The sequence below is a fragment of the Dasypus novemcinctus genome, chromosome 11 (assembly GCF_030445035.2).
Source record: "Dasypus novemcinctus isolate mDasNov1 chromosome 11, mDasNov1.1.hap2, whole genome shotgun sequence".
Taxonomy (NCBI): Eukaryota; Metazoa; Chordata; class Mammalia; order Cingulata; family Dasypodidae; genus Dasypus; species Dasypus novemcinctus.
The window spans coordinates 25777645-25844754 of record NC_080683.1 but is presented as its reverse complement, the minus strand read 5'-3'; the positions used below and the strand labels follow the sequence as shown (position 1 = coordinate 25844754).

The 67110-nt window shown below is 40.9% G+C and overlaps 1 protein-coding gene across 1 annotated transcript; it reads left to right on the top strand.

Annotated features, from left to right (window-relative positions):
* The first annotated feature begins 34927 nt into the window (after positions 1 to 34927).
* On the top strand, positions 34928 to 59813 carry LOC101443282 (glutathione S-transferase A1-like). Its single transcript, XM_058306885.1, has 7 exons — positions 34928 to 35083; positions 41827 to 41942; positions 43924 to 43975; positions 45194 to 45326; positions 47461 to 47602; positions 58325 to 58456; positions 59437 to 59813. Exons 2-7 carry the CDS (start codon positions 41856 to 41858, stop codon positions 59560 to 59562), a joined length of 672 nt encoding a protein of 223 aa, XP_058162868.1. The 5' UTR covers positions 34928 to 35083; positions 41827 to 41855; the 3' UTR covers positions 59563 to 59813.
* Positions 59814 to 67110: the final 7297 nt, after the last annotated feature.

The window sequence follows — 67110 nt, the reverse complement described above, 5'->3', positions numbered from 1 at the left end:
TAAAATTTTCCTCTAAAAATAAAACATTAATAGATAAAGCTAAAATTCAGTTGGACCAATACCCCTGACTAAACCCCTCCCTGACTCCCCTTAAGCAACCTCTATCCAACAATATAAAGCATTGATGCATGTGCCATTTGAAATAATTTGTTTAAATTATCCTTTTATGTATCATTCTATATTTTCTTCTTTCCATCCAAGACTATGTTTTGAGATTTACCCATGTTGCACTGGAGAGGCGAGGGATGGATAAATGACGAGAGAGAGAATGAGAGAGACAGAGACAGACTCTGGTTCTTTGCTTTTTACTGATTTTGAAATCTTTATTTGCATATATTGTTGCTTTACAGTTAACTCTGAACAAAATATGATAAAACCTGTATAGGACGCAATGTGATCCCAAAGCCTATCTATCAAAAAGACTCCAGTTACTTTGAGGAGGCATTACATAATTTCCAGCATTAAAAAAAAAAAAGGCACAACTTGAATTGTCATTTCCTTTTCTGATGACTGCATTTTTGCAAAACAATAAATGGCCAAATTCTCCTTTCTGAGCCACATGAAGCTCTCTTATGGATTATCTGACTTCTCTTGGGTTTTTTGATTCAGTGTCATCTGATCATAGGTTGAGTTAGAAGGAAACTCTATAGCCAATTTCTATTCCCTAATTTTCCTTCATGATGCAAGTTTTAGCAAATTTTCAAAGGTTAAAAAATCATGCTCTACCAGATACAACTTTGCTGAAATGCTGTGCTTGGAGTCCCCACAGGAGCTAATTCAGAACCTCATGGAAACAAACAAACAAACAAACAAACAGAAAAAAGAAAAAAGGGGGGAAAAGCGGAGACTCAAGGAGAGAGTAAGCCTCTAAGCAAAAGACAAAATTGAAGAAAACACACCATTTAAATAAAAAAGTTTCTGGTGGGAAACTTTTAGTGTGATCTGGGGAAGTTCAATCTAAATCTATCAGAAAATTCCTCAGATAGTGTATAATCTGAGGAATTTGAGTAGATTCCCTACCATTTCATGTACAGGCTCAGAATCTGACTGCCAGGGGTAGCCGGCTGCTGCCAGTCAGAGCACTGCTCCCCCCAGCTCCTGTCAGGGCGCAGCCTTGGAGCCTGCCCAAACCAGACATAAAAGTTTTCCTGGAGTTCTTGATGTGAGAAGTTGTAGGAGAAATTAAACTCATAAACACATGTTTGCTTTCAACACGTCAGAAGTCATCTTTTTTTTTTAAAGATTTATTTATTCCCCCCCATTCTTCCCCCATCCTCCCTCCCGTTCCCCCCATTGCCCCCATTGTCTGTTCTCTGTGTCCATTTGCTGTATGTTCTTCTGTGTCTGCTTGTATTCTCATTAGGCGGCTCCGGGAACCAATCCTGGACATTCCAGAGTGGGAGAGAGACGATTACTCTCTTGCACCACCTCATCTCCTTGTTCTACTACGTCTTCTTATTTTCTCTCCTCTGTGTCTCTTTTTTTTTTTTTATTCATTTTTAAAAAAATATTACATTCAAAAACTATGAAGTCCCATTTAACCCCACCGCCCCCACCCCCCACTCCCCCTACAGCAACACTCTCCCCCGTCATCATGACACATCCATTGCATTTGCTAAGTACATCTCTGGGCATCACTGCAACTCATGGTCAATGGTCCACATCATAGCCCATACTCTCCCACGTTCCATCCAGTGGGCCCTGGGGGGATCTACAGTGTCCCGTAATTGTCCGTGAAGCACCACCCAGGACAACTCCAAGTCCCAAAAACACCTCCACATCTCATCTCTTCCTCCCATTCCCCACACCCAGCAGCCACCATGGCCACTTTTCCCTCACCAATGCCACATTTTCTCTGTGGACATTGGATTGGTTGTGTCCATTCCTCTGTCTCTTGTTGCATCATCTTGCTGTGCCGTCTCTCACGTTGGCTGGCACTCCTGTGCAGGGCGGCCTTCCTGCATGGGGCAGTATTCCCACATAGGGCGGCACTCCTGCGCCAGGCCGTATTCCCTTGTGGGCCGGCACTCTGCATGGGCCAGCTCGCCACACGGGCCAGTTTGCCCTCACCAGGAGGCCCTGGGCATTGAACCCTGGACCTCCTATATGGTAGATGGGAGCCCAACTGGTTGAACCACATCCATTTCCCAGAAGTCATCTTTAAATTAAAAAATAAAAACTTTTTGGAAAGCTCTGTTTTATATCTTGACTATCCCTATATATTCATCTTCTTGTATTTGATATTGATTTTGGAACATGACTTCTTCCTATAATATTTAAATAAAAACTACACATTCACCAAGATGATGATATCAAAAATAAAGTGGATTTGGCTCGTCCATCATTTAGCTGAGAGGCTTTAAGCAAGTCACTTAACCTCTCTGGGCTTCTTAGCATCAAATGAAGACTTGCAAAAGAAGAGTTCCGCTATTATAATGCTAGCTGTTGCCTTTTTTTTTTTCCAGGTGAAATTATGAGAGGGTAAAAAGAAAACATCAGCTCTTTATTTGAACCAAGAACGTTTTTTGGAGCACAGAAGGAGTGGTGGAAAGAGACCAGGAGAGCACTTAGCATTCAGCACTGTTAAGAAGACTCAGAGATAACCGTTTTATAAAAACAAAGAGCAAGGGAGAAAAAAAGACCCCCTCCCCTCCACAATCCTACCCGCTTGTTTTGGTTTCCTTGATGAAAATGAAATACCATATGCTGGGTTGGCTTAACAACAGGTCATTATTAGCCCTCAGTTTAGGCTTCTTTCCTCTAGGGCAGGGATTCTTATCAAGGAATGTGTGAGCTTAATTGAAATGAAAAACAAACATTATTTTTGTGAGTATGTGTTAGTGCAGGTGTGATATACTGATTAAATAATACACAGTATAGTATAGACTTAGTAAGGGGTCTGTGGTTTTCATCTGACTGGCAAAGGGGTTCACAGAACAAAAAAGGTCAAGAACCCCTGCTCTAGGGTTGGTATCTGCTGACTGGTGGCAATCTTGGGAGTTTCTTGGCTTTTCCACACATGGCAATGCACTTGGTGGTGTCCTCTCCTTTCTCTTCTGGGTGCCGTTGACTTCCAGCTCCCTGTGGCTTCTCTCCATGTCCAATTTCCTTTGTTTTTCAGGACTTCAGCCATTTTGGACTAAGGCCTGCTCTGATTCAGTTTAGATACAACTTAGCTAATAACATATTCAAATGTCCTGTTTACAAGTAGGTTTATACCTGCAGGACCAGGGTTGAACATGTCTTTAGAGTGGGACACGATTCAGTCCCATCACCCCCACACAAAGGTTCTTTTTAAATGCAGTAAGATCCCACTTCTGTCTTCTGAATGCTGTATTTCTGCTTAAGACATCATTGGAAAAAGAACATGTCTACTAAGTATCTGACTATTTTTAGAGAAAAGGCCAAGAAAGTAATTTTGAAAAATCTTTTAGCTTGCCCATATTTAGTGGTTTTTTTGAGTTATGTAATATGTACGATAATATTGAAACTATTTTAAGTGAAATGGGGGAAGACAGGTTTTTGCATCTATCTCTTATGAAAATGGCAGAATTCCCTGGAGTTGAAATGTTTCTTACTCTTGGATTTAGAGTTGTATTTAATGCGGATGGTACTCTGGGTATTGGAACGAGGGCGATCTGACACCTCGGATTAACATTATTTAATATTAAATATTCAGGGAACCATATATACATATCTTTTCGTAATATTTTTAATTCCACATTGTAACATTAAAAATTTTAGTTGCTTTTTTTGTTTGTTTGTTTGTTTGTTGCTAGAAAGAGAATAGCATAGATTCTTCAGAGAAAATATTTTCTAATTATGTGCTGGTGTTTACAGCTCTAATCATGCTAGAAAATAATAAAGAAAAACTCATGGCATTTAAATTTTATATTAAAGAGGTACTATGCAAACTTAACACATTCAGTTTATGGATGTATTTTAAAGAAAGAGTATCCAGAAGTTAATTAGTAACAATCTAACTATAAAACTGCAAACAAAAGACACATTTTTAAATTCCTGAAAGAAGCAAGAAATAAACTACACTTTGATTCATGTTTCCCTAAAGAATGCAAACAAGGATCTTTTGAGTGAATTCTACTGTTAGACTGTTATCAAGTAACTTCAGAGATTTGTTGCAATTTAATTTCTCTGTGTCTAAGCCTCCTGGGTTTAAAAAACAAAATGAAACAGACAAAAACCATGATCAGGTATTTAGCCGGCATGAGTGTTAGTCTTTAACATTATTTCATTTAACCATCATGACACCACCTGGAGTAGTTATGCTTCCTTTCAGATTAGGAAATGGAAATTAGAATTGGGTTGATATGTTAAATTACACCAAAAATGTATAGTGGCCGATCGGCTAAAATGTAAATCATAATGTAAAACATAAGATAACTAAAAATTTAGAAAATTGCATAGTCTAAAATATAAACCACAATGTAAACCCAAATGTTACCTTGTTTGAAAGCTATTGTCTCAATATCTGTATATCAGTTTCAGTAAATATAGTATGAATATGTAAAAAGATTATTGCTGTGGAAGGGAAAAGGGTTTTATGTTGGATATGTGGGAGGACTGTATATTGTATATGTGAATTACTGTGATCTAAAACTTTTGTGAAGACAAGCTTAATAGGGGGAAAAAAGAAAAAGAAAGGACATAGACACTGAGGAAAAGATGGAAGAAGTTGCCTTGCCTATTTGCATACAGGGCAACATTTATTGCAGTGATGGAAGGCAAAACATCAAAAACAAAGCTTTTGCATTAAAAAAAATTTTGATACCCCAATTCATTGTTTCCTTAATTTTTAAAAATTAGTATGTATTCTATATCTAACCTTTAAACTCATCACTAAATTCCATTTTACTATTAATGGAACCTGGCAATATATTGGGCTTCATTTTTGAAGAACTTTTGGATTACAGAGAGGTTCAACAATGGCAGGGGAGGAATACTGGTGTGGGTGTGGGACACATGGTTGGCAGGGAGTTCTCCAGGGCATATATCCAGGATACATAAAAATATTTGGATATTTTCATAGTGGTTACCATTAAAAACAACAACTGAGGGAGTGCTGAGTTCCTAGCCAGGGGCGCTCTATCACATGCCCTCAAGGAACAGAAACAATCCCCCAAGTGCAACGGCAAAAACCAAAAAAGAAGGAAGGTCCAACAATGAGCCCTTGATACTAATGACTATGCTTGTAAGCCTGTGCACCTGAAATAAGAACAAGGCCTAAAGCTGCAGGGTGCCTAAGATTTACCTCCTGAGAGCCTCCGTGTTGCTCAAATGTGGCCACTCTCTAAGCCAAACTCAGCATGTAAATGCGTTGCCTTCCCCCCAGTGTGGGACATGACTTCTGGGGATGAGCCTCCCTGGTGCCGAGGGATTACTACCAAGTACCAGCTGATGATGTAACTAGAAAATGACCTTGAATAAAAGGGTGAACTCAGACCAGCAGAATATCTCAATCTACATATAATACCATGAGTTAAAAATGCTTTTTGACCTGAATAAAAGGGGGAAATGGAAAGGACAAATGAGTTTATATGACTATGAGTCTCCAAAGAGAGCTGGGGTTATCAGAGGGGTCATCTTTTTGCACACCTGAGCAGAGTCCCAGAGACAGATAAAGTAGATACAACCTCAGGTATTGGTTCTTCTGAGGGCTACAGAGACCTACAGGTTCTATTGTCATGGCAGATGGAGTTCAGTGCCATGTCAGTTGGCCCTACTTTGAAGTTCGTGTTTCTGTGTGATGGAGCTGGACTCAGATATGATCTCTGTCCACAAGCCTCGCCTATTACTTTTACCGGATCTGTAGTTGGCGCTGGGGTTTAGTGTATACCCAGGGGACCTGAATCTCTGGACTGACCATGTGATAGCCAGGCCCTGAGCCTCAACAGACTTGCAACTCCTACACTCTGGTTTATTGGACTTACCCCTCTCAACTAACATGGAGGTGAAGAAGGTCAACCACCACACCAGGGAGCCAAGAGTGCCTACAACTGAAAGCAGGAGAATTGCATCCAGCATCCATGAGGAATCTTAGCCCCTCTTGATATAGATGTGGAGTGGACACAACCAATCCAAGGTCCACAGGATGGAGGAATAAAGTATGGATTAGAGTGGACTTACTGATATTCTATTCATGATTATTGTGATTAGTAATCGAAGAAAATGTGGCATTGGTGTGGGGAAAGTGGCCATGGTGGCTGCTGGGGGCAGGGAGTGGGAGGAAGAGATGTGATGTGGGGGCATTTTCGGGAGTTGGAGTTGTCCTGGGTGGTGCTGCAGGGACACTTACTGGACATTGTATGTCCTCCCATGGCCCACTGGGTGAACTGTGGGACAGCGTGGGCTATGGTATGGACCATTTACCATGAGGTGCAGTGGTGCTCAGAGATGTATTCACCAAGTGCAATGAATGTCTCATGATGATGGAGGAGGTTGTTGTTATGGGGGGAGGAGTGGAGTGAGGAGAGTGGGGGGTATACGGGGACCTCATATTTTTTTTTAATGTAACATTAAAAAAATAAATAAAGACAAAAAAAAAGAAGAATTGGGTTGGTAACTCTTTTGGGCTAATTAAGGGGGGTAGTTTCCACTCAAGGTTGAGGTCTCAGTAGTTGACAGGACAGGCTACTTGTGTATAACAGTAGATATAGATGTAATGGAATCAATTAAATTCAGTAAGCCCTTTGCTTTATTTAGTTTTATATAAAAAGTTCCTTGGTTTCTTAAGGCCCAGAAACAGACGGCATGGGTTCAATAATTATATGAAAGATTTATTTAATTGGTGGTTAGGTGCCCCCTTTAAGAAAATCTCTTTACCATGATAAAAACAGTAATAACAACAATACAAATGAAAATAGCAACATACTCATATTCTTTCTTTAATTTGAAGAACTTAAAAAAATTTTTTTTACTTTAGTTTGTACATTTAATAATTGAAAATATAAACAATAATTGAAAAATAAGAAAACACAGTTGAATAAAGGCATTTCTCAATTAAATGTACTGGACACATTTTAAAAATTCTTTTGAATCATACAATATGCTACACAATATATTTGGTTCATAGTTACACAGTCATACAGTATTTGTCCTTTTGTGTCTGGCTTGCTTTGTTCAACATAATGTCTTCCAGTTCATCCACGTTGTGATATGCTTTAGGAGTTCATTTCTTCTTACAGCTGCATAACATTCCATCGTGTGAATACACCACAGTTTGTTTATCCATTCATCGGTTGATGGACTCCTGTGTTGTTTCCAATTTTTGGCAACTGTGAATAATGCTGCTATGAACATCGGTGTGCAGATGTCTATTCATATCACTGTTCTCAGTTCTTCTGGGTATATACCCAGTAGTGGTATTGCAGGGTCACAGGGCAAGTCTATATTCAAATTCTTTAGGAACTACAATCAGTCCTCCACAGTGGCTGTACCATTCTGCATTCCTGCCAATAGTGAATAAGTGTTCCTATCTCTCCATATTGTCTCCAACACTTGTAATTCTCTGTCTTTTCAATAGTGTCCATTCTGATAGGTGTGAAATGATATCTCATTGTAGTTTTGATTTGCATTTCCCTAATCATTAGTGATGCTGAGCATTTTTCCATGTACTTTTTCTTTTTCTTTTTCTTTTTTTTTTTTGCCATTTGTAGTTCTTCTTTGGACAAATGTCTATTCAAATCTTTTGCCCATTTTTTAATTGGGTCATTTGTCTTTTTATTGTTAAGTTGTAATATCTCTTTACATATCCTGGATAGTAAACTCTTATCGATGGGAAGCAGCTGTGGCTCAAGCAATTGATCTCCTGTTTATCATATGGAGGACCTGGGTTTGATCCCTGGGACCTCCTGGTAAAAAAAAAAAAGAAAAAGAAAAAAAGAGCCTCAGAACAGTGTGGCGAAGTTATGCACCAATAATGTGATGATGCAATCAGATAGAAAAAAACAAAAACAAAAACCCTTATTGGACATGTGATTTCCAAATATTTTTCTCCCATTGAGTTAGCTGCCTTTTCATCCATTTGACAAAGTCCTGTGAGGAGCAAAAGTGTTTAATTTTGAGGAGGTCCCATTTATCTATTTTTTCTTTTGTTGTGTGTGCTTTGGATCCAAGAAACCATCACCAACTACAAGTCTTTGAAGATGTTTCCGTATATTTTCTTTTTGTAATTTTATGGTCCTGGCTTTTATATTTAGGTCTTTGATCCATTTTCAGTTGATTCTTGTATAGGGAGTGAGATAGGTGTCCTCTTTCATTCTTTTGATTATTGATATCCAGTTCTCCAAGCACCATTTGTTGAAGAGACAGATTTGTCCCATTAATTGGTAGGTTTTTCAAAAATTAGTTGACTGTATAGGTGAGGATTTATTTCTGGATTCTCAATTCTATTCCGCTGATCAATGTGTCTATCTTTATGCCAGTACCATGCTGTTTTGAACACTGTAGCTTTGTAATATGTTTCAAGGTCAGGCAGTGAAATTCCTCCCACATTGCTCTTCTTTTAGAATGATTTTGGCTGTTCAGGTGCACTTTCTCTTCTAATTCTGTAAAGTAGGCTGTTGCGATTTTGATTGGTATTGCATTGAATCTATAAATCAGTTTGGGTAAGATTGACATCTTCATGATATTTATTCTTCCAATCCATAAACATGGAATGTCTTTGCATTTGTTTAGGTCTTTTTAAAATTTTCTTTAGCATTGTTTTGTAGTTTTCTGCATATAGATCTTGTACTTCTTTGGTTAAATTAATTCCTAGGTATTTGAGTCTTTTTGTTGTTATTGTAAATAGAATTTTCCCTCTGATTTCCTCCTCAGATTGTTCAATACTACTGTACAAAAACATTACTGATTTTTGCATGCTGATCTTGTATCCTGCCACTTTGCTGAACTCATTTATTATCTCAAATAGCTTTGTCGTGGATACTTTAGAATTTCCTAAGTACAGGATCATGTCATACACAAACAGTGAAAGTTTTACTTCCTCTTTTCCTATTTGGATGCCTTTAATTTTTTTTTCTTGTCCAATTGCCCTAACTAGAACTTCTAGTACAATATTGAGTAACAATGGTCACAGTGGGCATCGTTGTCTTGTTCCTGATCTTAGAAGGAAATTCCACTTTTCCCCACTGAGTACAATGTTGGCTGTGGGTTTTTCATATATGCGCTTTATCACATTGAGGAATTTTCCTTCTATTCCTATCTTTTAAAGTGTTTTTATCAAAAAAGGATGTTGGATTTTGTCAAACGCCTTTTTTGTGTCAATTGAGATGATCATGTTGTTTTTTTTCCTTCAGTTTGTTAATGTGGTGTATTACATTGACTGATTTTCTTTTGTTGAACCAGCTTTGCATACCAGGAATAAGTTCCACTTGGTTGTGATGTGTAAGTCTTTTGTTATGCTTTTTTATCTGATTTTCAAGTATTTTCTTGAGAATTATTGCATCTGTGTTCTTTACAGAGATTGGTCTGGGAAGTAGATGTGGCTCAAGTGATAGAGAGATTGGTCTGTAATATTCTTCTCTTGTGTCTATATCTGGCTTTGGTATTAGGGTGATATTGGCTTCATGAAATGTGTTGGGTAATTTTCCCTCCTCTTCAATTTTGTGGAAGAGTTTAAACAGAATTGGTGTTAATTCTTTTTGAAATGCTTGGTAGAACCAGATGGGAAGCCATCTGGTTCTGGGCTTTTCGTTGCTGGGAGATTTTTGATGACAGATTCAATCTTTTTAAATGTGATTGGTTTGTTAAGTTCTTATATTCCTTGTAGTGTCAGTGCAGACTGTTTGTGCATTTCTAGGAATCTGTCCATTTCTCCTAAGTTGTCTAGTTTGTTGGCATACAGTTTCTCATAATAACCTCTTGGAATCCTTTTTATTTCTGTGGAGTCAGTTGTAACTTCCCCCTTTCATTTCTGATTGTATTTATTTGCATCATCTCTCTTTTTTTCTTTGTTAGTCTAGCTAGGGATTTATCAATTTTACTGATCTTCTCAAAGAACCTGCTTTTGGTCTTGTTGATTTTCTCTATTGTTTTTTTTTCTTTTTTTTAAAATTTTTCATTTTTAAAAAATATTACATTAAAAAAATATGAGGTCCCTATTCACACCCCACCACTCCCCCCACAGCAACACTCTCCCCCATCATCATGACACATCCATTGCATTTGGTGAGTACATCTCTGGGCATTGCTGCACCTCATGGTCAATGGTCCACATCATAGCCCATACTCACCCACGTTCCATCCAGTGGGCCAGGGGATGATCTACAATGTCCGGTAATTGTCCCTGCAGCACCACCCAGGACAACTCCAAGTCCCGAAAATGCCTCCACATCTCATCTCTTCCTCCCATTCCCCACAGCCAGCAGCCACCATGGCCACTTTTTCCACACCAATGCCACATTTTCTCGATTACTAACCACAATAGTTCATGAATAGAATATCAGTAAGTCTAGTCTAATCCTTACTGTATTCCTCCATCCTGTGGACCTTGGATTGGTTGTGTCCATTCCACATCTATGTCAAGAGTGGGCTTAGATTCCACATGGATACTGGATGCAATCCTCCTGCTTTCAGTTGTAGGCACTCTTGGCTCCATGGTGTGGTGGTTGACATTCTTCAACTCCATGTTAGCTGAGTGGGGTAGGTCCAATAAACCAGAGTGTAGGAGCTGAAGTTTGTTGAGGCTCAGGGCCTGGCTATCATATTGTCAGTCCAGAGATTCAGATCCCCTAGATATATCTTAAACCCCAGCACCAACTACAATTCTGGTAAAGTAACAGGAAAGGCTTGTGAAAAGAGATCACATCTGAGTCCAGCTCCATCACACAGAAACACCAACTCAAAAGAAGGGCCAACTGACATGGCAGTGAACTCCGTCTGCCATGACCATAAAACCTGTGGGTCTCTTTAGCCTTCAGAAGAACCAATACCTGGAGTTGTATCTACTTTATCTGTCTCTGAGACTCTGCTCAGGTGTGCATAAGAGCAATCCTTCTGATAACCTCCAGACTCTTTTTTAGAGACTCATAGCCATATAAACTCATTTGTCCTTTCCATTTCCCCCTTAATTTAGGTCAAAAAGCATTTTTAACTCCTGTTATTATATGCAGACAGGGATATTCTGCTGGTCCAAGTTGAACCTTTTATTCAAGGTCATTTTCTAGTTATGCCATCAGCTGGTACTTGGTAGTGATCCCTCGGCGCCAGGGAGACTCATCCCCGGGTGTCATGTCCCATGCTGGGGGGAAGGCAGTGCATTTACATGCTGAGTTTGGCTTCGAGACTGGCCACATTTGAGTAACACGAGGCTCTCAGGAGGTTTTTGTTGTTGTTGTTCTCTATTTCGTTTATTTCTGCTCTAATCTTTATTATTTTCCTTCTGCTTGCCTTGAGACTGGTTTGCTATTCTTTTTCTAGTTTCTCTAGTTGTCCATTTAAATCTTTGAGTTCAGATATTTCTTCTTTTTTTTTAATATAGGTGTTTAGGGATATAAATTTCCCTCTCAAGACTGCCTTCTCTGTATCCCATAAGTTGTTTTTTGTTTTAATTTTTTATTCCCACCCTTGCAGCTTGCTTGCTGTCTGCTGTGTCCATTTGCTGTGCCTTCTTCTCTGTGTGTCTGTATTTATTTATTTATTTTATTTATTCCACTTCCCACACACAGCTTGCTTGTTGTTTTGCTCTCTGTGTCCATTCACTGCATGCTCTTCTGTGTTTTCACTTGTCTCCCTTTTTGTTGCATCATCTTGCTGAGTAGGCTCTCCACGGTGCTTGCAGGCTGGCAGTGCTCCGCAGTGCTTGTGGGCCAGCGGCCCTCTGCAGCGCTTGTGGGCTGGTGGCATTCCACAGCATGCAGGCGAGCCTGCCTTCACAAGGAGGCCCCAGGACACAAACCCAGGCCTCCCATATGGTAGATGGGAGCTCAACTGATTGAGCCACAGCCACTTCCCTTTCATAAGTTTTGATAAGTTGTATTTTTGTTTCCATTTGTCTCAATTTATTTACTGATTTCACTTGCAATTTCTTCTTTGACACACTAATTATTTAGGAGTTGTTCAGCTTCCACACATTTGCAAATTTACCTTTTTCTTGTCTGTTACTGATTTCCAGTTTCATACCATTATTATCTGAGAAGGTGCTTTGTATAATTTCAGTCTTTTTATATTTAGTGAGAGCTGCATCGTGCACTAACATGTGGTCTATCCTGGAGAAAGATCCATGAACACTTAAGAAGAATGTATAACCCTGTGTTTGGATGCAGCATTCTGTATATGTCTGTTAAGTCTAACTCATTTATCATATTGTTCAAGTTGTCTGTATCCTTGTTGATCTTCTGTCTAGTTGATCTATCTAATGATGTGAGTGGGGTATTGAAGTCTCCGATGATTATTGTAGAGATGTCTATTTCTCCCTTCAGTTTTGCCAGAGTTTGTCTATGTACCCTGGTGTAGCAGTTTGATATGGTTATGAATTCCAAAAATAGATATTGGATTATGTTTGTAATCTGGTCTGTACCTGAGCATGATTAAATTATGATTAGGGTTTTGATTGGGCCACATCATTAGAGTGTTGAGTCTCCACCCCTTGGTGGATGGGGACTCAGATAAAAGGCATGGCGAAGGACAGATCTGAGGGATTTGGATGTTGGAGTTTTGATGTTGGAGTCTGATGCTGAACCCTTAAGCTGGAGCCCCAGGAAGTAAGCACACAGAGGAAAGAGAAGCAAGCCCTAGGAAGAGAGGAACCTGATCCCAGGAAGAAGCAAGCCCTGAGAAGAGAGGAACCTCAAACCCAGAGAGAAGCAAGACCCTGGAAGGGAGAAACCCAGGAAGCCTGAACCTATCTTGCTCCAACACATGAAAATAGACTTTGGTGAGGGAAGTAACTTATGCTTTATGGCCTGGTATCTGTGAGCTCCCACCCCAGATAAATAAATACCCTTTATAAAAACCAACCAATTTCTGGTATTTTGCCTCAGCACCCCTCTGGCTGACTAATACACCTGGTTAGGTGCATAGATATTTATGACTGTTATCTTCCTGGTGGATTTTCCCTTTTATTAATATATAACGGCCTTCTGTATCTCTAACTTTTTGCATTTAAAGTCTGTTTTGTCCAATAATAGTATAGCAACCCCTGCTCTTTTTTTTTTTTTTTAAAGATTTATTTATTTATTTAATTGCCCCTCCTCCCCCGGTTGTCTGTTCTCTGTGTCTATTTGCTGCGTCTTGTTTCTTTGTCCACTTCTGTTGTCGTCAGCGGCACGGGAAGTGTGGGCGACGCCATTCCTGGGCAGGCTGCACTTTCTTTCGCGCTGGGCAGCTCTCCTTACGGGGCGCACTCCTTGTGCGTGGGGCTCCCCTACACGGGGACACCCCTGCGTGGCAGGGCACTCCTTGCACACATCAGCACTGCGCATGGCCAGCTCCACACGGGTCAAGGAGGCCCGAGGTTTGAACCGCGGACCTCCCATGTGGTAGATGGATGCCCTAACCACTGGGCCAAGTCCGTTTCCCCCTGCTCTTTTTTGATTTCTATTTGCATGGCATATCTTTTTCCCACCTTTCACTTTCAGCTGGTTTGTATCCCTGGGACTAAGGTAAGATTCTTGTAAGCAGCATATGGATGGTTCATGTTTTTCAATCCATTCTGTCACCCTGTATCTTTTGATTGGGAAACTTAATCCATTCACATTCAATGACATTACTGTAAATGCACTATTTATTTCCACCATTTTATTCTTTGGTTTTCATATATCATATCAAAATTTTGTCTGTCTTTTTAGTCTTGTGATTATCCTTTTTGCTATTTTTTCTTCTATACTCTCCTACAGGCCTCTCTCTTCTGTCTTTTTATTTCAGGTTCTAAAGCTTCCTTTAATATTTCCTGCAAAGGTGAATTCTTTTTTGCAAACTCTCTTAGTTTCTATTTTTTGTAAATATTTTACACTCGCCTTCATATTGGAAGGACAATTTTGCTGGATAAAAAGTCTTGGCTGGCAATGTATCTCTTTCAGTATCCTAATTGTATCAAGCCACTGTCTTCTCACCTCCATAGTTTCTGAAGAAAAATCCATGCTAAGTCTTACTGGGCATCCCTTACATGTAATGGTTTGCTTCTGCCTTGCTGCTCTGAGAATTTTCTCTTTATCTTTGACATGTGACATTCTGAGTAGTATGTGTCTTGGAGTAGGTCTATTCAGATTTATTCTGACTAGGGTACAGTGCACTTGGTGGACATGTAAGTTCATTTCTTTCATGAGGGCTGGGAACTTTGGAGTTATTATTTCCTCACATACTCGTTTTGCCCCTTTTCTCTTCTCTTCTCCTTCTGGAACTTCCATGACATGTATGTTGTTGCATTTTATGTTGTCATTCGATTCTCTGAGGCCCTGCTCAATTTTTTCCATTCTTTTTTCTCTTCAATTTCAGCTGTTCTGTCTTCTGTATCACTTATTGTTTCTTCTATCATATCGAGTCTGCTTGTATTAGTCAGCCAAAGGGGTGCTGATGCAAAATACCAGAAATTGGTTGATTTTTATAAAGGGTATTTATTTGGGGTAGGAGATAAAGCAGGCCATAAAACATAAGTTACTTCCCTCACCAAAGTCTATTTTTATGTATTGGAGCAAGATGGCTGCTGATATCTGTGAGGGTTCAGGCATCCTGGGTTCCTCCCTTCCAGAGTCTTGCGTCTCTCTGGGTTCAAGGTTCCTTCTTCCCAGGGCTTGCTTCTTCCTGGGACCAGATTCATCTCTTCCTGGGGCTGGCTTCTCTTTCCTCTGTGTGTTAACTTCCCAGGGCTCCAGCTTAAGACTTCAGCATCAAACTCCAACATCAAAACTCCAACATCAAAAACCTCAACTCTGTCCTTTGCCATGCCTTTTATCTGTGAGTCCCCACCCATCAATGCCCTAATGATGTGGCCCAATCAAAGCCCTAATCATAACTTAACCATGCCCAGGTACAGACTAGATTACAAACATAATCCAATATCTATTTTTGGAATTCATAGCCATATCAAACTGCTACACTGCTGTTGTATGCCTCTAATGTGTTTTTGATCTCACCTATTGTGTCTTTCATTCCCTTGTGCTCTGTTACTTTTCTGTTCAGGATTTCAAATTCTTCTTTGTGCTCACTCAATGTCTTCTTGATGTCATTGATCTCTTTAGCCATATTGTCTTTCAACTGGGGCTTTGACATATTACTTTTCTTGGACCATGTCTTTCATTTTTTTAGCATGGCTCATAATTTTTTGCTGGTGTCTAGGCCTCTGATTAGGATGTAGTTTACTCAGATGCTCAGTTTCTTTTACTTTTGTAAGGATTTAGCAGTAGGAGGCTGTGCTTTACCATTGCTCTTTGATTCTTGGCTCGACCGGGATGTTAGGATTATCTCTGCTAATTATGAAAAACTGAGCTTTGGACCCAGTAACTGGTTGCTGACCTGCTTCCTAGGGCCTTGGGGAGGGAAGCTATAAAGGCTGGAAAAAGCCTCTCTCACTTATTTTCAATTTTCTCTCATGCACTTCCTTGGTCTGCCAGCAGATGGCAATCTTTGGCAGCGCTCAGTTCAATGCCTGGTCAGAGTGCTTTTGTTGCAACACAGACTGGATGGATCAATATGATAGAGCTTCCTGTCTGCAGGTTGTGAGCCTTGTAATTCAAACTTTCTCTAGCCTTCTCTGGCAGCCCCCTCCCTTTTCCAGGGTAGGAATTATTTTCACTCCCCTCTGAGTCCTCAAAAATTAGTCCTGCTTAGTAAAGAAAGCTTTTGGAAAGGCTGTATATATTTAGTCCCTTGCTGGCTCCCAGGGCAAACAATGGCACACAGCCCCACCGGGCCTGGAAGTGCTCCTGGGACACAACAGACCAAATTTGTGAGTGAAAAGCTGAGTTAACTCACAGTACTAGGCGTATTCCCGTCCTTTGTCCCTCTCTCTTCTGGGCAGTGTCCAGCCTTTACCTGGGGAGCTAAACCCTAGAAGTTATTTTTCTAGGCTGTTTCATCCTGTATCTATTATCCTGGAGAAGAGAGTCACTTGACTTCCTATTCTGCCATCTTCCTGTAAGTCCTGAAGAACTTTTGAAAATCATGAAGAATTTTAGAAATTAATCCAAGGTGAGATAAAGACCTTGGTCATTTTATATTAGACCGAGGAGATGAGATTGTCTTGCCATTATTACAAAAGGTAGACACATTCATACATAGGCACACAAATTCAAATATTCTAAACCAGAGCAGTGAAAATCATTTAGTCAATATCACAAAGGTCAGGCTTTTGCAATAAGTTTATCGGAATTCCAATACAAGGAGCCCTCCCTCCAGCCTTCTCAACTGTAACAATCCCAGCCTCTGCCCTGTTTCTCCAGCTCTAGGGATGAGATCTCCTTTCTCAACTTACCACCTTCCTGATACTGCAGGAACTTTGTTGCCTTTTCAGTCCTCCAGGACCTGGTTAACTATTTTTTATATTAAATATATTAAATATTATATTAAATATATTAAATTTTCTCTGTAAAGTGCCTGGTATGATTCTGTCTCTCAGATGGATCCTGAATGATGTGACTGTGAAGCAGAGAATGTCTTTACAGTTAGATCTGGTAACAAGAGCAGAAAAGACAGGAAGTCCTTGCATGGATGTCTGTACTAATGCCAGCACTGGAGAGAACCGGCTCAAGTTTACGGTACTAAGTAGGAAAAGTGCAGAACCAGCATTACTGTTGCCCTTCCAAGTGAAGAGACAGACAAAATGACACAGAGAAATTGAGAGAGACAGATGGAACGTATTCACCCATTCTTTTGAATTAAAAAATTTTCCCCCCAAGATGCCTTGGAGGATTGAAAAATTAAGCCCAAAACAGAAAGCTGTCCCCCAGATGGGAAAGCACTGAGATTCAGAGCTAGGAAAGATCATGAAAGACCATGGAAGTTTCACGGAGGAGAGTGGTGAGGAATGATGTGTGGAAGGCTCAGAGGCAAGTGTCAAGGAGGGCTTTGAACTTCAGGGCAATGAGCTTAATAGGATTCTCTTACGAGCAATGGGGAGTCATGGAAAGGTTTGAAGGAAAGGTTTTCCTTCAGGAAAACAATTCAGACAGGGTAAAAAAGAAGGGCCTACCTGGAGGCAAGTTAACTAGACATTATCATGGTAGTTTAGAGACTAAAAATAAAAAGCATCTAAATTAGTAGAGCAGCCATAGTAATGAACAGTAAGTAATGCAAAAGGGTCATCCTTAACCAGACAGAAAGCTTTGTATGTGCCTGAGTACTTAGCATTTTATCTTGTACTCAGTCAACTTTTGTATGAATAAATGAATAAATACTTTTCCTTTTAGATTAGTCCCTAAAAATACTTTGATAAATTTTATTTTATAATAGTCCCATTCTGCAGCACCTTTAGAGTTAAAGAAAACCTAAGTTACTCCATCAGGGATAGTAAATAATCCAACTTTCCTTTGAGTATTTAAGGTAGAACACTGAGGTATGAACATACGCCTATGGTTGAAATTGAAGGAATGAATTTGGTAGAAACCAGAGCCATCCTAAGATACGTAGCTTCGAAATATGACTTGTACGGAAGGAATCTGAAGTAACAAGATGGTACAATAGTCCTTTCTTGCTTAGAACAAAACTTAGGTAGAGAAATTACTTTAGGCTTTTAAGCAGTCATATGTAATCTAGTTCCTGATAGATTAACAGAAAATTTGTCTCTTGTTTTAACTTTTTATTATGGAAAAATATAAACAAATATAAAAAAATCAATTCACAGTCAATTGCTCAGTTTTTAAAATTTTCTGATGATCAATTTAGTTAGTGTTAAGCAGTTAGTTCTCATATACAAGGCAAGGACAAACACTTTAGTAAAGGAAATCTGCCACTTTTTCTGAATCTGTGCTTGCCTGCCCTAGGTGGGAGTAGCACACAGAGTAAATCTTACCAAAACAGATTCAGACCTTGTGTTCCCTCTAACCCTGTGAGATTGATTCTGGAAGTGGCTGATGGAAACCATTCATTAATTTTTTGTCACACCAGAATCCAATCTAGCCTTTCAACAGTTAGTTAATTCTCACATGTACACACCAGTCCCTTTGCAACCAGCCATCCCTTCTACAAACTGGCAATATAGTTCTGTCTTGTTGAGCTACATTTGAAGTTTATTTATTTATTTATTTTTAAGATTTATATATTTCTCTCCCCTTCCCCCCAACCCTCGCACTGGTTGTCTGTTCTCTGTGTCTATTTTGCTGCGTCTTCTTTGTCCGCTTCTGTTGTTGTCAGCGGCACGGGAATCTGTGTTTCTTTTTGTTGCGTCATCTTGCTGTGTCAGCTCTCCCTGTGTGTGGCGCCATTCTTGGGCAAGCTGCACTTTCCTTCCCGCTGGGCGGCTCTCCTTATGGGGCACACTCCTTGCGCATGGGGCTTCTTTACACGGGGGACACCCCTGACTGGCATGGCACTCCTTGGTGCATCAGCACTGCGCATGGGCCAGCTCCACATGGGTCAAGGAGGCCCTGGGTTTGAACTGCAGACCTCCCATACGGTAGATGGATGCCCTAACCACTGGGCCAAGTCCACTTCCCCATTTGAAGTTTAAAACAGCAACTGAAATTGTAAATTATTACACAGGGTTTGAAAACTATTAGTCAAAACTTCATTTTTACTAAGTGAAGTATGCTTTAAATAAATATCTCATTGCTTAAGCCATTGTTTTATTTCAAAATTTCAATTATTTTCAGAAACAACTTCAAATTTCTAAATGCAGTAAAAATTTGTAAATGAACTTATATTTTAAAATCTCAACATAACCTTTGTCCTTTTCAATAGTTTCTAGCTCCCAGATTTCTGTTGATTGCATCCCTGCAGTAGTTTAACATGCTCCTCTGTCCTGTGTATTTCCTAAAAATTGGTAGTTGGATCTAGAAGTTTGATCAGGTTTGAGTATAGTGGGATTTTGTCTATTTGTTTGCTTGCTTGTTTTGCAATAATACTTCATAGATATTCATGCACAACTCCATTAGGAAGCATTAAATGTCTGCTTGTCCATCCTTCATATTAATAGCCACTGGTGTTCAGAATTAGATCCATTATTTCTTTACAGGAGGCAAAATGGGTGTATTCTAATTCTGCCATTCCTTCTACATTTATTATCTGGAATACTTCTATAAGGAAAAACTTCCTTTCACTATTTGCTTACATAGAGATATGGTTGCTTAGAGGACAGATGTGACAGATGCACGATTCTTTACCTTCGCTTACCAATTTTAAAAATAATTAGTTGGTTCTACCTGCATCCTCCAACAGGAACTAATTCATTGTGGGATTTTTGTATCAAAATGAACTCATCAGTTTAAATAAACATCTTTGATGTGTTTTGATTCATTTCTGTTATTATTATTCTTATCAATGCTCAAATCGCCCTGCCTTTGGCCAGTGGAAGTCACGTGACTCCTGGGAACTTTCGGCCTGCCCCTAGCGGTCTCTAACGTCCTTATTATTGGTGTGATGGGATGACCCAGGCTAATCCTGTGCATCTCTTGCCCCAGAACTCGGATCAGCCTTTCTCTAAGGCGCTCTGGTTACTTTTAATGCAAATGTTTTTTAAGCAGATTTTTCTGCTTAAACAAACAAACAAAACCCCACTAAACCCATAACTAATGTTGACAAACTGAAAATGAATTAATGACTTACTTATTAATAATTTACCTATAATTTACTTAGGGTATAAAACATAATTTATTTATGCTGCCTTCATTGGTACATTATTATGACAAAACTTTGTATATATCAGAAATTTTACCCTTAAAAACTCTTCCAAGTATTAATATATTATCCCACAACCACCTCAATGCCCAGAATGGGTACTCTTCTGGTTATCTACTGCTGCAGAACCGTACCTCTCACAGTTGTGCGAGTTGACAGGGCTCAGCTGGGCTGTTCTCTCTGAATCTCTCAAGCAATTTTTCCCTCACGCCTGGCATCTGGGCTGGAAGGTGGGACTAGCTGGGGCTGACTGGGTCTCTCTCCACAGGACCTCTCCACGGATTTTTTACTTGGTGACTGGCATTCTACTGGTCAAGCAAGTCACCAAAGTCTGGTCAGATTCAAGGGAAGGAGAATAAGAGTGATTCTCAATGGGAGGAATAGCAAAGAATTTGAAGCCATCTTTAACTTTTTACAGACACCCACTTCTATCCTAGATTAAAGCTAAAGAAACTGTGGTTCAAAAAGTTTAATAGACTCATCTTGAATAAGGACTGAGATTTCCCTATGACTGGTACTCTTTTCACTCTGCCATGGGGTACTGACAAACACAGTACCCATCCTTACATTCATTCTGGCACAGAGTCGTGGGTGGTGACAAGTGGCAGCTTGCAAGGAAGCCTGTGACTTACTAAGTTGGTCAGCTAAGTTTGAGAACCCTCAATTCGGGAGAGATTTTTGGCAGTAGAGAGGCCTTTGGTTACCTAGTCCCCCACCTGAATCAGCATGGACAATGTCACTATTATTACAATATTAAAACAGCCAAATACAATCTTTGCCCAATTTACCACTTCAGCATTATTTTAATACTTTGTGTGTGTTTTAATTAACATTGGCTTTACATAGTTGATATGCATGTATATATAATTATTCATATACTTGGTCCTATAGTTTCCTTATCTCTCAGATCAATTTTTCTTAATACTGCAAAAGAACAGCATGCAGGTAGAAAAACTTGGCTTTAGCTCATGGTATAGTGAGACACATGATTACCAGGCAGGTGAAAATGAGGCACTGATTGAAATGATTCTCTGTCCCATGAAAAGATAGTTCCCTTTATCTGGAAATTCTTTTGACTTATCACCGTCTCTCGGACAGACATGTATTTGGAAGGCTTGAAGGACCTGAATGTCATGATTATGTTCCTTTTACTCTGCCTGAAGAGATCAATCATGAATACTACCTTGAAAGAGCCACAAGAATCTTCCCTGTCTATGAGAAAGTAGAAAACAAACTGTTGCTTTTCTTTATAACTTGCAGCAATAGGGAGAAAAACAAAGGAAACTGAAAATAAAGAGTTTCATTGGTGAATAAAAGATCCCAGAATCAGGGAAGTGGACTTGGCCCAATGGATAGGGCGTCCGCCTACCACATGGGAGGTCCGCGGTTCAAACCCCAGGCCTCCTTGACCCGTGTGGAGCTGGCCCATGTGCAGTGCTGATGCGCGCAAGGAATGGATGAGGAATGGGGGAGGAGGCAGCCCCAGTGCCGTGGGGGCCTACTGTTTTTCCATTATCTTGATTCAGCACTTCCCTGTTACTGTGATCCTTTACTTATTTTCTGGAGGTTTTAGAAAGATGTTTCTGTCAGTTCTTTCTGGTTTTTCAAAACTTTTGTTGGAGGATGGATCCTTAAAGCATCTCATTCTGCAATCTTGAGGGCCCTTGAGTAACTATGACTGATGTGATGTAAATAGTGATTTGAGGTACTGGTCATTATGATTGTATGAGATTTATGTGTATAATATACACACATACTGTCCAGTGTATTAGTAGCTTACGTAAAACTTATATCGGTATATGTTTCCTACAAAGAGAAGTTCAATAGATTATTTTGAAGGTTCACGGCTGCTTACTCTGTTCTGTTATGACATTTTGAGGGGGGAGCATTTCTAAGCATTGTTTGATGCTGAGTCCTTGTGCGTAGGGATAGAACTTACAAATATAACCTAGTTTCTATGGGGAATGTCAGCTGAGAAATAATAAACTAAGCTGTTGTTTGTGGTTGGTACATATTTGCATTACTCAGATTGTCTGTCAGATTAGGTGGTTAACAGAGGTCTTTATCCTGTGGGTTGCTTATGGTATCCGATATCCTCAGTGTTTTCAGGAACACTGCTGCTTGAGGCTTTGCATACTGTGGCAGTTTGTGAGGTCCAGCAAAAATTTGCATAAGAGTAACTTTCAAGATGGCCTGCTGACTCCATCTGAAATATCCTGTTTTGTTTTATTTCTTTTAACAGGAAATATGCTCTAATTTATGAAACCTTCTTTGGAACATAGTCTCTAGGATCACTTAATAATAAAAACCTGGAAATCCATTTATGTATTGAGCCAGCTCCAGTGTCTGGCAGGGTGTAACAAGAAGTAACTGCTTGTGCCTACAAACTTTCTTATGTCCAGAATGTGGAACTGTAACCCAGATGCCTTCCCTTGTCATTGCAAAGGAAAAGATAATCTTGAGACTTTGTACCCACCCCTTTAGCTGGGTTTTGTAACTTAGTGTTCTGATGATCCTGCTATCAGTGCCTCATGTTTATTTATTAGTGAGGAAACCTGAGTCATCCTGTTGTGGAATTTAAGAGAAGTTCAATTATTTTAGTATAGAGAGGCCAGGACTCAGGAATGATTTTGAGAAGGAAAAATGGTTTATTGACGGCCGGCCGGACTCGGGAGCTTTCTGTTTGAATCCCGAGCCCCGAACAAGATTTTCAAACGTCTTTTATACAGAGAGGAAAGGCCAAATCGTCCCTTTGTTTCAGTTCTCAATAGGCTTCAATTAGCATATATCTCTTCCACATCTTAGGTAAGCTTTTAGCAAGGACTCCAGACATTTTAGATAAGCCTTGGTTTTTGCATTTCCCCTAAATACTTAAAGTTTATAGCCCTTGCTTTGTTAAACATTTCCTGGGACTGGAGCCTGCTGGTCCCTAAGAGCAGGACTGCAGCCTCTTACCGTTTCACACCCACAAGTCAAACAACTTAGTTATCTCTGAAGAGACAAAGAGCCTTCCACCCATAGCCCACATCAATCCCACCCTGGTTCTAGTCTACCTTCTACTAGATAAAACCATGGTTAGTCAGAATTGACCCTCTAGACATGCACAGTAACCCAGCTTTAACCTAGCGCAGCCTGTACTTTACAATAAAACTAAAAATCATGCCCATTGTGTCAAGGTTGCCATTTTGGTACATGCATCCTATGACTAAGCGTGTAACCTGTCTGCACAGGCTGAAACAAAATTCCACCCGAGATTTCGTCCCCTCAGACCACTGTACTCATTTTCATAGCCATGCCACTTACCAGAGTACTATAAGACCACCAGAATCTAGATTTGGAGAAACAGATACGAGGCATGGCTTTTTAACCTTTGTCTTCTGGTCCCTTATGCAGCAGTCTGTAAGAAATCTCTTTCTTTCTTTGAAACCCCAGTGTTACTAATTGGTGTTTGTGAGCACTGGACAGTGAACCCGGCTGGCAATAGCAGCCTGTTCCCTTAAGGCCCTAGCCCCAAGGGGCTGGCATGTTGCTCTCTATCTTTACTGCACTACCCTCTCTGCAGTTGGGTCTTTCTATTTATCAGCTAATATGATCTCTAATTCTGTGCTTTCTAATTTTCTCTTTGGCCTAGCCCTTGCTTTGGTTTGCACTTTCAAAATCTGAGTCTTTATCTTGGCCCAGGCCCTTCTTTTGTGAAATTCCACCTGGGAAGCCGCAAATGGGTCAGCACAGCTGTGGGCTCTCATTGAGGCGGCCCAGAAGAAAAGGCTCCTGCTCTTTTGTGGGGATGTAGGAGGGAGAGAGGAGAGAGAAGGGCTATGAAAGGAAAAGCATCAGAGTGAAGAAAAGAGTTTCCAGGCCTCCCCCTCCTCAGTCCCACAGATGCAGGCACCAGAGGAGTGTGGTTGCAAGGTCTCCATTTAGGTGCCTGGGTAGGAATGCAGATACGCCCTGCAGCAAGGCGGGTGTCCAAGTCCTTGACCCCAACCGCCTTCAGAAATAGCAGAGCACTGCTGTGCCCCAGATCTGGCGTGGAGAGAGACTTCTCTCTACTCCCACCCCCAGCCCCCAGCCCCAAGGCCTGCTCCACAAAACCTTTGTAATTGTCTCTGGCCAACTTGGGAAATCACACAGGTTTTTGGCCAGGAGCAGACTCCTCAGGAAGTCTGTCCCAGCCTTGCAGACCTTTCCTGATCGCCACCCTAATCAACCACCTCAGCCCCAGAGGCTGAGATTTTTCCAGCTGGAGCCAGCCTTACACATACACTTTCTTTCAGTTCATACAAAGCTGTACATACTCTGTGATGATAGTGATGATGATGATGTGATAGTGACCATTTTGACTAATTACGTGCCAACAATTTTACACATATTATCTCATTTAAATTGTATAACTTAGTGAGATAGATATTACTATCTCAGTTTTGCAGATAAAAATTAGGCTCAGAGACCTTAAACGACTCTCCCTGGTTTGTTTGCGTAGTGACCACGTGGCTGAGCTGAGTTTTGAGTGGAAAACTCACAAGTCCACATTCTTTTTTTTTTTTTTAAGTATATCAGTTTTTTTTTTTAAAAAAAAGATTTATTTCTCTCCCCTCCCCCCACCCCAGTTGTCTGTTCTCTGTGTCTATTTGCTGCGTCTTCTTTGTCCGCTTCTGTTGTCATCAGCAGCACGGGAATCTGCGTTTCTCTCTGCTGAGTCATCTTGTTGTGTCAGCTCTCCGTATGTGGCACCACTCCTGGGCAGGCTGCACTTTCTTTCGCGCTGGGTGGCTCTCCCTACGGGGCGTACTCGTTGTGCGTGGGGCTACCCCACGCGGGGACACCCCTGCGTGGCAGGGCACCCCCGCTCACATCAGCGTTGCGCATGAGCCAGCTCCACACGGGTCAAGGAGGCCCGGGGTTTGAACCGCAGACCTCCCATGTGGCAGATGGACGCCCTAACCACTGGGCCAAGTCCGCTGCCAAGTCCACATTCTTAATGATTGTGCAGTTACCGCAAGTAATGAGGTGCAAGGGGAAACTATGCTAATACAAGGCAATCACAACAAAGTTATGAAAGACTGTGCTAGGCTGCATGGGGCTAATCCGTGTGCTGTGCGATACTAAGTGCAATGTTACGCAGGTCAGTACAACGTTGTGCTGTATTGCCAAAGGCTTGGGCAATGCTAGGCTTTGCCAAGCTGTGCCAAGCTAAACTGTACTTTGTCTCCTCTTTCTTCATTTCATAACTCACCTTCTGTTTTGTTTTGAATATAATTTTTTAATAAGAGAACTTGTAGATTTATAGAAAAATCATGCAGAGAAGACATATATTTCCCTCTGTTTTATAAAGGAATTTCTCCTTTTGCTTCATGTATGATTTTACTTGATTACTTTATGAGTTGACATTATACTAAATATCCAGTACTTAAAAAAAAAAAACAGTTTACCCACAAACTTACACCCTCAATGCATATTTTTCTTGTTCTGTTGTCTATTTCAGTCTTTGCCCATGTACTTAGAAACTGTCATATATTTGTAGCCATAGTGTAGAGGTAAAGATTTTCCTATCTCAAATATTGTATTACCCTTTTGTAATTTCAAATGTAGTACGGGCTTAATTAGCACAAACACAAAATATACACAAATCACCACTTATTCTACACCCTATAGACAGTCATTGTTAATCATCAAAATATCTATGCCTCCATATTTACCCTCACAGAACCTATAGTCTAATGGGGTTTTAAAACACCGGCAATGGGTAGTCAGGAAGAGCAGAAATAAAATGATTAAGACTTATATATAGTGCTTTTTTTCCCTGTCAAACCCTGACCTACCTAAGCACTTTACACAGATTAATTCATTTGATCCTCACGAAAACCTTATGAAGTAGGTATTGTTATAGCCCCATTTTACAGATGTGGAAATTGAGGCACAAAGAGGAAATAATTCACCCAAAGGCACATATATCAACTGTCAGGCTCCTCCATTCGGCCCCGGCTGCCTCATTCCACCTCAGCCTGGAAGACCGAGGTCTGCCACTGACCACCTCATACTTCCTCAGGTCCCTCCAACTCAGATTCTCAGATTCCAGACTCTGCGTCTGCCCCCCGTCCCTTCTGCTCTCGGTCTGGAGTAGGGCTAGAGTTGGCAGCCTGGGGTCCAAACCAGCCACCAGGAATCCTGCCTGTCTGTCCCCCTGCTGTTCCACGGTCAACTCTGCCCCCTAGGCACCTCACGAATCTCTCCTCATCCCATCCCGTTCCACTGCCTGAGGTCAGAACCTCACTATTTCTCACCCCCACGAGCCCAATGGCCTTCAAGTGGGCTCTCCTCCTCCAGCCTCCCATGGGTCCCGTCTGCTCTCTACATACAACCAAGGTGCTGTTTCTAAAATGCTAATCTATCGCTCCTCTTCCTTTAAATTCCTTACGGTCTCCTCAGTGCATCCAATTCTTTCTATTTCTGCCTCCTCATGATCCTCTTCCCACCCTGACCTCCAGCCAAACCAAACGCCTGAGCACGGTGGGTCCTGCAGCCCCTGGCCTGCGTGCTTGTGCTACCCTGCCTGGCTGGCTCTTCTGCACCAGGCCAGACTTAGGGCCGTACCTTGTTGCTCGAAGGAAGAGTTGATCTGCCCTCTGCACCTTCCCACAGAGCCCCAGAAACCTCTACGGAAACCAACAAACCCCTAAGGAAACCGGAAGGCACTGAGCACTTCCTATGCTGAGGCACGTCTTGCCCGCTATCCCGTGAGCGGCGTCGAGTATGGACATGGCCCTGCTGTGTCCCCAGAGCGTCATCACAAGCAGATAATGAGGCTGTGCACACCTCTGTAAAACCCTTGGTGACCTAAGGGTCAGAATCTGGGCTTTGAAATCCCTCACAAAACCCATAGGGTTTCATCTTTCATCTGCCAGAAGTTGGTATTCATTCATCCATTGCTTCAAAGAAACCTTTCTTTATATCACCCAAATGCAATGTATGGACCTTGCTTAGATTCTGATGCAAATAAATCAACTAGAAAAAAAAACTCTGTGAGACAACTGAGGAAATTTGAATGCTAGATATTTGAAAGCATGAAGGAATTATAAATTTTTAGTATGATAAAATAGTGTGGCTGTGCTTCGAAAGAGGGTACTTACATTTTAAAGACACTTACTGCATTTCACTTCCCACAATAGGAAAATGCACATGCACAGCATTATACATCAGAACACTGTAATTCTAGAATATTGGAAACACCTTAAATGCCCATAAACTATGGTGCAGTTACACAATGGAGCACTCTATACCATGGAGAAGAATGGAGATCATTCTGAACTTTGATGAGATGATTTCCAGGATATAATATTAAGTTAATCAACGAATGGATAAATAAACTGTGGTGTTTTCACTTGATAGAATATTGTGCAGCTGTAAGATGAAGCTATAAAGCATATCACAACATGGAAGAACCTGGAGGACGTTATGTTGAGTGAAGCAAGCCAGACACAAAAGGACAACTAATGTAATATATGATTGCGTTACTGTGAACTAAATATATTATGTAATCTCACGGAGTTGATATCATGAATATGGATCACCAGAAAATAGAATGAATTTTAAGAATGGAAAGCTGAGGGTTAACTTATGCAGAACGGGTAAAAAGGATGTGTGTTAGTCTTTGGAAATGAACAGAAAAGGTGAAAGTCCAACATAATGTTTATAACTAGCAGTACTTTTATGTGACTATGAAAGAGATTTAAAGGGAAAAGTCTAAGATCAGGTATATTATTAAAAGGAAAGCTAAAAAATGCAACATGGGACTGTATAGCATAGTAAAACCACATGTGAAATATGAATATGGGTAAAATTGCATGTATAAGACTGTTTTACTGTGAAGCTGAACAAATGTATGTTAATACTACAAAATGTTAATATCAGACCAAAAACAAAACAAAACAAAACAAAACAAAACACATTATGCTAAGTGAAAGAAACCAGACACAAAGCTCTACATCTTGTATGATTCCATTTATATAAAATGTAAATATAAATCAATTCATAAAGATGAAATTAGGGACGCAGTTGTGGCTCAACTGATAGAGCATCCGCCTGCCATATGGAGGGTTCAGGGTTCAATACCCAGGGCCTCCTGACCTGTGTGGTGAGCTGGCCATGCTCAGTGCTGCCATGCGCAAGGAGTGCCATGTCATGCAAGGGTGTCCCCGTGTAGGGGTGTCCCTTGTGCAGGGGGTGTGCCCCACAAGGAGAGTCACCCTGCGCAAGGAGGGCATAGCCCACCCAGGAGTGGGGCCGCACACATGGAGAGCTGATGCAGCAAAGGGACACAACAAAAAAAGCGACACAGTTTCCTGGTGCTGCATGACAAGAATGTAAGCAGACACGGAGAAACACACAGCAAATGGGTGCAGAGAGGAGACAACCGGGGCGGGGGGGGGGGGGCGGGTGGAGGAAGGGAGAGAGAGAAAAAAAGATGAAATTAGATTAGTGGGGAAGGACTGCTAAGGGGCGTGGAGTTTTTCTTATTGGAGTAATGAAATTGTGCAAAAGTTTTTGATGTGATGAATCTACAACATTATGATTAGACTAAAGCCATTGACTGGGGGAGTGCTAAGTTCCTGGCTGGGGGAGCTCTGTCGCATTCCCTAATGGAACAGCAACAATCCCCCAAGTGCAATGGCTAAGACCAATAAGGAAGGATGGTCCAACAATGAGCCTTGAAGCTAATGACTATGCTTGCGAGCCTATGTGCCTGAAATAAGAACTAGGCCCAGAGCTGCAGGGTGCCTAAGAGTTTCCTCCTGGGAGCCTCCATGATGCTCAAATGTGGCCAGTCTTGAAGCCAAACTCAGCATGTAAACGCATTGCCTTTCCCTCAGCATGGGACATGACTCCCGGGGATGAACCTCCCTGGCGCCGAGGGATTACTACCAAGTACCAGCTGATGATGTGGCTGGAGAACGACCTTGAATAAAAGGATCAACTCAGATCAACAGAATAGCTCAGCCTACATGTAATATCAGGAGTTAAAAATGCTTTTTGACCTTGAATAAAAGGGGGAAATGGAAAGGACAAATGAGTTTATATGGCTATGAGTCTCCAAAAAAGAGCTAAGAGGTCATTAGAGGGGTCGCCCCTATGCACACCTCCCAGAGACAGGTAAAGTAGATACAACCCCAGGTATTGGTTCTTTTGAGGGCTACAGAGACCCACAGGTTCTATGGTCATGGCAGATGGACTTCAGTGCCTTGTCAGTTGGCCCTACTTTGGAGTTTGTGTTCCTGAGTGTGATGGAGTTGGACTCAGATGTGATTTTTATTCACAAGCCTCTCCTGTCACTTTTACCCAACCTGTGGTTGGCACTGGGGTTTAGTGTATACTCAGGGGACCTGAATCTCTGGACTGTCCATGTGATAGCCAGGCCCTGAGCCTCAACAGACTTGCAACTCCTATCCTCTGATTTATTGGACTTACCCCACTCAGCTAACAGGGAGGTAAAGAAGGTCAACCACCACACCAGGGAGCCAAGAGTGCCTGCAATTGCAAACAGGAGAATTGCATCCGTCATCCAAGTGGAATCTAAGCACCCTCTTGATACAGAGGTGGAGTGAACATAGCCATCCCAGGATCCACAGAATGGAGGAGTGGAGTATGGATTGGAGTGGACTTGATGATGCTCTATTCTGGAATTGTTGTGATTAGTGATGGAAGTAAATGTGGCGTTGAGGTGGAGAAAGTGGCCGTGATGGCTGCTGGGGGTGGGTACTGGGAAGAAGAGATGTGATGTGGGGTATTTTCAGGACTTGGAGTTGTCCTGGGTGGTACTGTGGGGACAGTTACTGGACATTGTGTGTCCTCCCATGGCCCGTTGGGTGGACTGGGGGAGAGTGTAAACTTAAATGTGAACCATTGACCATGTGGTGCAGCAGTGCTCAGAGATGTGTTCACCAAGTGCAGTGAGTGTCCCATGATGTTGGAAGAGGTGGTTGGTATGGGAGGAGTGGGGTGAGGGGAGTAGGGGGGTAAATGGGACCTCATATTTTTTTAATGTAACATTAAAAAATAAATAAAGACCAAAAAAAAAAAAAAAGAAAGTAAGAAAGTTAAAAGACACCTTAAAAAAAAACAAAAAACAAATTGTATGCCCATAAAATAGAATATTGTTTGGTCATAAAAAAGTAATGAAGTATTGATACATGCTAAAGTACAGAGGTTCCTTGAAAACATTGGCTAATGAAAGAAGCCAGTCACCAAAGGCCACATACTGGAGGATTCCATTGATATGAAATGTCTAGAATGACAAATCTACAGCAACAAAAATTAGGTTGGTCATTGTTAGGGGCCGGGAGGGGTGGAGAGGGAGCAGCTGCTAATGGCCAGGGGCTTTCCTTTTGGGGAAATTAAAATATTCTGAAATTAATGGTGAATGTTACACAACCTGTGAATATACTAAGAACCACTGGATTGTTCGTGTTTATGAATACATTTTAATAGAATTGTTTATAATAAAAAATACTAAAGCCATTGATTATATAGTTTGGATAGATCATTTGGTATGTGAATATATCTCAATAAAACTGCTTAATAGATAAATAATTGTGTAAGAATAGCCAGAAATAGCAGCAATATATAGCAAGGGAAACAGGGAAATTGAATGGTGTAGAATTTTCTTGTCTGCCTGTTTTTTGTTTATTATTATTATTGCAATAATATGATTATATTTCAATAATAATCATATTATTATTGAAACAACTATGTAATTATACTGAATACCATTGATCATACACTTTGGGTGAATTGTATGCTTTATTAATATGTATCAATAAAATCTATTTTTTAAAATTAAATTAAATTTAAAAATATTAAGTTAAGAAAAAGCAAAGTGCAAAGGACTATCTGTAGTATGTTGCTCTTCATGTAAGAGAGAAGGGGTCATAAGAAAATTAGCGTGGCTCTGATCATTTGTGCAATGAAACACAAGCATGGTAAATGAGAAATTAATGAGGCCGTATACTAGACAGTGAACCCTAAGTTAAACCAGGGACTATGGTAAATACTACAATTCTAAAAATGTGCTGTCATTAATTTCAACAAATGTTCCACACCAATGAAAGTTGTTAAAAATACAGTGGTATATGGGAATCCTGTATTTTATACGTGATTGTTCTGTAAACCCACATAAGGAAAAACTCCAATAAGGAAAAAAAATTAATTAAAAAAAGAAATTAATGAGACTAGTGACATCCAGGGGTGGGTGGGAAAAGGCTGGAGAGCAGGGGAAATGGGAGCGGGGTGGCAGGGATGAGGGAACGGCCCTTCTCTGAGGCCCCGTTTTGTGTTACTCTCTTAGAGTTTAGTTTCATAAGCTCCTAAACTAAGTAACTACCTAAAAAGAGAGAGGAAGTAAGAGGGACCCAAAGTGAACCTAACAGTGCTTCAAATGAATAACAGGGCCAAGCTAGAGGGGTGGGGAAGAAAAGAACTAACCTACGTGACTTTGAAAACCAGCATTTTGACCAGAAACTGTAAGACTCAAAACAGAAAGAAATATGCAAGACAAAAAGAAAAATACTGTACTCCACTCAGCAAATTCGTTTCTTACAGATGTATGAGTTAGCAGTTCTGAAACTATTTTATGTATATAAGGATTGAACAAAATACGTGAAGATATTTTAGATCATCAAAGCCAGGTTTCTCATCTGTCAGGGAAAGAAGTTACAAATAAGGAAATGGGATGGAATGGCGAGAAGGAATCTACTGGGGTGAAATAGGAGATACTAAAGTGGGATCACTTCATAAGTCACACACTTAGACACCCAGGAGGTATAAATTTAGAGAACCTTTATTTACGGCCGGGGACCCTCCACCATAAGTAGGTGAGGGGGCCCCGAACTCAGGGGAATTGGGGTTTCATAGGGGTCTATGCAGAGGGGAGGGGTAGTTTTCACGTGCTTTGAAGGAATTTTATTGGTTAATTTTTGCTTTCTAATGCTGAACAAGCAAGCAAGTCAAGCAAGTTACAAAAATGAAACATTAGCAGTTAGCCAAGCTATAGGGGGTTAGGGTGTTTACCCCAAGGTGGGGGGGGTGAGTGTGGATGTATGTCCGGCCTTCAGATTGCAGGAATAGGCCCAGTTTTCTGTTTACTCTAGTTTTTCTGCTTCATTACCAGTATGAGCTCATGGATTTTAATGGTATATATGCAAAGAGATATAGAAATATACCTAGAAGTGCACATATGTGCTGGGGAGTGTAATTATATTTCCTGTTGGGAAGGCTCAGAAGAAACAGATAAAAATTAATATACTCAATGCCCAGATTCTAATTTTCAAATGCCCTTCCCCAATAAAAGGAAGCAAGAACTGTTGGCGCAATGGCTGATTTCAGGGCCAGGACAGAGGAAATGCAAGATAAACCAGGACCATCTTTGGCATAGAAAATATTGGGGCAAGTGGACTTGGCCCAGTGGACAGGAGTCCGTCTACCACATGGGAGGCCTGCGGTTCAAACCCCAGGCCTCCTTGACCCGTGTGGAGCTGGCCCATGTGCAGGGCTGATGTGCGCAAGGAGTGCCCTGCCACGCAGGGGTGTCCCCCGTGTAGGGGAGCCCCATGCACAAGGAATGCATCCCATAAGGAGAGCCGCCCAGTGCAAAAGAAAGTTCAGCCTGCCCAAGAATGGCGCCGCACACACGGAGAGCTGACACAGCAAGATGACGCAACAAAAAGAGACAGATTCCTGTGCTGCTGACAACCACAGAAGTGGACAAAAGAAGAACATGCAGCGAATGGATACAGAGAGCAGACAACTGGGGGATGGGGGAAGGGGAGAGAAATAAATCTTAAAAAAAAAAAAAAAAAGAAAAGAAAATACTGGCAAATGTTCACTAAAAGAGAGGGCTAGTTATAAAGGACACGGGAGCCAACTCGAAGGATCTCCCAAAGGTCAAAGCTGGAACAATTTGAGCAACAAAATATATAATGACAATATTAGAATCTGTCCCATAGAATAAAATATTTGCAAGTGCATCCTGCTATAAGTAAACAACCAAATGAATGAATGAATGAATGAATGAATAGAGAAAGAAGAGCTCTGCTTTACCAAAGAATTCCAATTAGCAAATGTAGAAGGAATGAGGGAAATAGAAAATCACCATTACCAAACACTCTAGTAATAATTGCTGCAGGGAAGATTTGTAAATGATGCTAAAATTAGTGGGTGAAAGTTTATTTAAATACAGGATATTTGCACAGTCACAAGTTATCTCCCCACAAGATACTTATTAATTCCAGAGCAATAAGTAGAAACTTTAAAGTTGCTAATCCTGGCGGACACACCTCAATCAAACGATCCAGGTAAACATCACCATTAAAAAGACTTAGCGGTATCATGTACCCCTGGATACAATGCGTTGAGATGGGTACAGCATCACTTCTGTGGTATTCTTGGGGGGGGGAAAAAGCAGAACCTTATTTTTTGAATCATAAGAAAACCTCAGACAAAACCAAAATGAGAAATAGTCTATGAAACAACTTTCCAGAAGTGTCAAGGTTGTGAAAGAATAACAGACCAAGGACCTGACACAGCCTACGCGTGACTGAGGAGACACAGTGACTCAATGCAATGCAGGATGTTGTACTGGATCTTGAACCAGACACAGGCTATTAGTGAAAAAGCTGGTGAAATTTTAAGAAGGTCTGTAGTTTAGTTAATAATATCGTCTTAATAATAACTTCCTGATTTTGATCATTGTACTATGGTTATCCAAGCAAGAAGTTAGCATTAGAGGAAACTGGGCGAAGGGTATATGGGAACTCTATACCAGCTTTGCAATTTTTACATAATCTAAAATAATTTCAAAAAAGTTTTTTTAAGATGCATACTAAATCATGTTATTTACCTCAAAAAATTGTTGATATTATTCAGCCATGGAAAGGAATGAAGATCCCATACGTGCTGCAACTTCCATGAACTTTAAAAACATTATGATAACTACAGTAAGCCAGACACAAAAGGAAAAATATTGTTATGGCTCTACTTATACGGAATATCTAGAATATACGAGCTCATGGAACAAGAATGGAGATTAGAGGTTACCACAGGCAGGAAGTGGGGGAAGGAGAAAGGGAATTATTGCTTAATGAGTATAAAGTTTCTCTCTGGGGTGACGAAAATGTTTTGGCAATGGATGGTGGCAAGGGTAGCACAACATCATGAATGTACTGACCACGGCCATGTACATTTATTTATTTTAAATAATTATTAATACATTTAAATAATAATAAAATTTAAAGAATCAAGCATGACAAATTTTATATATACATGTTACCGCAATTTTATAAAAAAAGAGTAATAGAATCAATCCAACTGGAACATTTGATTAATATATATGCTAGTGATGATTGTTAAAGTAAGGTGAAGGGTACATATCAGGTCTCATTATACTATTCTTTCCTCTTTTACATATGTTAGAAAATTTCCATTAGAAAATGATAATACATTTTTTAAGCCTCTTCCATGTGCCAGGACTGTGCTGTGGTTGGCCGTGGGTATTCCGCAGCCCTGACCTCAAGGCGCTCACAGACAGCAGGATGAAAGCAGATATTAAACAGACTCTCAAAGTAGTAATATAGGAAGTAAAGGACACTTGGAAGGAGGGGAGGAGCGCGTGTTCCAAGAAAAGAGCATGTGTGGGGGGGGGGGGGGCTAGAGAGAAAGGCTGAAGTGCAATTAAGAAGAAAAGAATTTGCAAACTGATACCTGGTAATGCAGCTAAGGTCTTGCCACTCAGAGAGAAAACAACTCTACCAAATTCCTTGGGCCTACAGAATTTGCGTTGCAACAATACTCATAATTTAGTCCTTTTTTTAAAAACCAACTTAGATTGCTGTCTCCCTTCCCTTTTCTCTCTATTGTATCTATGACACATTTCGTACTTCTCCACAAGGATTTTTCATCAACCATAAACCTTGCAGCTAATTTCTTGAAATCGCCCACAAGCAGGGTTTACAGAAGGCTGTTGACTCTCAGCGACCTGCTGGGACAGCCAGATACACCCGAAATCCCTTGTTTATGTGTTTAAGGACAACAAGAAATGGAGCATTCCTGGTGTGCCAAGGTCTTTTCTAATTTGGTGTGCAACTCCAAAGAGCCCTGAAAGCTGCAGGAGGGGCCATGTACTTCTGGACCCACCCCACTGGGAGGGAAAGAACAGGACAGTATTAGAGCAGTGGAAAAACACCCGGGAGTTTGGCATTGAGGAGCTGAGCTGAGTGGCAACCTGAGCGGCAGCCTGCACTTGAATTTGGTTAGTACTGACTTTATAGATCTGCATGAATGTTCTCATGTCTGTTTCACTAGGGACATATTTTTAAGATAGATCCTTAGCACAAGACTAAGTTACTTTATGTATGTACTTTATATTCTAATTGTGTCTTGTTTGTGTGTGCTTTGGAGACAATTCAAGCATTGTCTATTCAGTTCCTGAAGGACATGTCTTTAAAGAGAAAAAAAATAATCAAGGATTTTGAAAACTGGGGCAGAGAATTTGGTGATATGAGAAAAGTAAGAGTAGTATCATTTTGGGAAGTTTGAAAATACTACCATAACTAGGGCCAGGGGATGTGAAGGAACCTACACATTTCTCTTGTTTTCTCAGTAGAAATGGCATGGGTATATTAGTGAGACGCATAAAGGAATCGACACACATTTATACTGGATTTAGTTGCATGATCACACATTTAGGCGACCTACCTGAACCATGAAAAGGAAATGTGTCTGGGTAGCTATGTGCCTCCCCAGCCACTTTCTCCTACTGGGAAGCCAGTCATCAATGCCTGCCTATAGGAATCAGAACTTGTACCTCCACAGTTGATTTTACAGGCTTTAGGTTATTGCTGATGGGTTCATTTGTGATTGGTCACCAGGGAGCATTCCTCTTCTTTTTCTTTTGTTAATAACTCCTCTTCCTCCCCCTCCCCCTAACTCCTTTCCCTTCTCTCCTCTTCCTCTGTTTCTCCTCCTTCTGCTCCTCCTCCTCCTCCTCTCTGCCCCTCCCTCCCCCCAAGTTGTTGGGACCAAAAGATTGGCAGGATTTCTTTAGAGAAAAATCACAAAGTTGCAGGTGAATCTAAATGTAAGGGATTTGGGGATAGTAAAGAAGGTAGATCTGGGTTTACTTCTTAGGCTAACTGAAGAACAGTAATCCCCTTCTCTTGAATGGTCATGATTTCAATCCAACAGAGTATTTGCAAATTCTTTCTATTTGCCAAGTTAAATATTCTTCTGGGCTACCCTGCCAAAGCACATTACCATTTACTTGTATAGTCATTCTGTTTGTTATGGATAGTGGTCCCAATGCTTTGATGATTCCGTGCAGACAGCAGAAGATTGGGCTTATAATCAGGATTGGTTTCTTTATTATCATGATCCCAGCGTTTATTCAATTACCCTATGGTAATGTATTCTAAAATGGCAACCCCCATGAGGGAAATGCTAAACAAGTGTGACTCTTGAGATATCCGTGGTGCCATATTATATGAAGTGTGAACCAAACATCAAGCAGAGGGGAGCCGAGCAATGTACTCTGCTAAAGGAATATGACACTTCTCTGCTTCCTGGGAGCTTTTTACGGCATACAAAGTTTATATACAGCATATGAAGTCACCAAGTAGCATAGTGAGACTTAGTAGTGCCTGGAATAATTGCCAACATAGAAAAAATAACACAGAGGTCTTAAACAGGAAAGCCTGTGAATCTCAGAGAAACCCTGGGAAAAGCCCCACAGGCAGAACCAGAATTCACAGGAAACAAATATATTATCCATGGGAGAAGATATTGAAAGAGCTAGGTGACAAACAGATTTTTTTTTTCACAAACACAAGGAAAGGGCCTTATCTAAGGGTAGAAAGGCAAATACCTGGGGGTGGGGGTAGAAAAAGCCGGGAGAGGATTGGACCTGGGCAGAAGGGGCAGGGTCCACAGTTTTCTAAGCCTGGCAACTTTCTCACCTTGCTCTGAGTTGCTTGCTTAAGGAATCCTGGCTCATGGACTGGAATTCCTCCAACCCAATTAAAGTGATGTTAGGTCTGCTGTGTTAGTTGTCTACAAACCTGTTTTTCTGACTAAATTTAAGCCCCTTCAAGGACAGGGACCAAATCAGGGTCAAAGCTGGATATTTACAAGCCCCGTCGTTGCTTGATGTACATTAATATCAGCTGAGGAAGACAGAATGAAACTTGGTGTTGTTTTTTTTTTGTGTTGTTGTTGTTGTTTTGAAGCAGCCTGTCTAGTTAGGTTATTTAAACAGCATAGCTAACATATAACTTAGAATAGAAAATGAAATTGTGATATTCTGTACAGAAGTGTTGTCATACCCTGATGCATTTCAAAGTGTCTCAGGCATAAGATAGAAACATATTTGCAAAGTCCCTAAAGGACTGGAAAAAAATGAAGAGATATTAAATGTCATCTGGAAAACTCCTACTATTTCAAGTAATAGGAGCCCCCAATCCAATCAAACAGTAGAACTCTGCAAGGTAAACCTGTGGAAAGGAAACACATTAGTCAGGTCAGCCTTGGTCTAGAGGCTTGCAGTCATGAAACTTATTTCTGTAATAATGAAGCTAAACCTAACTATAATTAATGTCTAAGAGTCACCTCTACAGAACCACTTTGTTACTCAAATGTGGATTGCCTCTCTAAGCCAAACTCTCACTTGGTTGTAGTCATTATCTTCTTTCTTTTTTTCTCCTTCTTTGATTATTTTATGTTTTTTTTTAAAAAAGATCATAGATCACAAAAAATGTTACATTAAAAAATATGAGGCTTCCATTTACCCTCCCCCCACCCTTCTGCCCCCCACATCCACAACCTTTCATCATTGTGGCACATTCATTGCATTTGGTGAATACATTTTGGAGCACTGCTGCACCACATGGATTATGGTTTACATTGTAGGTTATACTCCCCCCAGTCCATTCAGTTGGTTATGGCAGGGTATATAATGTCCAGGTAGAATGAAACTTTTTAAAAGAAGGGCATGCATTTACATGTAAACCAAAACACAGTGTCAAAGAAGGGTCAATGAAATGTCCATGTTTCCAGGACAAGAAGCAGGATGTAGGAAAGAGGTGATGGTTTGATCAAGTATTGACAATTAGGGAAGCGGACTTGGCCCAGTGGATAGGGCGTCCGTCTACCACATGGGAGGTCCATGGTTCAAACCCCGGGCCTCCTTGACCTGTGTGGAGCTGGCCTATGTGCAGTGCTGATGCGCGCAAGGAGTGCCCTGCCACACAGGGGTGCCCCCGCGTAGGGGAGCCCCATGTGCAAGGAGTGCACCCTGTAAGGAGAGCCACCCAGCGTGAAAGAAAGTGCAGCATGCCCAAAAACGGCAATGCACACATGGAGAGCTGATGCAGCAAGATGATGCAACAAAAAGAGACACAGATTCCCATGCCACTGACAACAACAGAAGCGGACAAAAGAAGAACACGTAGCAAATGGACTCAGAGAACAGACAACTGGGGCGGGAGGTGGGGAGGGAGAGAAATAAATAAATAAATAAATCTTTAAAAAAAAAGGATTGATAATTAGCACCAATTAGACCTTGCACTATGCTTGAAGAGATGGAGAGAAAAGCAGTGGGTCTCCCAAAGGCATGACTGGAATCCATGCAAAAGAATGACTGGAATCCATGCAAAGGGGAATGTTCCAGAGTCCACAGAATGGGAAGCAAGGGGCAGCCAGGGCCTGCCTGAGGAGAAAGGCTTGCCAGGTGTACTGAGAGGGGAAAAGCCAGAGGTCTGCAGCAGGGTCTCAGGGCTGCTTCAGGCTGCGTTTAATGTACCAGGCCACCGTGAATCTTCACTGAGGATTTCCTGTGAATTCTGTTTAATTAATTAATGACTATCATTAGCCTTTGCACAAGAGCTAAATAAAAAGGGCCGTTATTTAACTTACCTGAAAAAAGTATATGTATATAAAATATGTGTACATATGCATATACTATATGTACATTCACATATATACCACACACATTATAAATCTTATTCCAAACTAGGTCAATAGGGCTGGCTGCAAGAGAACTGTCCTGGTTTGAGTCTTTTGTGGACCCCAGATAATGATGTTCTTAAGCTAACCCATTCCTGTGCATGTAAACCTATTTTATGTGGGACCTTTTCATTAGATCACTTTTGATTAGATCACTTCAGTTAAGGCCCTTGATTGGATTGCAGGACCTAGGATGGGTCCTAATCCTTTTACTAGAACACAGACAGAGAGAGAGAGAGTGCTGCCATTTTTACTCTGCCATATGAGAGAGAACCTCAGGATCAACTACTGTTGCAGAAAGACAGAGTAACCCCAAGAGACTGAGAGAGAGACTAGAGGCTGGAATCAGTAGGGCAGCCTGAGGCTAAAGAGATGAGGCCTGGGGATAGGTCAACCATGTGCCTGATTGCCCACGCCTGAGCTCGGGGACAAAGGGAGCCTGGAGGAGGAAGCAGAGTCAGGCGCCATTTTGCCTTGCCACATGGCAGGACTCCAGGATCTGCCAGCAGCTGACTTTTGGTGAGACAGCATCTCTGATAATGCCTTGATCTGGAGATTTTCACAGGCTCAGAACTGTAAGATTTTACCCTAAAAAGTTCCCATTGTAAAAGCCAAACCACTTCTGATATTTTTGCATTGATAGCCTTTAACACACTAAAAAAAGGACACTTCTATTCCCCGGTGTGTTCAGACTTCACTTTCCAGGACCTGAGGGCAGGAGGCAGCTGGCATTTATTGAGTCCCTATCATGACTATTATGTACATTATCTCATTTAACTTTGTCAACAGACCTCAACGGTAACTATAACTCTCTCCATTTTCAGAAGAGGAAACTGGGGCTCAGAGACTGAGGAACCAAGTTTATGGACCTCAGAAGGGAAGGAATTAGGATCCAACCCAGGACTTTTGCCCGACATCCACATCATTTCCCATCACAAAATGCTCCTATAAAAAACACATTTATACATATTTTATCATTTGGATTTTGTTCTTTAGGACATTGTTATGGTAGTGAATAGAAAGATGAGTCTGTATGACAGTGTAGAATTATGAGGCAAGAAAGAGCTTCTGAAGTATTAAAAGCAAGGGACTAGAATGATCAATTATTAATATTTTCAGTTCACTTAGAGATGGGCAAAGTGGTTTAAGCTTTTAGATTAGAGGGTCAGATAAAGAAGGGACAAAAATTAGGATCATCAACAAGACATTGCACTTTTAACTGACCAAAGAATTTATCAAAGCAATAATTCCTTTCAAGGCAAGCCCACCTTCTGGTGAGTTAAAATATAAATATAATAGTTGTCAACATACTAACAAGTTTTTAGGATGTAAATAAAGCAAGGCACTCTATTTTATTATTATATTAATTTTCTCTTCCAATTAAGCCACTAAAAAGTTGCAATCATAAAGGAGCTCTTGATCAGATGCTTCCCTCTCTTCCTGCCCCCTTAACCTTTTGTCAGTTTATGGTCTCTGAACAGGAGAAAACAAACAAATTTCCAGAGAATCATAGAAGCACAGGCATTACATAGTGAAGCAAAAAAAAAAGCTCTGGACTTGAAATCAGAAGACTGAGTTTAATCTAACCTCAAAACACAATATGTGTGACCGTGGCAAGTTGTATTATTCCTTGAACTTCAGTTTCATCTTTAATATGGGATCATTTTAGCAGCCTAACAGGGTTGTTTTGAGGGTTAAACAGGATCTGGAAGTGCCAAGTTCTTTATAAATATTATATCCAGTAGACACACTAGCTAGGCACTTATTAACTGTGAATCAAGAACACAAGTGTACAACTTCTGGCAAATTATTACTCTCTAGTTCTCTGTCTCTGTCTTTGGGGTACGGTTTATGATAACTGTGTTCCAATTTGGTGAATCTTGGAAAACTCTATGAATCTGAGAAAAGGTGCTTATGAGGAAGAGCATTTTCATAAAATACTACATAAGACAAAATTTACTTTTCTTTTGTAAAATGATTCATTTAATAACTAACCGAGCTTAGTGTAAGATTCGTATCCCCTAGCTCTGTGAACTCTAGTCCATAACGACTAAACACTTTTACTGAACTAGTACCAGTTTTTCTGTCCTTTTCATTCTGCTAAATCAATCTCAATATTTCTCATAGACAAAATCCCCAATTACAAGACAGAAGAGCCGTTTAAATATGTTCCTAAAGGATTCTTTTTCTCAAGATTGCAATACTGAAATTGCAATACTGATTGTAATTTGAAAAATAAAACCAAAAACCTCTCCTGGAACGTTTAAAACGTTTTGACATATAATAATTCAATATTCTTTTACCTTTTTGGAAATATGACTGTGGTGTAGAGAGAAATATATTTGGGCTAAAAATTCAGCAGCCACAAAGTCTTGCAAAAAATATTGTGAGCCTGGTGCCTGGTGCCTAAGGAAACTAAAACTGCCCATCCCTAAATTGTGGGAAATTAATAATTGCTGTTTAATGAGTCCTGTGCTTTTGAACTCACGTCTTTGATACAACTCGCTTAAGACCACTATGGAAACTCACCTCGTCACTGTGTGAGGTGTTGTATGTTTCCCATATGTGTGCTACTCTCCCAAGAAGACTGGAATCCATCTGAACAAGGGGCTATATTGTCCTCCAGAGGACACCTGCCAAGGTCTGCAGACACTGACCTGTCCCCTCAGCCTCTTCCTCGTCAGTGATGTTCTCCAGATTTAGGGCCACTACAAGGCTCCCAGGGCCTTCACCTGTGTGGGATCCAGGCTTGCTCACTTTATGTCCTCAAAATGAGGACAAATGGCAACAAGAGCCTGCTTTGGTGCAATTTCACAATAGTGGCCACTAATGGGTGAGAGTTGGGCCCACAAAGAACTTCCTGGGACTCTTCCAGCCGTGCCATGGAGAAGCCAGATACCTGCTCTTCTGTATGTATGGTCCTGCTCAAATGCACAACATAATGTACATTTTTGCTTCTGTGGTCTTATTCATTCATTCACTCATTCAATTTTTCAGGGTTCAGGAAACCTAGGAGACCTGCTATCATGACTGGGAAGCCCGTACTTCACTACATCAATGCACGAGGGAGAATGGAGTCCATTCGTTGGCTGTTGGCTGCAGCTGGAGTCGAGGTAGGTTCTGAGTGAGGTCATCTTGAGGTGGGTCTAACCTTTCTCCTACCAGCTAGAAGACTTCCATCCCAAATGACCTATCAAAACATTTGCCTTTAAAAACAAAACTAAACTAAACAAAATACAAAATCAGTTATTAAGAAAGAGATAGACAGAATTGACCAGTAAAAATTTCTGCCCATAAAAAAGTATAATCAATTGAAAGAAATTTAAGAAATATCAACTAATCACAGTGTATAGGCCTTATTTGTATTAGTATTTATTTATTTATTTTTTCGTATTAGTATTTAAGTGAACAAACTGTAACAAATAATTTATGACACTACAACAATTAGAAATTTGAGTAGTAATTAAATAAAGATACTTAAGAATTATTATTAATGCTTAAGTTGTGATAATATACTGTGGTTATTTAAAAAATATGTTTTATTCTTGGAGATACATATTGAAGTATTTAAGGGTGAATTGACATATCTGAGATTTACTTCAATAACAGGAATTGGGAGAGTGTGAGTAGGGATATAGAAAAATGAGATTGGCTCCAGTTGATAATTATTAAAGCTGAGTGAGGGAAAATTATACTCTTCTGTTTATTTTTATATATGCTAGAGATTTCCATAATAAGAAGATAAAAGGAAAAGAAATGAAATTAAAATTAAATATAAACCGCAAATGACTGACAAACTGCCTATTAAATATTTCATAATTCCTTCAGCAATATATTTTTTTTAAGATTTATTTTTTTATACTGGATTTTGCCCATGTCGCACAGCTATTATGAGGCAGAGCAAAGATAGGAGTCAAATACATTAATAGCAAATCCATTTTCTTAATAACTTTCTCCTTGGACATTTACATTGATAGATTCTGCTTATTACACCACAAAATTAAGTAAACACTGATTTGTATATTTGAATTAAAAACTGTAATCACTTAGAGCTCTGGTCAGCCTGAGACAACCTTTCTTAGCTGCCATTTCAACCAAAAGAACTTCTCTCAGGAGAATGTGCAACTTACACCAAGTATTAGCCTACTGGAAAAGGACCAAGGATAACATAAATTTTCAGCAATGTTGGAAAAATGAATGATGCAGTGCATGATGAAGCAGTATCCATCGCTCAGAACTCTAATTACAGGTTTTGAACATAATTTGCACCTGGTACTGTCCTAATGCTTATCACACATTAGGCATTTAATCCTCACAAATTAGTACACAGTTGCCATAATTACATCCAGTCATAGATGAGGATACTGTGACCCAGTGAGGTTCAGTAACATAGCCAAAGTCACGAAGTCAAGAAAAAAAAAGAGAGTCAAAGAGCTGGGCTTCAAATCCAGGAAGTCAAATCAGATGCCAAATTTTTTTGAAAAACAAAACAAGAAAAACTACAACAGAAACTCTCCTTCCTCTCCCTAGAATGGGAATTGTGCTCCAGTGTGTCCCGTATTTTTCAGAAAAGGAAATTTGGAGTTGCAAGATTTAAGGCTGGGCAGCAAACTGACCATTGGCTCTTGGCAATGTGGAAGGGGGTGATGTAATTCGCAGAGGAGGCTGCTTGGTGGCAGAATCTTTGATGGTCATTTGTCCATGGCACACACGTTCTAGGGAACAAGATGTCCCATCCTGATCAGATTTTTAGGGAGGACGTTTCCTGAGATCTAAAAACTCCATAATAACAAAGACTTGCCCCTCTCTCCTTCAGTAATAAACCCCTCTCAAACCACGACTTAATTGGTGGGGACAGGGCTCAGGCAAACTGAACCTGCAAGAATGAGCAGCTGCTGTGACTTCTGACTTTTTTCTTGCCGGGTCTTACCTAATGATTCTGAATCATGTCCCTGATCAGACTCCTCTGTATACCTTACCAAGCTCAGATCCTAATATCTTCATATTAGGTACCAAGAGGGACATTTCAATTGTGAAATTCTATCATGCTGTGGATGGAACTAACAAGCCATCTTTTCTGTTTCTGCTTTCCAGTTTGAGGAAAAATTCTTAGAAACTGCAGAAGACCTGGCAAAGTTAAGAAGTGGTAAGACCAATTTTCTAAGGCTCCTTAGAAAGGTATCTAGTAGAAGTCATGGGTGGAGGTTTTTATTCTTTTTTTAGGTACAGGGGCCAGAGATTGAACCCAGGACCTTGTATGTGGACCTTGCACTCAACCACTGAGCCACATCGGCTCCACTGAGTTGGTGTTTTCATTCATTTGCTGCTTGTGATTTGTTTTTTTTTTTTTTTTTTTAGGAGGCACCGGGGACCCAATCTGGAATCTCCGATGTGGGAAGCTGGTGCTCAAGTGCTTGAGCAGCTTCTTCCCGGGTGGAGGTTTTAGCATCAGGCAATGTGCATGTGGTGGTTTTCCGTATGGTGGTAGTGGGGAAAAGTGGTTAAAACGAAGGGGAAGGCCTGAGCAGGTTTGGCAACTCTCTCAGGACTGGGAAGGGCTAGAATTCTGGGAGTTATCCCAAGGAACTATTCCCCAGTATCTTGTCAATTTAGTCTTGTTACTTTTTCATGCTTTTCGTACCAGGAATGGGCTGCAAATAATTCTGGGTCCCTTCCTGTGCGTCTCTACAGAAGACACACAAAGGCATTCCATTAGGGTGAAAAAAATAGAAACAATGGAGGCAATTACCTTGAGTTCTTTTCTCTTACTGAATATGATAAGGTAATAGCCAAGCAATACTGCAGACTCCTTTAAGTGAAACCAGGAGGCCACAGTTGAGTTAGTTGGGAGGCTGGTGAGAGGGTGAGGAGGGAGATAAGTGAGCTAGGCTGGCAGGAGTGAGGTCAGGAAAACAGGCCTGTTCTGCACATACCACCTCATGGTGTGGTGCCAGGAGCACAGGATTCACTCTCAGGACTGGACTTCCATGGTGCAAACACCATGAGACTTGCTGTGGGACCTTCCTATATAAAATAACAGTTTCTTGGCAAAGCTGTTGTAGCCTCTCCCAACTACTTCCTATAATAACCATGAAGGCAAATCAGAACTGTAAGTACCGAGGAACTATCATGATCTGGGATGGAAATAATAAGGTAAATGGGGGGAAAAGAGTTAAAATGAAAAGTTGATTGATATGAATAAAAAAGATTACAGGGAAGAGAACACAATGCTGTTACAGGGTGATCAGTTAGCAGGTTATAATTTTTCGTTTTCTTTTCAGTCATTTCAACGAGCATTTTCTTCATACTGAGTGTGATCTATAAAACTTTTCACTCTGTTTTCCTCTTTTCTTTCTTTCCAAAGATGGGAGTTTGATGTTCCAGCAAGTCCCAATGGTTGAAATTGATGGGATGAAGCTGGCACAGACCAGAGCCATCCTCAACTACATTGCCTCCAAATATAACCTCTATGGCAAGGACATAAAAGAGAGAGCCCTGTACAGTATATTTTCTTTTCTTACATCAAAAAATAACTCAGGAACAATTTAGGTCCTTTCTTGAGTTAGCAAGTCACTTGGGACTATAGCCAAGAAAGGCACTAGGGACAAAAGCACCAAGAGTAGGTGAGACCATGGCAGGTGGGCTGAGCCTTTGGCTAAGGACTGTGGTCCAATACAGAAAAGCCCTTTGGGGAATAGGAATGGTAAGTTGGAGTAAATTCAGGCAGTGTGATTATATATGACGATGCAGTCCATGGAGAGAGCACAGTGCCTGAGGTTTCCAAACACTGATAGAGCATGAAGAGAGGAGGATGGTGGTATCATGGTACCAGGCTCTCTGGCCTTTAGGAGCTGGACCCAGCCATAGTAAAAAAGTAAACAACCCACATGTCTATGTCCTAATGAACAGGTGAAAATAGCGTGGTATATTTATACAGTGGAAACTTTTTTGGCCACTTAAAGGAATGAAGTTTGTATAATGCTATAATAAATATGATCCTTGAAAAGATTATGCTAAATAAAAGAAGTCAGGCACAAAAGGCACATATTAAATGATTCCATTTGTTTGAAATGTCCGGAATGGACAAATCCATAGACATTATTGAACACTAGGGTGAAAGGTGGGTATAAAACACTAACATTAATTGAGCACAGGCCAGTTGTTTTATGATTTTTAATAAAACTTATCCTCAGAGCAAATTTTTGAGGCAGGTATCATGAGGATGATAACAGTTACTATTTATTGAGCAATTAGCATTCAGACAGTGGATGGCTTGCCTACATGTCATACTGCACATACTAAAAATTGTTTGAGTTTCCCAAGCATATATTTTGCATTTTATCACACTTACACTGCAGCTAATAAGCCAAGGAATTGATATATATTAGGTGCACATACTATTTCTAAAAACCATGAACTAATAAAAAAAGATGAATTATCAATATAGCTTAGTATCTGCAAATTTTACTACAGTCTTTTTGTATGTAAATGTAGGGAAGTCATAGGGATAATAAATTAAATTTGAGTAATGTTTAAAATCCATATATTTTATGATAAAGGGCCTTTAACTTAAGGTGGCCAAAGCACTGATTATATAATTGCTGTAAAGATAGTCTTATTTTTCTGATATTAAAAGTTACTTAATAAGGACTTATTTCCATTAAAAAAAGAATTGCTCTTAATTAAGAGGATATTTTAATTGGGGTAATGATAAATGCAACCATGGCCAGAAGCGGGTAGAAGTTCATGGTGAGGATTGTGGAACCATGTTCTATGGGAAATAATTGGAAGAAGTGCTAACAGTGGACTTATGAGTGAGTGGTGTAATGGGATGAGAGAAAGAAATGGACATGACTGAGATGGCTGGGCAAGCACGTCTCTCTTACGATTACCTTGGGTATAGCTATTTAGCCACATGAATCATATTAAAGCTGTGAACAAGCAAACCAAAACAGAGATGGCACATCTAGGTATAGAATTGGTGATTATGTGGACTAACTGCACAACTTTCTATTTTGGCCATGGCCTTAAACAGATCCACATGTTCTCTGTACCCAGGTTTGGTCATGTGTAAAACAATAATTTTATCCATGTGTTGCACAGTGCTCCAAAATGTATTCACCAAATGCAATGAAAGTGCCTCAATGATGAAAGAGGTTGTTGATGTGGAAAGGGTGTGGTGTGGGGGCGATGGGTATGTGGGAATCTCATATTTTTTAATGTAACATTTTTTGTGATCTATGTATCTTCAAAAAAAGCAATTAAAAAAAGATGGGGTGGGGGGTGGGGAATGGGGTATATGGGAGCCTCTTACATTTTTTAATATAACATTTTGTGCTGTCTATTAACTTTTAAAAAGATAATTAAAAATTAAATTAAATTAAAATTATAAAAATAAAAATAAAAAAGTAAATAGAACTTGACACTGGCAAAGTAAAAAAATAAAATAAAATAATTTTAGTTACATATAACTAATAATGGGTTGTTCTAAGAATTAAATTTGAAAATGCAGGTAAAAATCCTAGCATACTGATTGCACACAATAAGCCCCCAATGATAATGAACCCCTTTCCAAACTACAAAATCCATGGCAGGTGGCATCTAACAGTTTTGTTCATTTTTCTCTTTCAGGATTGATATGTATGTAGAAGGTGTGGCAGATTTGGGTGAAATGATCCTTCTTTTGCCTATATGTCCACCTGAGCAAAAAGATGAAAAGATTGCCTTGATCAAAGAGAGAACAACAAACCGTTATTTTCCTGCCTTTGAAAAGGTAACTGGAAGCTGTTCAGTGTTTAGGGGCACTGTGAGTTCAAAGGCAACAGTAAAACAGTGCCTAGGCATTCCTGGGGCATTAACCTTCACTTCCAATGAGGCTTCTTTAATATTGATGGAGCACCCTGATACTGAAGTTATTTTATAAAATTAAATTCTAGGCACCTGCCCCAATCAAGACAGCAGAGTAAGGAACTTCAGAACTCCTTCCCTTCATAGAAGCTTTGAACCACCCATAAGAACTGGCAAACACACCTTTCTCAAAGCTCTAGAAAACAGTTAAGGGATTGCAATAACAGGGTGAGCCCTGAATCAAGGAAAAGGCTACTTCAAAGTGGTAGGGTCTCAGGGTGCTCTGCTGGCTCCTCCCCAGCCCTTCTTGGGCTCCATGCAGAGTTGGCCTGAGTTACCACTACAGATCCTTGTTCCAGGTTGGTGCATGTTTGGCCCAATCTGTCTGCTGGTGACTCAAGGGACTCACCATCCCAGACCTTGCCTTGCTCATAGAAGGCAGCTCATGGAACTGCCATACAGAATGCTATGGTAGAGCAGTCAAGTCTTACTCTCTGGTACATGGATTACTTGCTGTGGAGCATAGAGTGCAATGTCTGGAACAATGAGGAAACTGTTTTCTAGGGGAGAGGGATATTTGGGACTCTGTAAATGGCAATTCCTAGGGCCACATGTACATGCCCAGGACAAGAAACATGCACAGAAAAGATCAGGGAAGCTGCTTTACTTTGATGTGGAGATATTCTCTAAACTCCTAGTATGTTTAAGCCCTGAAGGAGTGTACTCACCAAAGTCAATCTGCAAAGACTGGGAAAGGGGCTTTCTTCTTTTCTTTCTATTTTCTTCTTCTTAGTCCCTGGCATTCAAGGAATGCTTTCTCATAACAAGAACTGGACACATGCTTACGGAACATGCATCTCACAGTCTAAATTCCACAGGTGGCACATTAAAATATCAATATTTCCAGGTTTTGACAAAAGATTACAAAAGTTACAAGGAAACAGGAAGTGATGGCCTTGGTAAAGGAGATGATCAAAGCACTAGCAACCATCAACAAGGAGGAACAGACCTGGACCATACCAGATTAAAACTTAAAACGTTGCCTAAATATACTTAAAGAGCTAAAGGAAAACATGGATAAAGAACTAAAGGAAATCAGGAAAAAATACATGAACTCAGAGAATATCAATAGAGAGAGGGGAAATTATGAAAGGAACCAGACAAAACTGAATACCAGAGTAACAGAAATAAAAAATTCCCTAGGGGGGTTCAACAGCAGTTTGAAGCTGGCAGAAGAAAGAGTCAGAGAGCCTGAGAATAAGACAATTAAATTCATTCAGTGTGAGCAGAAAGAATGAGGAAAAGTAAACAGATTCTGAGGAACCTGTGGGACACTAACAAGTATATCAATGTATGCACTGTGGAAGTCCAAGGAGAGGAAAGAGAGAAATAGGTAGAGAGAATATTCACGGAAATAATGGCTGAGAGCTTCCCAAATGTAATGAAAGATGTGAATATACAGATGGTGGTTTAGAGCTATGTAGCCCAGAAAACTACCCATTCCTGTTGGTATAGAACCATTGTTAATAAATTCATGTCAAGATGTTACTTTATGTACGGTATGGCACAAAGGAATCAGGTTGCCTTTAATCTGGATTACTGGAGTCCTTTATAAGCAGAGTGAAAGACAGAAAACAAACCATAAGAAGCCAGAAATCAACATAACCCAGAGAAGCCAGGATAGGGTGCAAAGTACCATGCAATAGAAAAGCCAATGACCAAGGTTGATCAGCATCCAGTCCCAGAGTGCCACCAATCTTCTGATAGAAAGCTTTGCCTTGATGAAGCCTCAATTTTGGACTTCTACTAAGCTTAAAACCGTGAGCCAATAAATTCCCACTGTTTAAGTCAACCCCTTTGCATGATATTTGATTTGGCAGCCAGGAAACTGAAAACAATACACATCCAAGATGCTCAACAAACTCCAAACAGGATAAAACCAAACAGACTCATACCATGGCATGTTACATTCGTACCGTTGAATACCAAAAACAAGTAGAGAATTCTGAAAATTGCAAAGGAAAAGCAATGTGTCATGCACATGGGAGCCTCAATAAGATTATGAGCAGGATTTCATCCCTTTTACAGTAAAATAGCTAGGGGACAAGCAGAAACTGTCTGTAAAACTGTTCTAGTGCATAGGACACCAAGGGATGACTATATGCCAACCAGAAGAGAGAGGGATGAAGAAAAGGATACTTGGCAGGGAAGATCTGTGAGTAAAGAAGCAGCCATAGAAGCTGGAACCCATCCCCCCCCACTTGGACCCCTTGGGGTCTGTGGAAGCATTTCATGGAATCTGTGGACTTGAACTGAAAATTCAAAAGAATATTATTCTTATGGGGTTGTGTTGGTCTGGATGTTATATATTTATTAAATAATACACAGTATAGTGTGGACTTAGTATGATTTTTATTTTGATGTAGTGTGTTCTGAGTGCAGTGGATAACTGCCTGCAAGAAGTTGGTAAAGATGGTGGAGATGGTTTCATGATGCAAAGGCAAAAGTCAAATTTCTAAATGTTTCTGAAAATGACCAACTGATGTTGAACCATTTTAGGTTATCAGGGTTGTAAAACATAATTTTGAATAATCTAAAATTTAATTTAAAGACATGCCAATGTTGAGTGTTATAAAACTATCTGCCACAACATTCTGAGAAGAGTTCTGTGGTTTCCACCTAACTGTCAAAGGGATCCATGCAACAAAAAAGGTAAGAACCCCTGCATTAGAGGCATACAACTGCAGATTTGAAATCATAGAAGAAAGAATCAGTGATGTAGAAGACAGTTTGGCTGAAATTGAAAAGAGAGAAAAGAATGGGAAAAACGGAGCACAGGATCTGAGAGTTGAATGATAGTATGGAGAACAACAAAATATGTGTCAATGGAATTCCAGAAGGGGAAGAGAAGGGAAAGGGATCAGAAAGTGTATTTGAGAAAATAATGACCAAACATTTCCCAACTCTCTGAAAGACATAAATAAACATGTCCAGGAAGCATAGGAGACTCTAATCAGAATAAATTCAAATAGACCTACTCTAAGACACATACTCTTCAGAGTGTCAAATGCAAATATAAAGAGAAAATTCTGAAAGCAACCAGGGAGAAGCAAAACATTACATTCAAGTGACATCCAGGAAGACTAAGTACAGATTTCTCATTAGAAACCATGGGGACAAGAAGACACTGGTATGATATGATTAAGATACTGACAGAGAGAAACTGTCAGCCAAGAATTCTTTATCCAGCAAAATTGTCCTTCAAATATGAAGATGAGTTTAAAATATTCATAGATAAACAGAAATTAAGAGAGGTCATAAACAAGAGTCCAGCTCTGTAGGAATCACAAAAGAAAATTCTGCAACATGAAATGAACAGACAGGAGAGCAGCTTGGAGGAAAGTGTAGAATGAAGACTATCAGAAAGAGCAACTAAAAAGGTAAAAAGATAGACAGTAACAAATATGATATAGGAGATATGATAAATAAGCTAGACCTACCAGACATATACAGAACATTGCACCCCAAATCACCAGGTTATACATTCTTCTCAAATATTCTTGGATCATTCTCCAGGATAGACCCCAGGTTAGGTCACAAGGCAGGTCTCAATAAATATAAAAAGATTGAAATTATACAAAGTACCTTCTCTGATAATAATGGAAGGAAGCTGGAAGTCAAATATAGGCAGGAGAGGGGAGTTTGCAAATATATAGAGGCTAAACAACAAAGTCCTAAAATCAGTGGGTCAAAGAAGAACCAAACAAATGGAAGGACATCCTGTTTTCATGGATTGGAAGACTAAATATCATGAAGATGTCAATTCTACACAAGCTGATTTATAGATTCAACACAATCCCAATCAAAATTCCAACAGCCTACTTCACAGAAATAGAAAAGTCAGTTACCAAATTTATTTGGAAGGGACATGGGCCCAATCAGCCAAAAAACATTCTAAAAAAGAAGAGTGAGGGAAGCAGATGTGGTTCAACTGATAGCACTTCCACTTACCATATGGGAGGACCTGGGTTCAATCAAGATGATGCAAAAAAAGAAACACTGATTCCCGTGCCTCTGACAACAACAGAAGTGGACAAAGAAGAAGATGCAGCAAATAGGCAAAGAGAACAGACAACCGGGGTGGGGCTTAGGGAAGGGGAGAGAAATAAATAAATAAATCTTTAAAAAAAAAAGAGAGAGAGAGAGACAAGGGGAGAGCCAAGGTGAATTGCCACAGAAACCAGGAACTAAGACGGTGTAATTCACAGGGAACCTCTCTCCCAATCAGAGGTCTCCAGGATCGAATCCTAGTGAATCCTAGAGGAGAGAAAATGAGTAGAGAAGACAACACAGACTGCAAAAACAGCAGGGCAGGAGGAGGGGAAGGGGGGGAAATAAATAAAATAATTCTTCAAATGAAAAAAAAAAGAAGAGCGAAGTTGAAGGACTCACACTTCCTGACTTTGAAGCATATTACAATAATACAGTGGCCAAAAACAGCATGGTATTGGCACAAAGATAGACACATCAATCAATGGAATTGATTTGAGATTTCAGAAATAGACTCTCAGCTCTGTGATTAACTGATTTTTGATAAGTCTATCAAGTCCATGTTACTGGGACAAAACAGTCTCTTCAACGAATGGTGCTGGAAGAACTGGATATCCATAATCAAAGAATGAAAGAGGACCCCATCTCACTCCATATACAAGAAATATTTCAAAATGGATCAAGGACCTAAACATAAAAAGTTGAACCATAAAACTTTTAGAAGATAATGCAGGGAAACACCTTCAAGATCTTGTAGTAGGTGGGAGTCTCTTAAACCTTATACCCAAAACACATACAACAAAAGAAAAAAATAGATAAATGGTACTTCCTTAAAATTAAACACTTCTGCACCTCAAAGGACTTTGTGAAGAGAGTATAAAGGCAGCCTACTAATAGGAGAAAATATTTCAAAATTACACATCTGACAAGGGTTTTAATATCCATAATATAAAAAGAGACCCTACAAATCAAGAATAAAAAGCACACGACGTGATTAAAATATGGGCAAAAGATTTGAATAGACATTTTTCTTAAGAAAGTGGATGTGGCTCAAGTGATTGGTCTCCCATTGACCACATTGGAGGTCCAGGGTTCAATATTTGGGGCCTCCTGTTGAAGGCAAGTTGGCTTGCATGGCAAGCTGGCCCAAGTGCACAGCTGGCCCATGTGTAGTGCTGGCCCATGTGTAGTGCTGCCCCATGCAGGAGTGCTGGCCCACACGGCATGCTACACCACACAGGAGTGCTGCCAAATGCAGGAGTACTGGCCTGCATGGAGTGCTGACTGCACAGAGAGCTGGCGCAGCAAGATGGCACAACAAAAAGAGACACAGAGGAGAGACAATAAGAGATGCAGCAGACCAGGCAGCTGAGGTGTGCAAGAGAATGAATGCCTTTCTCCCACTCTGGAAGGTCCCAGGATCTGGTTCCCAGAGCTACCTAAGGAGAAGACAAGCAGACACAGACGAACACACAGCAAATGGACACAGAAAGCAGACAGTGAGCAAAAACAATAGACGGACAGGAAAATAAGTAAATAAATCTTCGCACACACACAAAAAGGAAGAAATGCAAATGGTGAAAAACACATGAAAAATGTTCAACATCACTAGAATTAGGGATATGCAAAGCAAAGCTACAATATGATATCATTTCACACCTATTGGAATGGCCACTATTTGAAAAAACAGAACACTACAAGTGTTGGAGAGAATGTGGAGAGATAGGAATGCATTTTCACTGTTGGTGGGAATGTAGAATGGTACAGCCACTGTGAAAGTCTGTTTGGCAGTTTCTAAGGAAATTAGATATAAATCTGTCCTGTGACCAGGCAATACCAGTACTAGGTCTACCCAGAAGAACTGAGAACAGTGACATGAATAGACATCTGCACACTGATGTTCACAGCAGAGTTATTCACAATTGCCCAAAGATGGAAACAACACAGGTGTCCATCAACTGATGAATGGATAAACAAATTGGGGTTTATACACCCAATGGATTATTATGCAGCTGTAAGAAGAAATGAATATGTGAAGCATATGATAACATGGTTGAATCTAGAGGACATTATGTTGAGTGAATCAAGCCAGACACATAAGGACAAGTATTGTATGATTTTGTTATTAAGAAGTAAATATAGGGAAGCAGAGGTGGCTCAAGTGATAGAGCTTCTGCCTATCATATAGGAGGACCTGAGTTTGATCCCTGGGACCTCCTGGTGAAAAAGAAGAAGAGAAAGTGTGCCCATGCAGCAAATCAGTGCCTGCGTAAGTGCCCGTGTAGTAAGCCAGTGCCGGCACATGTGCTTGCGCGAGTGCCTGTGTGGCGAATCAGTGCCCTGAGCAAGTGAGTCATGCAGCAAGATAATGACACATCAAAAGAGAGACAAGGGGACAGTCAAGGTGAAGCGCAGTAGAAACCAGGAATGAGGTGGCACAATTGACTGGGAACCTCTCTCCCTATCAGAGGTCTCCAGGATCGAATTGTGGTGAATCCTAGAGGAGATAAAATGAGAAGAGAAGACAACAGAGACAGCAAAAAAATCAGGGTGGGAGGAGGGGAAGGGGAGAAAATAAATAAATAAATAAATCGAAAAAACAAAACAAAAGAAAAGAACTGAATATAATTGCATTAATAGCTAGAATATAAGTCACCAGAAAATAGAATGAGATTAGAGTTGGATAGCTGAGGTTTAATCTGTGCAGAAATGGTAAAAAAAACATTTTTTTTTAAGTTGTTTGGAAATGAATAGAAATGGTGAATGCATATCACAGTGTTTCTAATTAGCAGCGGCAATATATGGGTATGAGTGGTTGAAAGGGAAAGTCTAAAGTTGTGTATATCACTAGAAAGAAAGCTAAAAAAGGAAATATGGGACTGTAAAGCATAGCAAACCCTTTGAAAATAGAATATAGCTAATAGTGCATATATAAGAATGTTTCTTTCTGAAACAGAACAAGTGTACCTTTTTTTAAAAAATTTATGTATTTTATTTTATTTATTTCTCTCCCCTTCCCCACCCCGCCCAGTTGTCTGTTCTCTGTGTCCATTTGCTGCGTGTTCTTCTTTTTGTCCGTTCCCGTTGTTGTCAGTGGCATGGGAATCTGTTTCTCTTTTCTTAATATTACAAGATGCTACTATCAGAGTGATATTTGGGGAAAAAGACAACCAAAGCAAACTATGGAAAGTAGTGTACAGATATATATTAATAACCGTCCCTCACTGGTTAAAAAAAAAAAGGAAGTATGCTAAGTGAAAGAAACAAGACAGAATACTATGTATTTTGACTATCTATATAAATGTATATACAAAGAAATTATAGTGATGAAAATAGATTAGCTGTTAGGTATTGCAGGAGAATACCTAAGGGATTGAAAGGTGATTACTAAGGGGTTGTATTTTTGGTTTATTTTTGTTTTTTGTGGTTTTTTTTGAGTATGAAAATGCTCATATTGACTGAAGTGATGAATGTACACCTCTGTGATTATACCAAATGCCACTGATTATACATTTTAGATAGTAGTGTATGGTTTATGAATACATTCCAATAAAATTGATTTGAAAAAGTAAAAGTGGACTGTGAAAAAAATTAAGTCCAAATTTCTCATAGGAAACTGTGGAGACAAGAAGGGAGTGGCATGACATATTTAAAGTGCTGAGAGCAAAAAATTGTCACCCAAGAATTCTGTATCCAGCAAAGCTGTTTTTCAAAAATGAGAGAAAGATGAAAACATTCCTCCCAGATTTTAAAAAGCCGAGGGAGCTCATCACGTCTAGACTGGCCTATAAGAGATGTTAAGGAGAGTTTTGTAGGTTGAAAGAACAGGAGACAATAGATAGAAGCTGCATGAAGAAATAAAGATCTCTGGTGAGAGTACCAAGGTGGGTAAATTTAATGCCAGCACTATCGTATTTTTGGATTGTAACTCCACTTTTTACCTCCTACAGGATCTAAAAAGCAAATGCATAAAAAGTAATAATAAATCAGTAGTTCTAGACTCATAATGATAAACTTGTCATTTGTGACAAGAACTACATGAAGGTGGGGGCATGGAGAGGTATAGGAAAGAGTTTGTGTATACTATTGAAGGGAATTTGTTATCAAAGCATATGAGATTGTTATACTCTGAAAATGTTAAGTTTAAGTCCAACGGTAACTACAAACAAAATATAAGGGAAACTGCAGGCTCATAGAGACAGAAGTTAGTGTAGAGGTTGCCTAGGACAAAGGGAAAGGGAAATTGGGGCGCTAACAGATATGGGTGAAGGGTTTTTGTTTGGGGAGATGGGATAGTTTATGTTGTATGTGTGTCCCTACTACTGGAAAAAGAGAAAGAGCAACTAAGGAGAGAATGACAATTTCAGTACTTGGTCCTGAATGGCAACAAGCAATGGAGGAGAAAAGGCTCAAAGGAATATTACTGGGACATATGAAAAAATTGGAATGTAGGCTTGAAGGTGTATAGCAATGTTAAATTGGAATATAGATGTAAGATTTATATCAACGTCAATATTTGAACTTGAGAACTGCACTTAAGTTGGTTACATAAGTGAACATCCTTGTTCTTAGGAAATGTACAAAGTTTTATTAAATGTTCAAGGATTGTGACGTATACAACCTATACTCAAGTGTTCAGACAATGGATTGATAAACAGATACATAGCTGGATAGAAAGACAAATACAGCAAATGTGGCAAAATGTTAAAATTGTTTGAGGTTTAAAAAAGTAGACTGTGAGGAAGAATATTGCCAGTTCTACTTTACCAGCAAAATTTCAGTTGACTAGGATCTAATCTGGAATTCACATTCATGCATGGAGCTTGGGTTGTGGAGAGCTCTGGAGGCCATTCTAAAGATTGGACTAGATCCCACCTAATACCAATGCCTTTGATCTAAGTGGGAAAATGATGAAAACAATACATCAGAATATATTCTCACACCATGTTTAGGGAGGCCATAAGCAAACTTCCCATCGGGCACTACTGTTTAGGGTCAAGTAATTGATGGGAATTTAATAAATTGGGTTTGTGGCAGTGGATGAAGAGAAAGAGATAGATGCAAGAGATGTTGAGAAGAAATCTATAGGATTTGATTATATGGCTCTTGGACTTTTGAGCATGCCATGCAAAACCAAGGAAGTAAAACTCCATCATTATGTATGTAAGGCATATCTTAGTCTTTTTATTCTTTGAAGGTAACAGGAGAACATTTTATGATCAAAACTACCTGAAATCTTAGTAAATAAAAATCATGAACCTAAAAATGATTATTAGGGATATGCTGGCCTAAATATAAATAAAAGGACTAATGCCTGAAAAACATTAGGTCATGTTTTCATTCATTCAACAAATGTTAACTCATTACTGGGGAGTGGATGTAGCTCAAGTGGTTGAGCGCCTGCTTCCCAGGTATGAGGTCTTGAGAGATCAATCTCTGGAAACTCCTTAAAAAAAAAAATCACATCAATCACTTCTTTTCAATAAATCCCTTGAAAAAAATTCATTGTTAATGTATCAGGCCCTATTGAAGGAGGTATGGATTTAGCAGTAAGTAAGGAAACACACCCTCTGGCTCTTGTGTTGCTGACAATTTATGGTACACTCACATGCTGATAAGCTATATAGCCATTACAGATTATGTACACCTATCGTTTGAAATTCAGAGAGCTCCATGAATGAAACATAAATGAAAAATGAATATTACCATGTAACTTTTTTGTTTTCTTTCTATAAAATGATTAGATTTCAAAAATAACATTTGTCATATTTGCTTTATCATATATACTCCCTCTCTGTGTTCCTTTGTTCATCTATCAAACATGTTATTTGTGAATGCATTTCAGACTTATTTGATGTGTTCCCCCTGAACACTTCAGCATGCAGAGTGCAATGAAATCAAATACTATAGACAGGCACAGCTAAGTTAGCAGTCATAGCTAATGCTGAAAGGAAGATGACGAATTCAGGTTGACACAGGCTTATTTCTGATCCTAGAGGAATAGATCAGGAAATGAGGAGCACAGACAAGAGGGGAAAGGCAGACTCTGAAGTAGTCTGCTCAGGGGTGAAGACTGATGTCACGAAGATAGAGACTCTGTCCAAGGGCCAGAGAGGAGAGGGAGAGAGAAGCGGAGAGCCAGGGCTTGAAATTTCTGGGAAAACAGAAACATGGTGTAGTAGGTGCTAAACCCTTCTAGGTAGAAGATGCAATTAAGGAGGTGAGGGGGAGCAGTGACAGCCACGATGATGTGGGTGTGAGGACAGCAGATGGCAGTGTGGGCTTCAACTGGGCAGTGAAGGAAGAACAAGAGACCCACTTCTCTCTCTCATTGAATCAGGGCTTGTGGAAAAGGTCTGAATTGTCTGCTCAGGAGAGAGGTGTAAGGAAAATGGGTGCCTTAGTGGAAAGCCAGGGTCTCTGTGAAGGGAAAAGGTGGAGAATGAAGATGAAGGGATGGGCGTTAAGGCTGAAGCCCAGGGGAAGGGACATCCAAATGTAGCAACCACTCTCAGTGAGGCAGCAGAGCTGGGAGCTCTGGGTGGATTCGGGAGAGGATCCTTGCATGTGTTCATGATTGATCCCCTCAAATCACCAGGTGTTGAAGAGCCACGGACAAGACTACCTGGTTGGCAACAAGCTGAGCAGGGCTGACATTCAGCTGGTTGAGCTTCTCTACTACGTGGAAGAGCTGGACGCCAGCCTTATTGCCAGCTTCCCACTGCTGAAGGTGATCTGTTTCACAGCCCCAAGACTTGCTTTCTTGGAATCTAATATTTGGTCTCTCACACTGTGATGTTCTGAGCCTTCTTCAGATCTATAGCCCCCATATGGCACCAAAATATGTTCCTAGGGCCCGGTTCTGAGGCGTGGAAAGACCTTGTTATGCCAAAGAAATTTGTGGTGGATGGTACCTCAAGGACATTTTGGCTTTTGCAATAAGGGCCTGGGGCTGGGCATCTCCTCCCCCAGCCCTGTAGTCCACTGTGCTCTCTGTTCTCGATTCCCTGGCATTCCCTTTATAACAGGTCCGTCCTCCTCTTCCCAGCCCTTAGTCTGCCTGAGCTGGTCTCTGTCCATCTGATTTCCTTCACTCAGCTCCTGCTACTCCTTTCAGTCGTTGTGTCTCTGCACAGCTCTCTCCTCTTCCCTCCAGACTTTTTATTTTAAGGTTTATTTTCTTTATTTCTCCCCTCACCCTCGCTGTGTCTATTGGTTGTGTGCTCGTCTTTCTATTTCAGGAGGCACCAGGAACTGAACCTGGGGCCTCCTGTGTGGGAGGGAAGCACCTAATTGCTTGAGCCACTCCCTTCCCTGCTTTGCTGGGTCTCTCCTACATCTCCATTTCCCGTGTTCAGACATTTGATCTGTGTTGATGTCTGCCTTGCAGACAGACATCCTCCCTCCTTGCACTGAACAAAAGCCATGAACGCACAGCACGTATCTGTAAGGAGGAAGAAAGGGAAGCCTGTGCTCCGCAGAAAGTCTCAGACAAAGGCGCCTATAGGGAAAGTGCCGCGGAGCCCGATGTCCTTCCTCTACCTTGGTTCTCACGGGGCCTGTGTTTGCCCGCCTCCGTGTGGGCGCCGAGGGAGGGGCCCCTGTGGATGCGTCCTGGGTCTCGGGGGCGGGGCCGCGGGGCTGCGGGGCTGCGGCGCTGCGGGGCTGGTCCTGGGCCCCGTGCTGAGCCTGTGCTGCTGTGCCCTGCAGGCCCTGAAGAGCCGAGTCAGCAGCGTCCCCACCGTCAAGAAGTTCCTGCAGCCCGGCAGCCAGAGGAAGTTTCCCCTAGACGAGAAACAGTTTGAAGAAATAAAGAAGATTTTTGGTTTGAAATAAAGTGGCAGGGATGGCCATGCAGGAGAAATATGACATTTTACAACAAAAGGTTAACCAAAACCTCGATCTTGGCTATGGTGGGGCTAATTAACTTTAAAATTCTATCTGCTAATTAAATGACAATACTCCTATTGTGCAGACTATGGTACAATTTATTCCTGTTGATTATGATCACAAGTGAAATCAACATTCCAATCTCCTAACCCGTCTCTTTCTTGGAATTAAAAATTAAATAAAAAAGAGAGAATGTGGATGTTGTGCTCCTTTGATCTTCTCTAAGAATTATCATATAACATCTGCCATCCAGCCTGTGGAAGAGCCAGGTGTGGAAATCTACATCCAACACTCACCCTTACTCACACAAAAATAGTTGCTTGTGTGTTTTCTTGTTGTCTTTTGTTTTGTTTTGTTTTTTTGTTTTTTGTGGTTTTTTTTTGGTCCCGGGACCCGGGAACGAATGCTTGTGTATTTCGATACTTTTCTGGCTAATGGTTTATAGAAATGTTTTTCTTTTCTTGGACAGCCATTTTCCTTCAGAAAATAAAACTTTCTTTTCTACCCCTTTTTGAGCAACTATTAATGTCGTCTATGGACTTGACCGTGTTCTTGGAGCTGGGGAAACGGCCAAGAGCAAATCCGACCCTCCCTCTGCCCGCGGGCCAGCCTGCTGTCCCTCACGTCCATGTCTGCCTCGCCATCCTCACTCCTGCTGCCTAAAGCTCTGGGGTGACCTGTGCACACGTCTTCCTCTCAGGCACCCAGACCTGAAGTCCAAGGTACAGATTACACATATGACCTATACGTAAATGAATGTATACATATGTAAACACACACATACACATATCTGTGGGTGTGTATACGTGCCTGTGTGTGTAACATCATTTTCCTCTACCACGCCCTGGGCCAGAAGGGCTGCTAGCTTCAGGCACGCACTGGCCCTTGTATAATCAACTGTCCCAGGAAATTTGGGCTTGGCATATGGAATTCTCCTCTTTGTAGTGAGCATGCCCATGTTGGGTGGGGCAGGCCATGGAGCAGGTGAGGACGAGGGGCTCATGCTTCGTGTCCTACCTGTGGACTCAGTGTTAGGCCATCTCGGCACAAGCAAGATGTTGGTCTAAGATGCCCTCTTGGGAGGCTCTCAGTTCCCTTTGCACGTTTACCACTCCCTCTCCAGCTCGAGACTCCCCAAGAGATTTATGGGAAGGGAGGCCTCTGCTAACATTCTAGTCTTCTACACTTTCTCTAATTCAGCAGCTCTAAACACATCAGACTCAACTTTTCCAAAATTATATGATACATTTTACAATGCTGTTTTATTATCCTGAAATAATATTCATATATATGCGGAAGCAGATTTGGCTCAATGGGTAGGGCATGAACCTACCACATGGGAGGTCCATGGTTCAAACCCAGGGCCTCCTGACCCATGTGATGAGCTGGACTGCGCGCAGTGATGTTGTGCGCAGAGAGTGCCGGGCCATGCAGGGGTGTGCCCCATGTAGGGGTGTCCCAAGTGCAAGGAGTGAGGCCTGTGGGGTGAGCCGCCCTATGTGAAAAAAGTGCAGCCTGCCCAGGAGTGGTGCCACACACTTGGAGAGCTGACAGAGTAAGATGATGCAACGAAAAGAGACACAGATTCCCGGTGCCGCTGACAAAAATAAAAGTGGACACGGAAGAGCACACAGCAAATGGACACATAACGCAGACAACAGGGCGGGGGGGGAGGGGCAGGGAAGAGGAGAGAAATAAATAAAAAATAAGTCTTTAAAAAAAAGAAATTCATGTATATGGTTTACTAAACACATGATTTTTTAAAAAGATAATTACCTAACTATCATATATAGGAGAAAAAAGCAACTGATCCTTAAATTGTGCATATATTAAAATGTAAAATCTCACACATGAGAAGGTACAAAGGAGATGACAGTTGCATTCACCTATTTATCATGAATATGTTTAGAATTAAGAGTAAATGTTTGCTGTTTTGAAATAAGGAAAAGTAAGTATTCGCATGATATATGTATTATCCCTCTACAAATGCAAAATGAAAGGTGTGCAGTTTTTTTTGGGAACAGTGAAACTGTGAGAGGCACTGATGAAGGTGACTTTATTTTCTAAAATGTTCAATAAGCCTTGGATAAAATTCTTTGTAAAAAACAAAGAAAAACCTTTAATTTACACTGTGGGTGAATTATTAGAATATTTGATGACTAGTAAAACTACATGTTATGGGTTCAATTTTGTCCCCCAAAAGATATGTTCAAGTCCTAATCCCAAGTTCAGTGAATGTGACACAGGGTCTTTGACAATGTGATTAGTTAAAATGAGGCCACACTGGATTAGGGTGGGTTCTAATTCTATATGACTAGTGTCCTTTTAAAAGGGGAGGACACAGCAGACAGACATGTGAAGACAGAGGAGGTGGAGCGGTGCCTCTACAGGATGAGCAATGCCAAGAATTGCCAGCACATAGCAGCAGCTGAAAGAGACAAGGAAGGATTCTCCCCTACAGGTTTCAGCTGAGAATGGCCCTGCTGACACCTTGATTTCATCAACGTTCCAGCCTCTAAAACTGTGAGATACTAAACTTCCGCTTTAAAACTGATGCTTTGGTACAGCCGCTGTAAGATACTACGGCATCATTAAAATATGTTTTCTCTTTATATGTAAGAGGGCACTAGTTACTTAACTCAGATAATAATTCACAAAATTTTCACCATCATGAACGTTTGTTGGGTCACTCAAAAGACGTGGGTTGCAGGAAGAGTCTTCACTGGGCAGGACCGCTCTGCAAATTACAGAATACACTGGCCCTCTAGCAGTGCTCTTGATCATTGTGATACCTGAAAATGTCATCCAGGAATTTACAAAATGCCCAGAAGGTGGTAACACTTCACTGGGTTGGACATACCGCCCCAGAACAATGCACGTACTTTGTCTAAAGAATTAATACAAACCAATCTAGAGGTATTTTCTAGAACCAAAACGGCCTGACCAAGGTAATTTGTGGCTTCCATCTGCAGGTTAAAAAAACACAAACTGGACTTCCGGCAAGATGGTGGCTGAGTGAGCTTGCCTTGCCGTCTCTCCTGGGAAGAGGCAGCTGGGCACCGCTGGAGGTTCTCCAGGACTAGGCTTTTTCAGGATTTTTTCAGGGCAGGAAGTGTCTGGACATCGATTTGGTGGGAAGGTAACGGAAAGGACTGGTCTATAATATATAAATTGGGACTTTTCAGGAGGGGGAGGCAAGATGGCGGCGGAGTGAACTTCCCGGTTACTAGCTCCTGGGGAGAATCGGCTGGGAGGTGTCGGAGACTCTTTGGGACCGGCTGTTTCGGGATTTTTCCTGGTCCGGAGGTGTCTGGACATCGATTTGGAGGGAAGGTAACAGAGAGGATCCATCTGTGAAATATACACGGAGATCCCAGCTACATGTGGAGGATTCCCTCCTTGGGTAGGTGGAGCCGAGGCAGCTAGCACCGCGCGGAGCCCCGGCGGGAGGCGGCCAGGGTAGCCTAGCTGGGCCGAGGTGGGCAGCGGGTGGGGGATACGAGCCACGCCACGGCGGGCAGCAGGCGGGAGAGCGGAGCCGAGCAGCGTTGCGCCCCGGCGGGCGGCGGGCGGGGGAACCGAGCCCAGCCAAGCCCAGTCGAACCCAGCCGAGCCGCGGCGGGCCAGGAGGCCGAGCCCAGCCGAGCCCAGCCGAGCCCAGCCGAGCCCAGCCGAGCCCAGCCGCGCCGCGGCGGGCGGCAGGTGGGAGAGCCGAGCCGCGCTGAGCCGCCCGGGCAGCGGGCGAGGGAGCCGAGCGCAGCCGAGCCTAGCCGCGCCGCGGCGGGTGGCGGGCGGGAGAGCCGAGCTGCACTGTGCCGCGGCGGGCGGCGGGCGAAGGAGCCAAGCCCAGCCGAGCCGAGCCGGCGGGCGGTGGGCGGGGAAGCCGAGTCCGGCCGAGCCCGGCTGAGCCGCGGCGGGCAGGGGGACCGAGCCCAGCTGAGCTCGGCCGAGCCCAGCCGCGCCGCGCCGGGCGGCGAGCGGGAGAGCCGAGCCGCGCTGCGCCGCGCCGGGCGGTGGGCGGGAAAGCCGAGCCCAGCCGACACCAGCCGAGCCGCGGCGGGAGGGGAAGCTGAGCCCAGCCGAGCCGCGGCGGGCGGCAGGCGGGGGACCCGAGCCCAGCCGAGCCCAGCCAAGCCCAGCCAAGCCCAGCCAAGCCGTGGCGGGCGGCGGGCGGCGGGCGGGGGCCCGGAGCCCAGCTGAGCCCAGCCGAGCCTGGCGGTGGGGTTTCTGTTCTTTGGTTTTTTTTTTTTTGTTTTTGTTTTTGTTTTTATTTTTTTTTTATTTTTTGTTGTTGTTGTTGTTCTTGTTGTTCTTTTTTTTTCTTTCAATCCTCTCTTTCTTGTCCCCAGTATTCTTCTTATACTATTTTACCTTAACAATACAATAGGTCCTACAGGAAATACCTCACATTTGCTGGGTTTCCTCACCCTCCACTGCCTCATTTCTCTGTGAATAGATTTAGCCTATCTACACTATCCCCTTTCCCCTACAACTTGATATCCTCCACCATCTGCTATCTCTCCTATATTCCATCTCCCTTTCTTTGATCCACAAAGTGTCTAACTCTTAATTTCTAATACCTTTGTTTAGTTTTCCATCTGGTATTCGTCCCTGAAACTATTACCTTTCTTTTCTCTTTCCCTCTCTCACGAAAACAATAGCCTCTTAGTACGTACCACATTCCTCCCATATTCAGTCATCTACCTCATTATAGGTACTTTCCTACTACTATAACTCTACACAATTTACATGATCTAACCTCCATCCTCCCAGAACTCATATTGTTGCTTTGTAAACATATATCACCAATACTACTTCACACTTTTTCCTTCCTTACACAATTGACTTTCCCCAGCAGTAATACTTTCCTTTAAAGTGAGCTTAACTAGCAATAAGAAATTGGAATAAGAAGAAAAAAGTGACAAAGAGAAGATATAACACTTACGCAAAAACAACAGCTAATTAATCTCCAAGACTAGACAAAGAAGCTAAGGAACTGATTAAACCCGTCAAGAAAAAATGTTGAGAAGACAGCAACAAAAATCTACAAACCAAACCAGTAATCAGGAAAACATGGCTGAATCCAATCAACAAACTGAAAATCAGGAAGGGGGGCAGGACTTCGCACAAGCAATGAAAGATCTCAGAACATTTATCACCGACAAATTTGATGAAGTAATGAAAGAGGTTAACAGCGTGAAGACAACACTTGGAGGGGAAATTGCAGACATGCGCAAAAAAATAACAGATATGATGGAAATGAACACCACAATTCAAGAAATCAAAAATACACTTGCAGCAAATATCAGCAGACTAGAAGAGGCAGAGCAGAGAATTAGTGATGTGGAAGACAGTGCATTGGAAATCAAACAGATAGTAGAAGTGGTCAATAAAAAGGTAGAAAAAATCCAGATAGGACTTAGGGACCTGAATGATAACGCAAAACACTCAAACATACGTATTATAGGCATTCCAGAAGGAGAAGAGAAGGGAAAGGGGTCAGAAGGAGTGTTGCAGGAAATAATGAATGAAAACTTCCCAAATCTACTGAAAGAGACAGATGTACATATCCAAGAAGCACAGCGCACTCCACTGGTCATAAACCCCAACAGGCCCACCCCAAGACATATACTTGTCAAATTATCCAATGCTCAAGACAAAGAAAAAATTCTAAAAGCAGCAAGAGAAAAGAAAACCATCACATACAAGGGAAACTCCATAAGATTAAGTGCTGATTTCTCATCTGAAACGATGGAGGCAAGAAGGCAGTGGTATGATATAGTCAAGGTACTAAAGGAAAAAAATTTCCAACCAAGAATACTCTATCCAGCTAAACTAGCATTCAAAAATGATGGAGAGTTCAAAATATTCACAGATAAACAGAAACTGAAAGAGTATATCAACAAGAAACCTCCCCTTCAAGAAATTCTTAAGGGAATTCTGCAGGAAGAAAGGAAAAAACAGGACAGTCAGAGATGGAGGAGAGTGTAAAAGCAACAAGAAAGACAAAAATAGAAGGGGAAAATAAAATAATACAAACAAAATATAACAAACACAAATCCAACCAAAATATGGCTACCATAAATAACTCTCTAAACGTAATAACACTGAATGTCAACGGATTAAACTCACCTATCAAAAGATTCAGACTGGGACCCTGGATAAGGAAATACGACCCATCTATATGCTGCCTACAAGAGACACATCTTAGACCCAGAGACTCATGGAGGTTGAAAGTGAATGGCTGGAAAACAATCATACAAGCAAACAACAACCAAAAAAAGGCAGGAGTAGCTATATTAATATCAGACAAAATAGACTTTAAATGCGAAACAATTGTGAGAGACAAAGAAGGATACTATATTTTAGTGAAAGGGTCAATTTGTCAAGAAGATTGAACAATCATAAATATTTATGCTCCTAACAAGGGCGCCTCTAAATATGTGAGGCAAACGCTGGAAAAACTAAGTGAAAGAATAGATGCATCTACAATTATAGTGGGGGATTTTAATACACCACTATCAACTCTGGACAGAACATCTCAAAAGAGAATCACTAAAGAAACAAAACATTTGAACAGTATATTAGAAGAGCTGGATCTAATAGACATATATAGATCATTACACCCAAACACAGCAGGATATACATTTTTCTCAAGCGCACATGGAACATTCTCCAAGATTGACCATATGCTAGGCCACAAAGAAAGGCTTAATGAATTCAGAAAGATCGAAATCATACAAAACAATATCTCTGACCACAGTGGAGTCAAGCTGGAAATTTGCAAGGGACAGAGACCCAGACTTCACACGACAATTTGGAAATTAAACAGCACACTCTTAGAAAAACAGTGGGTCAAAGAGGAAATCTCAAAAGAAATCAATGACTACCTTGAAACAAATGATAATGATAACACAACATACCAAAATTTATGGGATGCAGCAAAAGCGGTACTGAGAGGGAAATTTATAGCCATAAATTCATATATCAAAAAAGAAGAAAGAGCAGAAATTGAAGAATTAACTGCACATTTGAAGGAATTAGAAAAACAACAACAAAGTAACCCAACAGGAAGAAGAAGGAAGGAAATAACAAAGATAAGAGCAGAACTAAATGAAATAGAAAATAAGAAAGCACTTGAAAAAATAAACAAGACCAAGAGCTGGTTTTTTGAGAAGATCAACAAAATTGACAAACCTTTAGCGAGACTAACAAAGAAAAAAAGAGAAAAGATGCAAATACACAAAATGAGAAATGAGAAAGGTGATATCACCACTGACCCCACAGAAATAAAGACTATCATAAGAGGATACTTTGAAAAACTATATTCCAACAAAAATGACAATTTAGAGGAAATGGACAAATTCCTAGAAATACATAAGCAGCCCATACTGACGAAAGAAGAAACTGATGATCTTAACAAACCAATCACAAGCAAAGAGATAGAATCAGTCATTAAAACCTCCCAACTAAGAAGAGCCCAGGGCCAGACGG

Bases quoted from the DNA above. Each gene is read 5' to 3' on its own strand.
- LOC101443282 (XM_058306885.1), top strand. From the start codon at position 41,856: ATGACTGGGAAGCCCGTACTTCACTACATCAATGCACGAGGGAGAATG. The intron at 41,943-43,923 runs GTAGGTTCTGAG...TCTGCTTTCCAG, and splicing joins TGGCTGCAGCTGGAGTCGAG to TTTGAGGAAAAATTCTTAGA. The intron at 47,603-58,324 runs GTAACTGGAAGC...TCAAATCACCAG, and splicing joins ATTTTCCTGCCTTTGAAAAG to GTGTTGAAGAGCCACGGACA.